General features: G+C 38.2%; 2 protein-coding genes and 1 non-coding gene across 3 annotated transcripts in view; 2 read left to right on the top strand and 1 right to left on the bottom strand.

Annotated features, from left to right (window-relative positions):
- Nucleotides 1–8,791, bottom strand: part of LOC140150827 (uncharacterized) — an 18,291-nt gene extending 9,500 nt beyond the window's left edge. The window contains exons 1-5 of the mRNA XM_072172967.1: nt 8,606–8,791; nt 6,782–6,967; nt 5,919–6,038; nt 3,711–3,890; nt 2,790–2,863 (exon numbers count right to left, since the gene is read on the bottom strand). Coding sequence (XP_072029068.1) covers nt 2,790–2,863; nt 3,711–3,890; nt 5,919–6,038; nt 6,782–6,967; nt 8,606–8,686 — 641 coding nt within the window. The 5' untranslated portion in view covers nt 8,687–8,791. The remainder of the gene's footprint in view (nt 1–2,789; nt 2,864–3,710; nt 3,891–5,918; nt 6,039–6,781; nt 6,968–8,605) is intronic.
- A 12,809-nt stretch (nt 8,792–21,600) lies between these two features.
- LOC140150826 (cation-dependent mannose-6-phosphate receptor-like) lies at nt 21,601–71,074 on the top strand. Its single transcript, XM_072172965.1, has 8 exons — nt 21,601–21,900; nt 40,356–40,461; nt 41,152–41,264; nt 45,525–45,609; nt 57,723–57,817; nt 63,235–63,361; nt 66,071–66,161; nt 67,308–71,074. Exons 1-7 carry the CDS (start codon nt 21,719–21,721, stop codon nt 66,128–66,130), a joined length of 768 nt encoding a protein of 255 aa, XP_072029066.1. The 5' UTR covers nt 21,601–21,718; the 3' UTR covers nt 66,131–66,161; nt 67,308–71,074.
- Trnav-gac (transfer RNA valine (anticodon GAC)) lies at nt 35,246–35,317 on the top strand. Its single transcript has one exon. It is a non-coding gene; the product is annotated as a tRNA-Val (tRNA).
- Nucleotides 71,075–72,089: the final 1,015 nt, after the last annotated feature.

Here is a 72,089-nt window from a genome sequence, read left to right as displayed (position 1 = left end):
TGACCGCAAGGATCAGCCAATGTTAACCTTAGCAGGCAGCATTAATTTAATTAATAATAACACCAAAGTGGTGGCGTTCACCGAGGTGAAAATTTAACTTTTGAATCTGAACGTTTGTTTCATAACTTGGTGATTTCAGCATCATTTGTTATCCCTAATATCTCAAATTAAAGAAAACGTCCTTGCGGTCATCACCTCAAATTTCAAAATTGACCCTCACTTTTGCCGCAATGTCATGATTCATGAACTGCTACCTTATAAAAGTTATTAATTGTGCTGACCGTATTATAGTATTATAGCATATGCCACAACCAAAACAATTATATATATATGTGGACTCTTTATATAGCACTAGGAAGACAAACTCAAAGTAAAATTACAGCAAAACAGCTGACATGGAAGCCTGATCCCTAGACATAACGTAACTACACAGCACCATCCTCCCATAGGCTAAAAATCCCTTGAATGCACAGCAGCATCCCTCCCCTACTCCCCATTCCAGAAAAATACAGAACTAATTTTTTGGGATTAAAAAAATCTTATTCAGTTTTGCCAAATGAAACCTAGCTTAATCCTAATCCTTTAGGAGAACTGGCAATAAAAGTAAAATTTTAATATTTGGTCAATTTTTGGATATAAGGGCCAAAAACATGCATTTTGAGGGTGCTTTTCGACCTTTTTCGTATTCTGTGACAATCAGGCCCAAAGACTTGAACAAAGACTAATTTCAAGTTATGCATTCTAATTTTTGGAAAACATATTTTCCAATCTTTTTCATAACCAATTAGCAGAAATAACATATATCAAAATTATGTACTACCTCTTGAGCTATCCACCAGTGGAGCTTCTGCGACCCCTACGCAGAACTTCCGTTAGTGGATTAACTGCGCACGGTGGACGCAGGGAATCCACAGTCGGATTTTTGGCGCACGTGCGCTGAAACAACCCTCCGGTATATAGGCGCCGGGGGAGGTCGCAGGGAATCCACTGACGGATTTTCGCGCGCGTCGCGCAGAAACTCCCCTTCGTATATAGCTCCGGAATTCTGCGCACGGTCGCAGGGAATCCACTGACGGATTTTCGGCGCACGTGCGCTGATACAAACCTCCGTATATAGGCGCCGGTGTAGTATTCTCCGCACGGTCGCGGGGAATCCACTGACGGATTTTCGGCGCATGTTTTAAAAAAAAAAAAAGAATAACTTAGAAAGTATGAAATGTATATATACAGAGTCAGAAGTTAGAACGGTGGAGTAATTCTGCGACGGTCGCAGGAAATCACAGTCGGACTTTTCGCGACGCGCAGAAACTCCCCTCGAATATAGCTCGTGGAGTATTTCTGCGACGGTCGCAGGGAATCCACAGTCGGATTTTCGGCGCACGTTTTTCTTAAATTGTTATGATTTAATATTGGCCTACCCTAGAATGTTTCATACAAAGAGATAATAAAAAGGTAGAAAGAAAGAAATATTATTTAGGCTTATATTTTTAGAGTCAGAAGTTACGGTTCTGCGCATCAAATTTTTTAAACGTTTCGCAGAATAAAAATATAAATAATATTTCATATTTTCTACCCTTTTTCTTAAACGTGCACAGAAAATCCGAATGTGGATTCCCTGCGACCGTCGGCGCAGAAATGCTCCACCGTATCAAAAATAAACTCTAAAAATAATATAGAATTACTCCACCGTTCTAACTTCTGACTCTGTAGGCCTATATAATTTCTTACTTTCTAAGTTATTTTTTTAAACATTGCGCAGAACCATCGTATTAAACTTCTGACTCTAAAAATTTCTTAAACGCATACCGAAAGACCGACTGTGGATTCCCTGCGCCGTGCGCAGAAATACTCCACGGAGCTATATACGGAGGGGAGTTTCTGCGACGCGCGCCGAAAAGTCCGATGTGGATTCCCTGCATCGCGGCGCAGAAATACTCCACCGAGCTATATACGGAGGGGAGTTTCAAGACGCGCGCCGTCAAAAGTCCGACTGTGGATTTCCTGCACCGCGGCGCAGAAATACTCCACCGTTCTAACTTCTGACTCTGTATATATACATTTCATACTTTCTAAGTTATTCTTTTTTTTTTAAACGTACTTGAAAATCCGTCAGTGGATTCCCCTGCGACCGCATGCAGAAATACTCCACCGGCGCCTATATACGGAGGGTTGTTTCAGCGCAAGCGCAGCGCCGAAAAATCCGTCAGTGGATTCTTTGCGTCCACCGTGCGCAGTTAATCCACTATCGGAAGTTCTGCGTAGGGGTCGCAGAAGCTCCACTGGTGGATCATGTACATACATGACCTCTTAGCCTATACTCAAGATTTTGAATGCTTACTTTGCTTAGACTTGTGCCAAGTCTTACAATTTTGTCACTGCAATTGTAAGAAAACATGCAAAATTGCATGTTTTTGGACCAGTTTACCTCAAATTGCAAAAATTTTAAATTTGACTTTTATTGCCAGTTTTTAGACTAACTAAAGGATTAGGATTTAGCTATGTTTCATCTGGCAAAACAGGATAATATTTTTTTAATTCCAAAAAATTAGTTCTGTATTTTTCTGGAATGGGGAGTAGGCTATATCACACCTCCAGTCAAATTTGGAGTTTCTTAGCTCCATCAGCCTATAATTTGTCTCAATTGTAGTCCACTAGTCCCCCAAAAATATGTTGAAATTTCAGTTCAGAAGCCCCTATTTTGCCCAAAAATAAGTTCTCGGTTCGCAAGCCCTACCAAAATTTAAATTGAGTGCCCCTCCAGGTATTTGGGTTTAAGTTCCCCAACTTACTCAGACTGTTTGTTGACTGAGTCTCTCAAAGTTTCATGTCTTGCCTTCTCCACCGCATTACGTCTTTGTCTTTCCTAAAAAAAACCCCAAAACAAACAAACATTTATATTATTGCACTAATTGGACATCAACACACTGAATAAGCTTGCATTTAAGAAATTAAAACTACCCGCAACCCCAGCCAGTGCTCTACCTGGACAACTTGGCGAAAATGTGACAAGATCAAGTGGAATGAGTCAGATGTCGCTAATAATTGTTTTTGAGATATTGGCAAAAACAGTGTTCAAATTCTTTTGTTTCGTATTGTTTTCAGGAAATTGATAAAGTGCTCATAACTTGGTAACCAGATGTAACCAGATTTTGATGGGGTTTGCATCAAAATGTAGCATTTGTAAACTGACAGAAAATGATGTAAAAAACTTTTAATTGAAATTTGCAAACATGCGACTCATTCCCCTGGAAGTACTGTACTCCGTAAGACTATGAAAGGTGCAACTATTGGACACTTTCAATACACTCGGCATATAGTTCTTACATCAGGAGTGTATTATGCTTGTTAATGCACTCTTAGAACCAAGGCCAATCAGAAAAAACTGTTAGAATATATGGGGAGTGCATAAATATTGCAATCGTGTTCAGTTTTGCATACTATGCTGTGTGTTTGCACAATTTATTCATTTTTTTGAACGTGGATGCATTGATATTGGTCAAATTTTCTGACATTTTTGTTTGTTATGAAAATAGCAGAAATTGCAGAAATTTGTTGTCATGTATTAAATAGGTTAATAAATGCATATGCCTCCAATTTACTCCACCTGCAAGGCCTGTGCATTGGATATCTCAGCGAGCATGCATTTTTGAGTCCAATTTCTCTCTCAACAAGTGATACGCATTTATTAAACGATAAATATGGCTTCTTACCTTCAATTCAAATAGTTCTTTCCTCTGCTTGACATCAGTGGCTCTTTCTAGACTCCTTTGCTGATTGGCAACCACAATCTGCCGGAACTCTTCTTCATCCTTCTCTCTCTCCTCAAGGTGCCTCTCTTGACGTCTTTTCTTCTCAAGTTGCTGCATCTTTCTATGATGAATTTCTAAGGCCTGTTTAATTACAAAAGGGGACATGAAACTGTGTGAGTATGGCAGGCCGCAACAAATCACCTGTCCGATAGCCCGGGGCAATCAATGTTTTTGTCAGGCAATTAAAACTAAGCAATTAAGAGCTGTGCCCAATCTGGCAAGTCCGAGTAAAGCTTACAGAGTACATTATGCTAATGAACAGGATGTTATGTGACGTATATATTAAAGTTTAGCCAATGATAGAACCTGTTTCGCGCATATATTATGACATCAATGACGTCAGCTGGCCGTGTATTTACATATATGGAGGATTATGTACAATTTTTTGTACATCAAGATTAAGACATTGTGCTTGCAAAAATATGTAAATCGTGTGACTTTACTGACAAAATTTCACATAAAATGCACATCATTTTCCACAAGAAACAAACAGTATCGAATGAAATGTTTATTTTTTTATAGTGCTTTCCATGAATACTCTTTTATACATCAACTTAACTGAGAAAAAGTATAGGAACTGTGTGAGAATAAAACTGCTGAATTCGGTATACTTTGATGAGTCGGGAGGATGTGATTTTGTCAACAATTGTTGCCGGGAATATGGCTAATTTTCGGGCATTTCCAGGCAACCAATTTTTTACTATTGCCTGTCCGATTGGGCAAGCTAAAAAATAAAATTTGTCACGGCCTGGAGTATGGCAGTTGGATTCAGAAAACATATTGCTGCGTTTTTTGCAGAATCCTGCATAACAGTTTGAGGTTAATGACTGTTTAATGACTTGTTTTGAGGGTATTTTTTTGAACAATCTAAACATTTTACTTTTGGATGCATTGTTTGATATTGTTGTACATACTCTTACCTGGAATGATTTAGAGACAAAGCAGGGTTGTCAAAAGTTTTTAGCCAAAAAAATGGGTAAAGTCACAAAAAAGTAGCCCAATAGGACAGGAAACTATCAAAACTCAGAAAGAGCCGATGTTGAAAAGTAGCCCAACTTTTCTCTTAACCATTGGCTTCTATAGGACAAGACACTATCGCAGAAAGTCGCAGGAGCCGATGTAGAGAAGTACATGTAGCCAAACTTTTCTATTATCCATTGGTTTCTAATGGAAATGTCATAAGTTAGCAGTGATGATCTTCAAAAGTAGCCCATCACAGGTTTGATAACCCTGAGACAAAGGTGTGAGTTAGGCAAACGGATCTAAAACTGAGCAAGGATTTCTTTTGAATCAACAGCAAGCTTATAAATAATTCCCTTTCTATTAATGTAGGTATATGATTAAATTTAAATATTTTGGACTGGCCCTCATGAAATAAGCTACATGACCACAACAAACCATGTTGTTAATTCAGAACAGATTGCATTGTGGGAGTAACAACACAATCCATTGAGGGCTGTGTGATGAACTGTGACTCCCTAGGTATTCCTGCACTTTCACTTGTTACTTACATCACTGGCAGTTCTAACCAGACTCACTCTGCTGGTTATGCATCTAACGTGGCCGATTACCACCATTTATAACATGGTTGATTACGGTAGGCCACTGGTAATAAACTGGTCTGGAAACAATGTCTAGGTTTGGTAGCAATTTATTTCTTCATCTCCATACATAATATAAATTATAATACAGAGCGACCGGGCCAATAATGCGTGTTGGCCTGATGAGAGTTTGAGTGAGAGAGACTGAGAGTGAGAGAAAGATTTCTCCCGCACCTGACTTTTATTGCCGTCTCCCCATTCATAAACAAATTTCTTTTGATAATAAAAATCGATCGGAATGACTTGGCAGTTTATCTGAAATATTGCGATGGTGTTTCTATTTCTTATTTCTCAAATAGCAAAAAGCAAACAAGAATATCCTACAAAAAGTATGGATCCCCCATCAACATTCTGCACTGTTACATGCAAGTTATATGAAAACCATGAGACCAAACACTGGATGATCAGGGGAGTTGCCTATCAAGAAAAGACTGCAATAGCTGGCAATAATTAAACTTTGATGTCCACTTTTTTCCAAGGGTGGTCATGCATGAAATCAAGCACTCACCTTGAGTTTGTTCTGTGTTTCAATAAGTCTTTTGTGTTTTTCCTCATCCTGTAACAGCTGTTGTTGAGTCAGTTCTAAGCTTGAAGATTCTTCCTCCAATCTCTGTCTTCTCCTTCTCTCCTAAAACATATATTGCGCGTACAGAATTTAGCATACTACCTTATGGTTATTTATAGGCAATGTTAGAACAAGCGAACATTTAAAGGGGCATTCTGGTCCTTAGGTCTTAAAGGTCCAAATTGGAACCCAGGAAAACAGCAGGCCACACCATGACCAGATGGTAATATGAGTATGTTTATTTCACCTTGAAGGCATGCATAGTATTGTAAACTTTCCTCTGGGCCATGCCATGAACTATAGTACATTGTAGGACTACAAGTGGTATCTACTGGTCAGTTTATACTCACATCTGTTGTTTCTTAATTCTGTGCCTTTAAACTCTACAGGGCCATGTCCAATTGAATGGGCTTTTGGTCCGAGGGCCTCCTTTTGTAGTAGTGCCTCCAGCATTTATTGGTGTCTTTAAAGGTCTAGATCGTTGTGCGCCCCAAATAGAATGTGTGACTGGTTTATGTAGTTACAATAACTAGTTGATGATACACCACAAAGTTGCTAACCCTTGACACTGGCTAATGGATATACATTAATCATTTCTATGGGTAGTATTTATGTCAAGGTGACCACAACATATAGCCAAACATGTATCATCTGTCATCATGATGGTTCCAAGTGTAGTCTAAACTTGATATTTTCCAGATTTTTACCTAGCGCTTTAAGTTTGCTGGTTGCATGGCAAATTAATCCAGGCCATGAGTGACACACATGTATGGTGAAGTTAAGACCTTGTTTTGAAGAAGACCTACCTCTTTTCTTTGTCGCCTTGTTGTAGCTTCAATAAGCTTCTGACGTCTTTGTCTTTCAGCTTCTTCTTTAGTTGCCTCATCCATGGCCTTCTCCTCTTCCCAGGCAAGTCTTGATATGTGCTTCACTTGTTCTTCTGCTTGCTTCACTAAATGCTTGGTTTCAAGTAAATCAAGAATTCTCTTGTCCTGCATGTTCAATAAAATGATGAAATATGAGAAATGATGCTTGTTTCTTTACCATTTTAAAAACCTGACTTTATTATATAGTTTACTTAAATATTGAATTGCAGCGTGCTCCCCTGCAACGACTCACTGGGCAAGCCAGCTTGATATTCTGTCGGTCCGTGTCACGTCACTTCCGGTTGATGATGTTCGAGTGAAAACAAGTCCCTGATTTGATTTTTGTTGATGATTTCTGTCATTGGTGTTATGTAAATTTCGACCGCAAATAGTCAGTGGAATCACACAACCGTTTCTAAGTCTTCAGAGTGGAAGAAACTTACTTGATTTACCGCTTATATACTGACAAACTTAAAATTAAATTCCATGGTCGAGTATCGCTTTTTTCCGAAATTGAAGGTCACTCCAGCAACATCGCTATGTAGCCTCCTTCACAGACGGTTTCTGTTGTTCATAACAAACCGCGAGCCTCATGCAGATTGGGCCCGAGACTAGAGATAGCCCGGATGTCCGACCGACAGAATACCTGGCATAAATTTGACTAAATTTGCCCTGTACAGCTTCTTTTGGGCCAGTTTAAAAATTAAAATTCATTTTCATCATGGGACAAAATGCAAATTGGAAGTGCGTAAATTGTCCTGTTAAAGTCCTTTTTGAAGTTAAGTGGGAAAACTTTACATTCCTTCTACAAAAAATGTCTGATAAATATATGATACCAGGCCAAAATGATGTACACCAGGAATGATTTTATCTTTGTTTCTCCCCCAAAAAAAAAAAAAAACTACAGAAAGCAGACAATAAATAGTTAAAACTTAATTCTCTTTTGTTTCAGTTTAATTTTTGTAATACTTTTGTAATCGTTAAGTAGTGGGGAGACTAATTAGTGTGAGTATGGTAATGAAAGCTCATGATCATTGTAAACAAAGAAATGACCAATAAACTGTGATGTGATCCAGCAAAATGAGTCGGATTTTGCCATGTCAGGAATATTGATTTTGAGATCTAGCCAATAAAAGCATTTCCTTTGAATTCATTGTTCTTAGTAAAACTAAAATGGTCATATCTCTGGAATTGCATTTAGGTATAATGTACTACACCCTTGTTAATTTGTGTCTATTTTTGCATTTTTCTCAAAACTAATACACAGTGGTAACAAAAGTTATGTATATTATAGGGGCAAGGAATCCAATTACTACACTGGAATTTCAGTGACCCAAGACAAGCAGTTTGTTATTTATGATCAGAAATAAGGTACTGCTAGGATGTACCTCGTTTCTTATCATATATACTGAACCGCTTGTCTTGAGTCACTGAAGTTTTAGTGTAGTAATTGGATTCCTTGCCCCAATAATATACATAACTTTTGTTACCAGTGTGTAATTATTTTTTGAGAAAAATGCAAAAATAGTCACAAATTTACCACATGGGTGTAGTACCCCCTTAATTATGATGGGGTAAGCAAAAAGCTCTGAAAATGGCTCATGTAAATGAAATTGAAAACTGAAATTTGATTTTGATTGACATCAGATTCATTTAGCTTGATCACATCACAAATATAAAATAATACTATCAATAATGATATCCACTTTAAAAAATAACCCAAGGCAGCAATTAATGGTGCCTGAACTCTTTATTTGTTTTTACCCTGTCAGAAAGCAGATCTACTGATGCCATCCTTGACACTCTGCCACTCCCATATGATTTGCTACTAGTCATTGACATCATACTGGTATTTGGTGTGCTTCCAAACGAATTGCTCCTCCTCCGTGCTGAACTGGCCTTCCGTGCAGAATAGCTCCTTTGTGCAGATTTGCTTTTCTGTGCAGAATTGCTCCCTCTGCGCAGAATAGCTCCCCTGTGCAGAATTGCTCCTCTGCTTTGCTTTCTTCCCAACCTTTGCAGATGTGGGTGTCTGTCTCATGTGAGGTATGGTTGTACTCTTGTTGTCTTCTGCAAGCTGTTCTTCTGTTTGAGTATGAAGATGTGAGTCTTCTGTGTGATCTCCTTGTCCAAGTTCTACAACTAGAAAATGTGTGGGATTGATTACACTAAATGTACATTTAATGATACTAAACATCTTTTTGAACAAAATTAATTTCAGTAAAAGAACTTGTCAAAATGACATTGTTCTATATATATGGTAATTAGTAACACAATTTAACAGGACAGATTTTCCTTTGTAACATCTCTGGTCCTTCAGTGAGAGCAAAATATTTGTTTTGATTTGATTTGTGCATTTTTTTGTCACTGAAGGACCAGAGACGTTACAATGGGAAATCTGTCCCACTATTTTTTTCACATTCTCAATTGACAACATGAGATAGGTTACTTGTATTAAGGATTAGGTTTTCAAAAATAAAAATGGGTGGGTGGGTGGGTGGGTGGGTGGGTGGGTGGGTGGGTGGGTGGATGGATGGATGGATGGATGGATGGATGGATGGATGGATGGATGGATGGATGGATGGATGGATGGATGGATGGATGGATGGATGGATGGATGGATGGATGGATGGATGGATGGATGGATGGATGGATGGATGGATGGATGGATGGATGGATGGATGGATGGATGGATGGATGGATGGATGGATGGATGGATGGATGGATGGATGGATGGATGGATGGATGGATGGATGGATGGATGGATGGAGGGAGGGAGGGAGGGAGGGAGGGAGGGAGGAGGAGGATCAGCCTCCTAACAACAAAAAATCACTTTCATTTATAGAATATCGTCAAATTTGGGTTTGTTCCTAACTGCATCATTATAGCAAAATAATCATTGCTTCCATTAAGATTTGAAAATAATTGAAAAGTAGCAAGTATCCAAAGTTAAGACAAACCTGATATGTGTTTGACCTCTCTGGGTGAGTGCTTCAAAGAACTGCTAAGGGATAAAGTAGTTGAAGGACCTCTAGATCTCACTCTGTCTTCATATGTAGGCTCTCCAATTTCTTCTGGGTCACTCTGGTTGTCATCTTCTAAGATTATTCGTTCACGTATCTGACAACAAAACCTGAGCTTCTCTGAAAATGAATGAAATGTAGAAACACAACTTAGGGCAATTATAGCTATACATGTACTATGTAGTATTATATAGTTGGATGTTTGCATTCAAAATTGTTTTAGGTCAAGTTAGCTCAATTGGTAAGACGTTAGACTTTAGTGTGTGGCAATGCGAAAACCAAGCCCCGCGGCAGTCCCTGTTTGTTCTCGTGAAATAAATGAGCTAACTTGGGAATTCCCTGGGTAAGGAGTTAACGGCATGCTTATTATCTTAGTAAGTTACCTGTATAAGCTGATCCTGGCTGCGATGATTAATTGTGATATGTAAAGTGTGTGCACTTCTTAGCTGCAAGTCCCTCAAGTAAAACAGGATAATTAGCAGTAAGTTCCTTACACAGGGAAATTTAAATAAGCTACCCAGCTATCTCAATTTTCCACGAGAATTGACACTGCGGAGGCTCAAACTATAACTATATCTAGTACCATCAAGCCCTCATGCAGTTTAATGCCTTGATAATTGAAGTAAATGGACTGTTATACATACACATGCAAACAATAAATGACATCATTAATACAGAGTACAGTAATGAAAGGATAGCTTGCTTTAGAAAGACAAAATAATGCATGGTTTCCATGGTAACTGGGTTTCACTTATGATACAATAAGGAAATGCAACCTTATAAATGTACTTTTATTCATCTTGAAATGTTGTCTGGCATCTATATGGTATCACACAGATATGTAAATTATCCTTCATAAAACACCTTAAAAATGGGAAATCCACAGCATATGAAACTAGGAATTCAATTTTTAAGTCCAATATATTTGAAGAAAAAAAATGAAAGAAGCCGGGCCATTCCAGAAAAGTGTTGGGGTTTTTTTTGTTTGTTTTTTGTCTGTAATTATCTCTATTTATGTCCTGAATGCCAGGTAAGGTTGATAACCACAAAATGTCTAGATCTGTCTATGTCTGGATCAAAGTTGTGATTTTTAGAGTAACAAATCCAGAAAAATAGTCACAATATTCTAGAATTTTGCCATCTTGGCTGATAGCTTCCTCAGAATGACCACTGGCTGGGATCCACTCCTTTTCCTGCTGGATTTTCAGGTACTTTTCTCATCCTTAGGTTGCTCTATTCTTCTAATGTGTGGATCGTATACATGATACATGTATATAGAGAGTATAAATTCTGATGTCCCATTGACCCCGTCTCCGAATCCAAAATTGATTTTTCTTGCTTGTACATAGTTCCCATCTGTTTCTAGTATAGCTAGTATGGTGATATCATGGTCCCTCAGTGAGATCAATAGAACTATTTTCCCTGAGGGGCAGTAAATATATTTTCATGGTATTAACTTTTTGCAAATTGAACTGTTCAGAGCGGTTTTTCGATTTCTTGTATTCGCGATTACAAACAGTTACACATTTTAAAGCATATGTGTAAAAATATTTTTGCTGGCTTTTAAATAATTTGTGGTTCTGTAATTACCTGCAAAAAGCACAAAAATAAAACACCTTGCATACAATTCCCGTTATACAGTGGTTTTAACCAGTACCTCTCATGAGAGTATACTACAATGTGTCTCTCTACCCTGCAGAAATTATTCACACATCATGCATGTGTGCGGAATAAACAACAAAATAATACTTTTATTGATAAGTATTGATAAGGATACAACCCAGCAATAATAATACCTTAATTAATCATTTTCTTGACTTTCTTGGAAAAATACTTCAATTTAAAGGGTCTGGGTTCAGAAGGGAGCATATGAGCTAGCGGTGCTTGCACACTTATTTTTTTACATTTTGTAAAATATTTATTTCAAAAAGCATTATGGGGGAACTTAACCACAGGGGGGTTCTCTTCTAACGTATATAAGGTATATACTGGGATGTGCTGCTCTGATGGGTAGGGGTTTTTTTTTGCAAGAAATCCCCAAAACAAGGGTCCCAATTGAGGAACAAAAATCCCTAAATATGGGTCCTGATTTGAGAAAATTGTCAAAAACTATCAAATCATGCCATATTTTAGGTTAAAAAAAATCAAACATGGGTCCTCATTTGAGATATAAAATAAGTCAAAAACTGTTAAATCAGCTGTTTTTTAGGTAAAAAATCCCTAAATATGGGTAGGAGTTTCAGAGTTCCAGCGGCACACACCTGAAAATGCAAGTTGAGTACCCCACCCCGGGAACTTGTAAATTGTAGATCCTATATTTCATCAATGCATTCAGTTTGACTCCAATCCGATGTTTCAATGAATTCCTTACCAAGTCTATTTGCTTCATAAGCTTCATACATGTGTCTGGCATAACCGATGGGTTGACCGCTGAGCAGGCAGTCCTCTTCAAAATCAGACAACGGTTTCAGAATGAGCTCAACTGGCTGTATTGATACAAATTCAAAAAAGGTAGAAGAGAAAATCATTTCATCGACATTGCACATTAAGTCATGTCGTTGAGAACAAAATTAAATTAGACAAATCAATGCATGCATGCTGATATTTGAATATGTCTCAGGAGACTGAGTGCATTCAGTAAGCATCAACACACATCGCACGCGCATCACATAGTGTCATCGCCCGATATCTTCATGGCAGAAATCGCCATGGTAGGTTGAATCTACCGCCACGCATGGCCATTTTGTATCGACCTGTTTAATAGTTTTGAGTCGCATAATGGGCCAAAGGCCATCTGACTAAAGGCCATCTGACTAAAGGCTACTGACAATAGCCCTGATTAGGCCGGTGACTGACCTCGCTGTGTGTGAGTCAAGCATGGTACACCATAGGTCATATGCTTTTAGACTAACTCCACGATTGGCCTATACACTGCGCTATTATATAATTCGGCACATATAAATCACAATTATTGTCAGTTTTTGACTCAAGACGCAAGCTTCTTTCTCAAGACGCAAGCTAACGACTATCATATCTGTTTAAAATTATATTCAAGTGCAAGGAACCATATCTGGTTTCTTTATACGAAATCATTTACGGGAGATATTCATCATTTTCTACCCCGGTATCCAAGATTTTAGTCTCATATTAAACTCATGCATAGTACATTCATGTGTATCGATCCCGGTATTGATTTCAGTATCTCTGCTGACAAAGTAATTATTAGCGAGGCGATGTCGGTGTGCATCGGTTTGTTTAATTCAGGAGTCCTCAACTAATTCCTTACAGTGCCACTATCCATGAGAGTGTAGCAACTAGCCGGTGTGGTCCAGGAATGCCCCAACAGGAGTCCATGGGCCAGAACATCTGGAAGCTCCTGCCATTAGATATGGCTTAGGATGGATCTCCTTGGACTTTATTTCACCAATTGTAATACAAAAAAAATGTTTCCCCTATGTGGCATGAAAACCTAGATGTAAATGTGATCAACTAAAATGAATCAAAATTTAGTTTTCAATTTCATTAAATGAGCAATTCTCGGTGCTTTATTTTGCTCAAAATCCCATCATAATTAAACTTACTGTTCCAGAGATGGCCATGCGTTTTGAGTTGGGGGATTTTTGCCGGACATTGCATATTTTTGGGAAATCGTGCCATTTTTTGTTTCGAATGAATTATTTCAATACCTGTACATGCTACTATAGGCAAAGTATACATATTCTGAAAGGAAATTTCATGAGGAATCCAAAAATGCAGTTATTTCTGATGTAGGGGTAGTACTAAGAAATATATATGAAGTTATAAAGGGAAAATTTAAAAACAAATAACCAAAGATCAAGTGGTCCTATTTTTAAAATGCCTTACCCTACATCAAAACAGACTCCATTTTTGCATTCCCCACATCAAAAGCTTTCAAAAAATATATAGTTTTACTCTGCTACCTGTTACGGTCCTCAAATTGCGCAAGGGTTAAAACGTGCCATTCAAAAACAGCGATTAATTTGATGAAATTAACAAATTATGTTCCGTCTATAAAAATTAACTTTTCTAAACTTGTACAATAATTTCATATACATGTATAAATTCAAGTTAACATTACAACAAGTTATTCACAGTAATTTGAAATTAACTGTCCATAATGTGAAGTTTGAAGTTACATGTACTAAGTTGCACACATATGTATTATGATAAGCTATGATATCACAGTCATCAGGATTTAAAATATTAAGTTTGACTGTTTTGCAGAATTTCAGATCTATGTTTGTAAGTCAATCCCAACATACAAAACAGTTTCTTTTGGAATGACTACCTCCTGGGAAAGTTTCTTGTACAGTACGGTACGGTACAAAATTACTTTGTGGTAGAAAGATATACAGGTACCAGTACAAAGAATCGCAAAAACTGAGGTGAAGTCAGTGCTAATTTTACACAAAATGCTCAACTGATGTACACTGAAGTTGACTTAAATACTAGTCCTTTGAAATTGTGAAGACCAAGGGGGTTAGGGGGTTGAGTCCCCCAATGAGTTGGTTAGCTAAGTCAACCCCCCAATTGGCCCCAAAAGAAACTTTGACTCCCCCTAAAACCAACCCATTCCCAAAGAAAATTTCACCCCCCCCCCCAATAGTATAAAATTGAAAATTGGCCTGGTAAACACAAATTTTCACCTTAATTTTGGGCTTAAATATAGTGTACAATTGACATCTTTTTGTGCAATAATCACACCGGGCAATCACAGTCACACAGGGTAAGATGATGACCACCAGGAATTTGTTTGTCTTTCCCCCCTCAGAAAACCTACCTTGATGCGCCACTGTAAACTTGTAAAATACACAGACCCCCCCCCAAAAAAAAAGGATTTTTAGCAAGACCATGTGCATGTAGATTAAAGAAGGTTATGTTTGTATGTTAAATATTTAAATCTGACAGTGTAAATCAAATCAGAAATGCAATCCTGATAAGTTTTCGCAAACTTCACCGGAAAAGAGCATATCCTGAGCCTGCATTTCCCGAGCAGGCATATTGTGAGCCGACTCCACCCTGGCTAATTAATTTAATTAAAACCCTAAAACTCAGAAGATTACACATTCAGAATACCTAATAGTATTCAGGCTTGTCATACTTAAGCAATTTTACTAATTTGGAGCAAAAAGGCAAATCTGAAACAACATGTAAATAAGCTGGAGCAAACATTATCACAAAAGTGCATATTATGGGCCAGCATATTATGGGCCAACTCCACCCTGACATTTTATTCGTTAAGCTGCTGTAACTTGTGAAGTATATGTACTATATTAAAAGTTAAGGTACCAATTTGAAGCACTCACTGGGAGCTTTAATTTGGTATATAATTTGCCTATGTAGGTATCTACAGTAATTAAACAATTCAACATTTATGCAAAAAATTCTGCGCAAATGTCCGGGCTCCAGCCTATGAGACCCCCAACTCATAACGCATGGCCAGATATGACCATTTTAGTGTTGCTCAGAACAATAATTACAAAGGAAGTTGAATATTATTATTTCAAAATATTGGTTATATCTGAAAATCAATATTCCCGACATCCGACTCATTTTGCTTGATCACATCACAAATGCAAAATGCGATCTTTTACTGAGACAGTCGTTGACGATTTTTTAGTGATTTTTTCTTCTCCTTTCTTCTGTCAACTTTCCTGTGCATATAAGGCCTGTCAAGTAGAACTTACCTTAATATCCAACTGTGCACATGCCTCCAGGGATCTTGGACTGGTTAGCACATATGGACTGTCTTCTGCGTAAGTACTCTCAAAATTATACAAGTCAAGCTTAACACCAGGTTTTGATGGCAGGCAACCATATTCTTCTATAGGAAGGTCACTCCTTCTGTCTGCCATTCTTGGGATAGGACTTGTTTACTTAAACTTGATCAATATGTTATATTATTAACCTGCAATTAAGTAAAATATATAACAGATGGATTTTTAATTATTATGGACTTCAGCGCTAGCGTTTGACTCCATGCATCACCAGAGTCTTTTGATGAAACTTCGACTCTATTGACACACAAGAATTGTGAACAACAAATTTTCTTTTCTTACAGTTACAGAAACACACACACAGATATTTGTTTACATCAAAGTTTGAAGTTTTGCATACCATAGTGATAGGCTGTACAGCCAAAAAAAATACGCATTTGGGTTACTTGTAACCCACCCCCTCTTTTTCACTATTTTGACAATTATGGGCATTTTCTTTGTTGTTTGTTGGATTCTAACGATTGTTTACATGGTTGTCTGTTGTCGGACCCCTGGATATATATCTATATGCAGTTTTTACAAGAATTGGATGTTTTGAGAGTTTAAGAACTACGGTAATTTAGGATGTGAGTGCGCTGTTCAGCCTAAAAGCTGTTACATCTCCTATTCATAGCCTCATTAATAAACGTGATGCATGCGATCCAATTACATTTAGTTATTTGTGAAAACGCAAACGCAAATGCAGGTCATTAATATCTCACAATTGATCGCAAAATGCGTAATTGTACCAATGTCGCACACAATTGACCGGCGTTTGCGTGTTGTTGTGCGTCGAACAAACAAATTTTCTTTTCTTACAGTTACAGAAACACACACACAGATATTTGTTTACATCAAAGTTTGAAGTTTTGCATACCATAGTGATAGGCTGTACAGCCAAAAAAAATACGCATTTGGGTTACTTGTAACCCACCCCCTCTTTTTCACTATTTTGACAATTATGGGCATTTTCTTTGTTGTTTGTTGGATTCTAACGATTGTTTACATGGTTGTCTGTTGTCGGACCCCTGGATATATATCTATATGCAGTTTTTACAAGAATTGGATGTTTTGAGAGTTTAAGAACTACGGTAATTTAGGATGTGAGTGCGCTGTTCAGCCTAAAAGCTGTTACATCTCCTATTCATAGCCTCATTAATAAACGTGATGCATGCGATCCAATTACATTTAGTTATTTGTGAAAACGCAAACGCAAATGCAGGTCATTAATATCTCACAATTGATCGCAAAATGCGTAATTGTACCAATGTCGCACACAATTGACCGGCGTTTGCGTGTTGTTGTGCGTCGAACAAACTGCGCATGCGCTGGCTGCCGTATTTGGATTACGCGCTACCATATTTGCACAGATCGTGATACGCACTTTTGTTATTGGTCGTCATGTGTTAGCCTGATCGATTTTTGAAAGGGAAGATGTAAAAATCATCTATTTTGATAAACTTTTGAGCAAAATTTTGTGTATTTTTTTTCGGTGAAGAGATTAAAGTGACGGAACTTATGAATAAGGTTTTATAACTTTGCATCGGTAATATGTTGGGCATTGTGAAAAATCTACACATTTTGCTTTGGACCTCGGAATATTCCTCGGTTCCAAAGGCAAAATGTTTAAATTTTTCACAATGTCCTCCAAATAACCGATGCGCAGTTACTAACCTCTAATTGAATTTCATCATTTCTTAAATCAAAGTTATTGATAATCGGCATCTGTCCAAATTTTAACTGTATATTCGATGGTGGGTTGCCTCCAGAATTAGAGGTTTTGCATCCATTTTTGATATTGTTAATAATGTTTACTACTCTGATTTAGGAGTTTTTGCGGATGGTACAACTCTCAAATCAGAGGTTCTGCCGATACCCGTGCGGATACGGCAATAACTCCAAAATCTGAGGTTTTAAACTAGTGTTAATAATGTTTACTACTCGGATTTTGGAGTTCTTAAAAACATTGGTCGGTTACCTGGATCAGGAAAGTTTATTTAATTATTTGATTGATCATTTTGTGTACTTCTTAATTATGTGTAAAAATTTTTTTTTATATAAATCTATGAACACTATGTTGCAGTCTAGACATGAAAAATCAAACTAAAAAACAAAATCAAAAAACATATAGCCTACAGCTGGATTTTACATGCTTCTTGGCAGAACGTTGACGATGTTCCACACGGGATGATCATGAAATTAAGTAAACTGAATAATTATAAAACTACATAAGCCCAAATAAAACATACATTTAGTAGGTTACCGCTGTATGTATCCGACGAAATGCAAGTGTGTTAGGATGGAATGAAATTAACAAATGTTGTACAAAATTCATTGTGTAAAATATATATTATCTATAGGCCTACTTGACCAAAGACGAAATTTACTTTATGCACCCATCAAAAGTGTTTCATTAACTGGGAATCCTGTATTATAGAATATATATTACCGTATTCATTCCAATAAGCGCCCAGGGCGCTTAACAAATTAAAGTTATCTTGTGTGGGCGCTTATTTTTTACATGGTTTACCTAATTTTTTCCTATTAAACAGGCGTTTATTAGAGACAAATCTATCATTGTATGTACATTAGGCCTATAGAAGGGTCCTGAGACGTTCTAGTAGCTTTTCTGATGCAGAAATTGTATTGCAAGTTTACACAGGACTTCTAATCCCCCAGCTATTTCACTGTATCGATGTCTATCCGTCACTTCAACATTAAATGGTACCCTTAAATAGCAAATTGAAAATACATTATTTTAAAACGGACACAAAACCTCCATAAAAACTCAGAGTAGTTTACAAACATTATTAATCAATATTTAAAATGGACGCAAAACCTCCGATCATGTAGTTTTTGCGGCATCCTCAGAACCTCTGATTTTGGAGTTTTTGCATAGTAAACTTTATTAACAATAATTTTGGCATAGTAAACATTAGTAACAATTATTAAACATTAACAAGATTAACAATATGGAATTTCATACCATCATATCCACAAAAGCTCCAAAATCAGAGTAGTTCCCATTGTTGATTTAATATTGTTGGGGCGTCCCTAGAACGATCCATTTTTGGAGTTTATTTGAGTACCATCCGCAAAAACTCATTACTTAAATTAAATAATAAATATTCAAAATGGACGTAAAACCTCCAATTTTGGAGTTTTTGCATAGCAGCAGAACTCCGAAATTGGAGGTTTTGCGGTGGGTGCAGAACCTCCAAAATCGGATTAACTTCATGGTACAACGGTAGGTGTCCCCTTCATGTCAGAGGGCGTGAGATGGACCAGCCGAATCCCAGTAAAAACAACCAACGGGATGAAGCAATCTATCGTCTATCGTAGGCATGTTCACAACATTTTCAAGTAGGATATTTCACATTGAAATTATTTTGTTTAAAAAGGTGATTATTTAAAGGGGCATTTCGTGATCCACAGCCTCATCCCCCCACTTTTCCCAAAAAAAGTTGAGATTTTTACACCACTGGATACCCCAGGCTACATAATGTTTATGTACCAAATACATGTATTTCTTGCAGATTAAAGCCATATTATAACATTTGCTGAGGAGGACGCCCTCACTGATTTTTTTTAATTCACTTTTTTATACGATTATATTGTACTTTATTAAACCAATATACCCTGCAAAATTCAAGACTCTAGGTGCTGTAGTTTTGTCAAAATCCGAGATTTTGAATAAAGCACCGGAACCGGCGTCTTATTATTACGATGGAATTATTAGTCGAACGCATACACGATGTTCATAACACACAGTACACACGGCGTATGGAACGGTGATCTACACAACAAAGGGTCGTACCATAACATGACCGAAGGAGTGGTACGTATTGGCATGACATATCTGGCGCTGGTAGTAAATTCCAATTTACTTTGCTTTGCCGTAGTTGTTCGCTCAAAAATAAAAGGGATATATCTGACAGTAAAACTAACATTTTATGTCAAAGAATTGCTAATCTATTTTGTATGATAATGTTATAATATTGCTTTAATTCGTTTAGCAAAAATATCGCCAAATTTGAATTTCGTTCTGGTGCACCAGAACGAAATGACAACACATTGTAGGTATGCCAGGTGAATTCAAATTTGCCATCAAACTGCATCATTTTATATATCAAATTAAAGCCCTTGAGTAAAGAAAGCCAACACTGAAAACCTTTTGTCATAGCACTTTCCGTAGCAAAGTTACATCTTGTCAAAGATTGACTTTCATCAAAAAGATTCTGCTAGCAAAATTCCCCAAAACAGCATTACGGGGTGTTTCTAGATCTTAGTCTCATGACGATAGCACCTTTTTTAATGGAACTGCTATCAAAATCTCTCTGAAATTCCATGTGCGAGTCTCTCATAGCCAAAAAAAATCATATATTTGGGTCAAGTGAAGTATAGACAACATATTTAGGAAGGTTTCCTTCTTAAAAAGCTTCTTTTAAATTTCAATGTAAATTTGTATTGCCGGTTTAGGCCATTTTGACTGACTAGCAAATGTGTTAACTGAGGTTTCCCTGTCATACCTACACATTGTCTATGGAGCAGTGTAATAGGCTACACATGCATAACTCGCAAACGCAAAATCGGAATCAACTGAAATTTTGGAAATAAGCTTTTTTCGTGGATATCTACTGAAAAATGTCATAAAAAGAGGATGCTAGGATCACGAAATCCTCCTTTAACTTAAAAAATGAGGGATCAACCATGTCTGTAGGTCAAAAATTAGCAAAGTTATATGGGCAAATATCTGTTTTTAAAAAACTGCACTTTTCTGCGCTAGAGTACTTAGCATGGATTGTGAGTCACTCGGACAGAGTAGAAAAGCTTTAAATTTAAGCATTGTAAGCTTGTTATTTGTTAAGCTTAAAACAAAAGTCAATGTTTGGCTATCTATGATACTGATCAGTACTGGTGCATGGGTTTTTTACAGGACATCATACTATTGTGGGACTTCCTACTATAGTCGGACAAAGTTGACCTCAATAGTAGAATAATCCTACAATAGTCAGACATGATCACTAAACCAGCCTGTCAGCACTAAACCAAGCTTTGTCGCATGTTCTAAATACAGGGTTTGATTTAGAAAATAAAATTTACATGCACATTGCACAACACTGATTTTTTCCTCAAAATTGGCTGAATAACACAAAATTTTGCATGCACAGGCAAAATTCTACATGCACAGAGCCAAATTTACATGCATTTGTGCATGTAAAACCCCTCTAAATCGAACACTGTCTAAATAGCTCCATTGTATTCTCCATGTAATTTTACCCCAGACCTAGCTTGCGCCAATACATCTTAGCTTGCGAAAGGTTTCAAGTAAGAAAAGCAAGATTATTTGTTGTAAAAATGCAATGAAATCATGTCCACTATTCTTTAAAATTGGAAGGTATTAAGTGTAAATGTTTATTTTCAAAGAAAATAGCATTTAAAGTTGCCAAAAGCTGGCAAACATCAAGAATTTGGACCAAGACTACTCCAGTCAAATTAAGGGACATCCTTCTATAGTAGGACAACAAAATTTGAGAAAATTAGCTGAAGTGGGATTAAGTTTGGCTATTGAAGGATTGTCCAACAATAGTAGGACAAAGTAGGGTACTTTGTCCTTCAATAGTATGAAATCCCACAATAGTATGATGTCCTGCAAAAAACCCATGCACCAGTACTGCTGATAGGCTATGGCTTGCTTTGTTGAGCCTTTGCCAATGTTTGCTGGGCTCCTAAAACCATGAATCATGAAAAACAACAAAATATTTATCGCTCATACGCGTATATACTTACCTTTGATTAAATTGATTTTATTTGTAACGGTGTTTATCTTCATGATTTAATAATATTAAAACTCCAATCTAAATTTCTCCATTTTTGAAATTGAAAATTGTTGTATCATGGTATTGACAGTCTGCATCACTGTTATTTACAGACCGCAACCTGACACAGAACCGGAAGTGCTAGGTGAAAGTGTCAACATTTACAGGGAAAGAGAAAGTCACGAGATACAAGACAACAAACTTATTCAACACAAAGTCTTTCAGTTACTGAATTGGTCGAATATTTTACTTACAAAAATGGAGATTTTTGTGAGCGTTTCAGGTCGTATTTGCTTGACATTGCATGTGTTATTTTTGTTCATCGGTGCAGTAGTCGGCCAAGACACATGCACAATGCTAACCGGTAGTACATGTGTTTGTGCGTTTCCTGATGGAACGAAAATAGATTTGACTCCGTTAGCTGGTACAAATAAGCCAGGGTATGTATAAGTAAAACTGTATACATTCAAATGTGTGTTATGATTGAAGAACATTATTTTATTGGAAAACATGATAGATTGTCATCACATTGTTCATGTGTTTGATCTCTGGTACTTTCTCGCTAACGGCAATGCTCTCGATCTGTTTATAGTTCGCAACACAAACTTAAATAACGGGCAAAACAGACACATCATTTATCGGTATGACAGTTTTGGTGCGCCGATGTGGATCATGTGTTAATGAATTTTTATTTATTCTGGATAATTAATGGGGTATTAATTACAATTACAAGCATAAGAAAAAACTCAAAAATAAAACTCTTGTTAGACCCAAGTTGGAATATGCCAGTCAAATCTGGGACCCCTACCATAAGACATTAAAAGATAACCTGGAAAAAGTTCAAAGGCGTGCACGCAAGGTTCGTGAAAAGTGACTACGGACGCATGAGCAGTGTTACTACAATGCTTCAAGAACTTGGGTGGGACACCCTAGAAACCCATGAGGACTCATGATAAACTGATTACCATTTTTAAGGAAACACACGGACTCATCCCAAGTAATATTAGTCATCTCCAGGTCAACAAATTCCCTTCTGGCAACATACGCACCCGTTCATCTCATAATCTCAACTACAATATTCCCCAATCAAATAAAGACTGCTACAGGAAATCACTTTACCCATGCACCATCCCCCAATGGAACGCGCTCCCCCCGGACGTTAAGGCCGTATAAAATTAATGTTTTGGTTCTCGTCCAGAGGATTTTCATGAATTGATGAGGGAGGGAGGGTTTTTTTTTTTTTTTTTTTTTTTTTTCAATGTTAAATTAGCATTGTCAGTAGTTTTCGGTCTTCTCCAACAGTGCTCGAGGAACGATGAGGCCTTTTTTTTTTTTTTTTTCAAATGTGAGATTCTGAGGATAACCCCCTAGAGTACCACAAAAAGACTTGGAAGTGATGCTTGTTCTCTAATAAACTTATTTATATGTATGAAGATTTCATAAATCATTCCAAAGTCTAAAAAATTGAAAAATCTAAAAAAAAAAAAAAAAATCTGACAAATCCCAGAAATTGAGGAGGAGGAGGGACGAGAACCAAAATATTAATTTTACACAGCCTAAGACAGCAGCTACTGTGCAGAGCTTCAAAACCAAGCTGCAAGACGCCACCAGCACCAGAAATTAGCAATGCATGGTGCGGAACCTGCACGTCAACAGCCGCTTCCGGGGCGTTTTGTGCAGAAACCACATCAAGATCAAGATCAAGATGAGTTTAGACAAGAAGTACAAGAAGCTGTGTTATTAATATTATGACAAACATGCAACTATTTATTAATTTAAAGCTACAGGAGCCTTGTATTTTTTAGTGCAACGTTGCACTAGCTTTTTGTATACACTTCATCCCATACCGCAATATGCAGAGCTACTATGGTATGGGTTCCTCGTACTATCTAGGTAACCCAGGCAAACCTTAGTTAACACATTTGCTGGTCAGCCAAATTCGCCGACAATGTCAATGCATTTTTACATAGAAATTAAAACTTGTGCCCGAAGAAAGAAACCTACATAAATATGTTTTCTATACTTCACTTGACCCAAATATATGATTTTTTATGGTGATAAGTCACCCGCACATGGAATTTTAGAGGGATTTTGATAGCAGTTCCATTAAAAAAAGCTGCTATCGCTGTTGTGATATCATCCAGGAACTATTATCCTACGCGTAAGCGTACACAGAACTCTAGGTGTGAAGCGCCCTAATCTGGGCAGCCAAAACTTAAGACCAATCATGATGAACATCATACCAGGGCAGTGATAATAAATATCATTATTATATATCATAACCGTGTCTGTATATTACTTCATGGTGGCAGCATGTGGGATTAATTCCATGGATTTGACAGAGGAACTCTGATCCAAATCAACGGAGGATTTCGTCTAAATCTGGACAATTTCCTGACTCATCGCCACATCACCATGGTCAAGTTCAACAGACCATCCCTCGCCACAGGGAATATCGCCGCAGGCCACGAATTCTGCTATCGAGCGAGTCACTCGTTGAACCAAGAGTTGAACTGCAACATGTTTTAAACACGTAACGACGGCACACTATTTAAAGCGAACACTCACATCCTTCGGTACCGTCTTTATGGAAATATACCGGTGCAAATTTTGTTACCGCTTGACTATAACGGATTATAAAGGAACTTTATATCGCCGCCCAAATCTGTGCCCCGATTGTCACCTTCAGGTTGATTTAGAAAGTTTCAACCATATCATAGTACATCGTGTCTTATTTTTTGTGTGCCCTGCCCTGGTCAAACATCAAACTCGGACGAGTTAACGAGTAAGTTTTATAGAACTAAAGAACTGCAACTAAGCCCGTAGCAAATAGAACTTTGAATCTTCTGTGTGAATTTGAGCTACTTTGCTATAAATTGTCATGAAAACTTTTCACCGACAAAGTGCTGACGAACCCCAATTTTCCCGCCGAGTGCAGTGAGCCTGGAATGAGGAGACCCCAGCCCAGAGCTGATGCGCCACGTCTTAGCCTAATCACAGAGGATCACTACGCACAGCCGGAGGAACATGCATTGATAACTTTTACACATAGAAACGGACTGCATGCTGTGTGGATTACCAGTTCCAAGGCCTTAACAGATGTTGCCATGGTTACCTACTAGGATTCTGAGAAATCAATCTATTTATAGCGAGACTTTATAAACATTACCAACGGACTGTCAGCTGTTTACTCAGATAAATAAAGCGATACCAAGAGAAACATTGAGCATATTCAAGAACTAGATCAACTGTGCTCCTTGAGACTTTTTACTGAAACAACTTTTAACAAAGAAAAAACCTTTGTTGAAAAGATTTTTAAAGTTAAACCTTTGTGTGTTTATAATAAAAAACAGTGATTATTTTCTTTGTTTGGAACCAGATTTCTCAATATTTTACACAGTTAATTTTGTTATGCTTTCAATATTGAGTGTTTTAGTTATGCACAAACACCTTGGTACCAATATCTTGTAACCCGTTGTTTGTACTAACCATTTCTCAAGTCTTGTTTTCTCTTTAACCTACCCCTAAATACCGTTGCTGTTCCTGTATTCAGGTAAACCATACCTTGCGCAGCCGTGTATTTGAGATAAATACCATCCAACATGACATCCAAATATCCAGTAATGAACTGGGATGTACCAGACGAAGCGAGGAGTTTAAATTATTTAAACAAAGACTCGAACTAACTATGTTGGACAAAGAAGTGACGGACAAAGAAAAACAAGCAGTGAAGATCAAAATCGCTGTGGGAAACATAGGATTGAAAAAAATAAACACGTCTGGCCTCAGCGATGAGGACCAAAAGGACCCAGAAAAACTCTGGAAGATCTTTGATGCCCAGCTAAATGTCAACGTCAACTTTAGAATACACAGACTCGAATTGATGCAGTTTAAACAGCGACCCCAAGAAAAGCTTGACGATTTCATAAATCGATGCGAAACAAAGCAACTTACTGTGAGTTCACGACAGATGAGATGGCGAACGCATCGTGAGAGTTAGTCATTGCATCAACCCCCATCCAACTATTCCGGAAAGACCTCTTAGAGGAACCTAAAGGGTTTACGCTGGCCAAACTACTACAAGAGGGCCGCAAATATAAAGCCTTTCAGGCGGCGGCCAGAGGATACGGAGTTACAACAGGGATGAAACAAAGATCGCGGGTGTAAACCAACGCCAGATAGAGTGCAGGAACTGTGGACTCACACATCCACCCAGGAAGTGCCCTGCATACACGGACACATGTAAGTCTTGTGGCTCGAAGGGGCACTGGGCGAAGAAGTGTAGGAACTCGCGGGGCAACCGCCCCCGCCCCAGCAGCTCGGGTCCCAAGAAACCGAGGTCCAGACCCAGAAGCAAATCCCCAGGCCCTGGTAACAGAAGGTTAGGAAGACAGCAACCCGGAGAAGCCGACAAGACTACGGGTCCAAGACAAACACTGCCGTGAAGCGAAATATCAGGCGTAATTGGATGACGATCTAGAACATCACACATTCTACAGCGTCAAAGTTTCCAACCTGTGTCTAGAAGACGCGGCGACACGGAAGCATACGCCACCATAGATATAACCTGCCCGAGGAAAGCGGGTCAACACCAGCTTAAGCTGAAACTCGACACGGGCGCAGAGGGTAACACACTACCTCTGCGGACGGCTAAGCAGATGTATAAGCATCAATGGAAGAACGTTGTAAAAAAGACAAGAGCACGGCTCACGGCCTATAACGGCACAAAGATCAAATGTTTTGGAAGCATACATTTGGTATGCAGGGTGTAGACCCCAGTGGATCACACAGAAGTTCTATGTAGTTGACGTGAAGGGGCCGGCAGTGGCAGGACTCCCCTGTGCGTGAAAAGCGAATCTGGTGACCATCAATGCCATGCCGGCAAATAGCCCTGCAGTTGATGCAAACAGCATCAATACCATCAACATCAACACCGTGGCAGACTTGAAGACTGAATACCCTGCCCAGTTTGACAAAATTGGCAACTTCAAACGCAAAGCCAAGATCCATCTTATTGAAGACGCCTGCCGTCGGTTGACGCCTCGGAAGTATCCAGTCCACCTGAAAGGTAAACTAAAGGACGAAATAGACAAGATGGAACAGCAAGGCATAATAAGGAAGGTGAACTACCACACTGACTGGTGCAGCAGCATCACCACCAGCGTCAAAAAGGATGGGACATTGCGGGTGTGTTTGGATCCTAAGCGCCTCAATAATAGCCTCAAAAGGTGTCCACACAAAATGCCCACCTTAGAAGAAATCAATCCACAGCTCATAAAAGCTAAACACTTTTCTAAGCTAGACGCTAAGGTCGGTTATTGGTCTATCCACCTTACGGAGGATTCGCAAGACCTCACCACTTTCCGCACACCATTTGGACGCTACTGTTTCGCAGACTCCCATTTGGCTTGTCCATAAGCCAGGACATCTTCCAGATGGAGATGGACAGGATCGTGGAGCAGGTTCCCGGATGTGTGTGCATAGCTGATGATATCGTAGTCTTTGGGGAAACCCTAGAAGAACACGATAACAACCTAGTCCAGCTAATGGAGGTGGCCAAGAAAGAAGGTCTAGTTTTTAACAGTGTGAAATGCACCATACGCAAGAGCCAGATCAGTTTCTTCGGATCAGTGTACACGGCCGACGGTATCAAACCGGACCCGAAGAAGGTCGAAGATCTGAAAGCTATGCCAACACCTCAAGATAAGGAAGATCTTCAGCGATTTTTAGGTGTAATCACCTATCTAGCCGCATATATACCACATTTAGCAGCTAAAGCTAACCCGCTAAGAGACTTGCTGAAAAAGGACATACCTTTCCTGTGGCAGGAAGACCACCAATCAGTCTATGAAGAACTAAAGAGCCTCATGTCAGCAGAAAGCGTATCTACGATACTACGACACTGAGAAACCTACCACTCTGGAAGTAGATGCATCACAGAAAGGACTAGGCGCATGCTTGCTACAAGACAACAAACCTGTTGCGTTTGCTTGAAAAGCCTAACTGAATGCCAATCCAGCTATTCAAACATCGAAGCGAGAAACACTCGGACTTGTGTTCGGAATCACCAGATTTCATACATTCTTGTTTGCGAACAACTTCATAGTGGAAACCGACCACAAACCACTCGAAATGATATGTAAAAACCCTGGCAAGTGCACACCACCCGACTGGCGTCTGCTAGTCAAGGTCCAGGGATACAATTTCGAGGTGGTGTACAAGCCAGGGAGCAAAATGGTACTGTCAGACACACTAAGTCGCCTGCCAAACCCGAATAAATCAGCTGAGATCCCACTAGACATCCAAGTCGAAGGAGTAGACTGTGACGATGTGGAAGATGTATACAAAGTCGATCTGATCAACTTCGGTCGCAACAAACAAGAAGCCATGCAGCAAGAAACTGCACGGAGCCCAGTCCTTAGAACACTAGGACAAGTGATCAACAATGGGTGGCCAGACACCATCAAGGAACTTCAAAAGACATCCGACCATATTGGGGATGTCGGGACCGAACTAGGTGTGTCTAATGGAGTAATATTCAAAGGATGCCAAGTGGTGATACCCGAGCCAATACGCCAGGACATTCTTACACAACTCCATGAAGGTCACATGGGGATAGAGAAGACCAGAAGACTGGCTAGAGAGTCGGTATACTGGCCTGGAATCAACCAGGATATAGAAAACCTCGTGAAAAACTGTGCGTTATGTCAGGAAAACCAACCAAGCCAGCGCAAAGAACCACTGGAACCTCACGAGATACCAACAACCCCATGGACCAAACTAGCATCTGATCTGTTCACTCTGGATGACGAAGATTACCTTCTCATCACAGACTACCACTCCAAGTTTCCCGTGCTACACAAACTAACCAACACCCGTAGTGAGTGAGGCGGTGTCACGGGCAGCAGCAGCTACATTCAGCCTACTGGGAGCACCAGCAGAGATCATGTCTGACAACGGACCCCAGTACACAGGACAACCGTTCCAAGCCATGTAATGCGAGAAATGGGCGATCAAGCATACAACTTCTTCACCCAGGTATCCCGGTCGAACGGACTAGCTGAGCGCACTGTTAGAACAGTGAAAGCATTGATCAAAAAATGCAAAGCTACCAAACAAGATCTACAAGTAGCCATGCTGAACTTGAGAGCAACACCCATCAATTCCAATCTCCCATCTCCAGCGGAGATATTGATGGGAAGACAAATCAGGACAACACTACCGAGCTACCAGAACCCTAGAAACCTGCAACAAGCACAAGACATTGCAGAGAAACTTCACCAGAGAAAGGAGAAGATGAAAGAGGATCATGACAGGAGTGCTGGTCCGGAGCTTCCGCCACTTCACGTTGGACAAGAAGTAAGGTTGCAAGACCAGCAAGGCAAGTGGAACCCAGCAGAAATCACTAGACTCTGCAAGGAACCACGATCATATGAGGTGGAAACACCAGGAGGGGCAACGATCACGCAGAAACAGGTCGCAGATTCGCGAAGTGCCAAGTGCTGTCAAGGAGAGTAGCAAGAACGCACCTAAAGACACAAGCATCCCCAAGCACGTGCATTTCGCACCAGACCTACTTGCGCATAGTACAAACAAGGACGCCCAACCACAGCAGGAGAAAGCAGATCCTAAGCCGCCAGATCAACAAATTCGAACCAGATCTGGGCGCATAAGCCGTAAACCAAAAGCGACTCAGAGAAGAAATGTGAGTGGTATGTGTCCTCATCTGCACGGTATGCTGCAAGCGTATCGGTTGTTTGAATGCAGAAACAGCAGCACTGTTGTTTACGTTATGCGTGTCTGTTCTAACAAGTCGTTGTAATCGTTACTTGTTATATGTTAGAATTTGTTACTAAAGTGTTGTGCATAAATGATTCACAATTTACCAAGATGCAAATACACAACGCAGACATGACAATCAAGTTAAGCAAAATCAAAATTTATTGGTAAAGTTAAATCGCAAATATACACTGCATTTCATACAACAAATTTTAAACTTTTGATCCCAATTAATATTAGTAACCACAATTTAATCACATTTAATACAACTGCCATTAGAATGTTTTTCAACATATTTCACATCTGATGATTTTAATTTATTTATTCCCCAGTGTGCTAATCCAAAGAAAGGGGATGTTGTGATATCATCCAGGAACTATTATCCCCTGGCGTAAGCGTACACAGAACTCTAGGTGTGAAGCGCCCTAATCTGGGCAGCCAAAACTTAAGACCAATCATGATGAACATCATACCAGGGCAGTGATAATAAATATCATTATTATATATCATAACCGTGTCTGTATATTACTTCAATCGCCATGAGACTAAGATCTAGAAACACCCCCGAAATGCCGTTTTGGGGAATTTTGCTAGCTGAATCTTTTTGATGAAAGTCAGTCTTTGACAAGATGTAACTTTGCTACGGAAAGTGCTATGAAAAAAAAGGTTTTCAGTTTTGGCTTTGTTTACTCAAGGGCTTTAATTTGATATATAAAATGATGCAGTTTGATGGCAAATTTGAATTCACCTAGCATACCTATACTATCTTCTGTTAGGATCCAACAAAACAGATATTGCCATATTGGGATTTCTTTTAGAATACCCTACCACTGTAGATCTTCAATGGGGGTCTTTTATGAACGACCCATACACATACACTGTGAATGTAAAAAATGGTAGGGTATTCTAAAAGTTAGCCCAAAATTGGGCTGTCAAACTTTAATATTCATCGCGCTGGCAAGCAAGACCATGCCACACCATACACCCATCGAATGTGTGTCATCAGCCCTCAGATCGGCCCTCAGACTGTAGGAACCCATGGATTCGATCCATGTAGCCACACCATATATGGAACAGTTACATTGGTTTCCGATTCATGAACGTATTATTTTTAAGATATTGCACCTTGTTTTTAAGTGTGTGAATAACATTGCTCCTCCATCTGGCTTCCAACTTACTTAAAGTCATAATGTACAATCTTATAATATGAATTTGGTTAATTTTTTTTCAAACCTGATTTTTTTGCATATTTGTAATGTTTACACATGTCACAACTTGCACCTAAATGGAATCAGCCAAATTTATTGTGTTTGTAGGTAAACAGAGCAAGGTTCGACATAACGTCATAATTCAAGAAATTATGACTTTATGTCCATCATAGAACTGCGTGTTAAGCGGCCAAAATAACAAGCAGTGTTTCTTTCATGTTACCTCGTTATTTCAGCTCAAAATGGACAGAAACCATTCCTGATCATTATTTACTAGTATTATTTCATCATTTTGAGTATATAATGACAAATTGAAGGAAATCGTACATTACTGTAAGCCTTTAATTACACACCTTCCCGCACTGGACTGCGCTCATCTGCAGATACTACCCAGTTAGTTGAACATACCATTCACTCCAGGAAACTTCAATCCGCTGCTGACAGATCTTTTTACTTCGCTGCTCCAAAGCTATGGAACCAACTTCCAGCAGCCCTTCGATTTCGTTCTGCAACATCTCCTCATACATTATATATTAAGAAGAATTTGAAAACATCCATGTTCCCATATTGACTTGTCTTTGTTCATTCTTTGCTCTGTAGTGTATTATTTTATTATGTATCATCACACCCGCTGTGGTCTTCATGAAATGGCGGGCTACAAAAGCCTAATTGTATGTAGGGCCTATGTATGTAATGTATAGATTGGTCTCTGCTCTGACGAGCGCGGACTCATGTGATGTTCACTCGTACCAAGACCATCTGAAACGATACCAGCGAATTAGGTGTTTCTAGATGATTTCAAGAACACCACCGTGCATGCGTAAGACTTGCGAGAGAGACTCGCTTTACCATGCTGCAATATTACGTATCGCATGCGTGAGCCACACTACATGATGTTAACAATACAGTCCAACCTCTCTTATCCGGACCTCATTTATATGGATCTCTCTGTTATCCGGCTGTGAAATCTTCACAGGAAAACATGTTTTTGATGATTTAACACCTTAATTTCATGAGCACTCTGAATGCTTAGCATGACATATCTGTGTAGCATAAAGCGCTCGAAAGCCATCTTTTAGTGTTATTACCCCATGTTAAAACAATATTTGTTGTCACAATTTCAATACTTGGGCCAGTCAATGCAGAATTACATGTAATTCACTTATCCGGATTTTTCACTTATCCGGACAGTGCTTGGTCCCACCATGGCCGGATAAGAGAAGTTGGACTGTATGCGTACATGTATATTTTTTACATCCCAAGATTTTCGAAATGTACGGAAGCAGGAAGCACATTTTTGTGCACATAATTTTAGGCCTATAACAAAATGTATGGTATATTGTTTCTACCCTATGACATTGGTTACAGTGTTATCAAAGTGTCCGCAAAAAAATGGTCATCGCAAGCATCTTTGATGAAGAAACCTATAGAAGTTGCATAACTTCCCGAGCCTTGGCTGACATACTTGCACCGTTAGTCGGCACAACTGAACATCATGTGTTAAATTCAAAAAATCTCGCTGAGGACATGGCAGAAGTTTTCATTGAGGAAGGTGAGATATTCAACTCACCTTTGACGTGGTTTCATTGTTTACCAACACGCCTATCACTGAGTCGCTAGAGGTAATAAAGAACAGACTTCAGCAAGACACTACGTTGAAAGACCGCACCTTGCTTTCAGTGGACGATGTCATTGAACTATTGCGTTTTGTCCTCACAACCCATACTTTCTGTTCAGGGGCAAAATTTTCAAACAAAGATTTGGCGCGGCCATGGGCAGCCCTGTTTCACCGGTGGTGGCCAACTTATACATGGAGTTTTTGGAAGAAAAAGCTATCGCATTCGCCCCTCTTGAGTGAAAAACGCGCATGTGGAAAAGGTATGTGGATGATGTTTTGGAGATTGTAAAATCTGATCAAGTTGACAACCTCACGGATCACCTCAACAGCACAGACCCCACGGATAGTATAAAATTCACTTACGAAAAAGAATGTGACGGCAAAATACCATTCCTCGACACACTCATAGTCAGAAAGTCAGACGGCTCAGTGAAATTGCTCATTGACCGCAAAGCTTCGCACACAGACCAATATCTGAATTTTGAGTCTCATCACCCAGTTCACCACAAGCTGGGTGTTGTCCGAACTTTAATGGACATAATGAATAATTTAGTTTCGGACGAGGATGACAAACAACAAGAAGAGGAAAAGATCAAAAAAGCACTTAGTCTCTGTGGCTATCCAAATTGGTCTTTCAAGAAGGTGAAACAACAGATTGCAAATAAAAAGACTATGAAAACATCTAAGAAAAGTGAAAATAGCGAGAAATCCAAAGGACTGGTACCGTAGTTATACCTTATGTCAGCGGATTATCGGAGAAGGCCAATAGGATTTTCCAAAAACATGGAATCACTACAGCAATGAGACCCAACTCAACATTGAGAAAAATGCTCGTCCACCCCAAGGACAAGAGGGATCCAGACTCTACAACAGACTGTGTATATGAGATCCCTTGTTCAAATTGTGATCAGTCATATGTGGGGGAAACGGGGCGACGTTTTTCCACAAGATTAAGTGAACACATGAAAGAAACGGATAAAGTAACGGGTTTGAAAAAGAACTACACCCGTCAGACCAGAAAACAGTCGGAAAGTGAGCTCAGCAAATCTGCCATAGCTGATCACTCTGTACAACAAAATCACGTCATCAATTGGCAAGGGTCCAAAATCCTTAGTAAGGAAGGTGACTCGAGATCAAGAAGAATCATGGAATCTATCTGGATAAGGAAGAAATCCCCGCAAGTCATGAACAGAGACGAGGGGGCCCATTTTCTAAGTCACATCTATGACCCAATCATCTCCATGAGTAGTGCGCCCTCTACAGGCGAAATCCTACCGGAGGTGTGTGGACATAGATCACTCTGAAGAATAGTGTCGCCCAAGACACTCGAAACTGTCAGGTCAGTGAAAAAACAGTATTTTTTGGTTTTGAAAAACGAACCTTGTATTCTGAATTTCTGCAAACCTGATGAATTTATTTATGGACTTACACAGAAGTTGATTTGCAAGAATCAAATGATTCCCGCAAATGTATTATGCATTCGCATTCATTGATTGGCTAAATTTGGGCTTACATTTGTGGTTTTTGCAACCAATCACAAAACAGGTTATGGCGCCCGTCTGAAATTTTGCACACGTCACGCCGCGGTGCAAAAGCGAAACGAGCGGTATAAAGTCAGCTTTACACCTGTGATTTATGAACCACATCTAACATTTTGTGAAATTTGCGATTCTCAGTAACGGGATTCCATGAAATTGACAATATATGTAAGTTATTCTGCAGGATCGGTAATATAGTAATTAAGTACATGCAAACAAGGGAAGAGGCCTACGCATCATGCACTGGAACATGGAAACATTCAAACAGTACAAACTAGCACACGAGATCAAATTAATGATGCTTAATCGTATTCTTAATATATCAATATACAGGGGAAAGAAGAATTACGCATCGCACACTAGAACAATTAAACATGAATTTACAAGTGGGAACATTACATGCATAGGCAGATATACCAGAGTAAAAACTCTGGACATACCTGCCTGTCGCGGGACTCGAACCCCAGACCTCTAAGCTTGTCGGGCGAAGCGCTCTACCACTGAGCTACACAGACTGTCCCTGATAAACAGGACTCAAGTCTGGTACTTATGGATATGAGCAGTCATGCGGGGTAAACAGTACAAACAACACATTACATTTTTCATTTCATTTCATATTTATTGAAAATAACATCGTGGCAAATTGCCAAATTGCGTCACTTTTTACAATATTAAAACATCAAAAAATTATTTACTATTATTACACATAAAACTTATTAAAATACATATTACAAGAAATAAACATAAGAAAAACATATAATATTCAGAATTATATTGCACATAATTATAAAAGCTTATCTCCACACTCACCCCATCACACCACACTCACACACACCCACTTGTCACCTAAGCACACCTCTTACTCCCAAACACAGTGACCACAAATAATACGCGCCACACACCAAATCAAATAGCATCAAAAAAGCATAAAAGAAACACAAAAATTATATTGCACATAATTATGAAAGCAAACCCCTTAACTAATCTTATTTCCACACTTATCCTCACAAACACACCCCCCTCACTCTTGAGCGCACCTCTTACATGTACTTCCAAACACAGTCACCCTAAATAATATGCATACACACCAAGTCACTCAATGCACTCATATTCACTGTCATACAATGTACCCATACCATAAAAATTGTCACATCAAAATAATTAAATTAAATTGCATCAAATTGTTAAACTGCATCAATGGGTGAAACAAAACATCAACTTTAAGCATTAAGTAAGTTGATGAAGTGTGGAATTGGACTCTTTCTGAACCGCTCAGTTCTACAAGGTAAACGAGTGATGGAATTTGAATTACATACCAGTAGTGTACGAGATCAATTAATGATGCTTAGTGTGCGATGCGTAATTCTTCTTTCCCCTGTATATTGATATATTTAAAAGAATACGATTAAGCATCATTAATTTGATCTCGTGCGCTAGTTTGTACTGTTTGAATGTTTCCATGTTCCAGTGTATGATGCGTAGGCCTCTTCCCTTGTTTGCATGATTAATATTAGGCCGGCGGGTAAGCATCATTAATTGATCTCGTACACTGGTATGTAATGTGTTGTTTGTACTGGTTACCCCGCATGACTGCTCGATCATATCCATAAGTACCAGACTTGAGTCCTGTTTATCAGGGACAGTCTGTGTAGCTCAGTGGTAGAGCGCTCGCCCGACAAGCGAGAGGTCTGGGGTTCGAGTCCCCGCACAGGCAGGTATGTCCGGAGTTTTTACTCTGGTATATCTGCCATGCATGTAATGTTTCCACTTGTAAATTCATGTTTAATTGTGCTAGTGTGCGATGCGTAATTCTTCTTTCCCCTGTATACATGTATATGTTTTATTTTGTGAGTAGTGCAAGTTGAAGTTAGTGGTTTTGTAAGTTATGTACGAGAGTGTCCTCAGGAAGCTAAAAGTGACAAGCCGTCCTCGAACATATTGACTGTATAAACAAGTTAAGTGATTAGCTGGACACATCACACATGAAGTATGATGTGTCCAGACTGGATATAATTATGTTAACAACACGTACGGAACAAAGACTTAAAAGTTCATTCATACATGTAAATATCCACTGGGCAACTCAGGTCGCCTCAGCAGCCAAATCAGAGACAAGGGTGTTTCAACGCAGTACATGTAGATATGTGATGTACGCTTTAAAAAATACGCTCTCGTCAAAGGTTTACAGCAAATTGCATGATGGTTATGAATTTTGATTATCAGGCTTTTGAGCGATACAACAAAATAGATATTGTATAGTTTTTGCAAAATACCCGGATGCAATACAATATTGTTTTTAATATTGTACGCGTATATCGTGCACTGCACGCCATCACACATCACCATGGTCACGGCACCTGACAGCACCAACACGCATCACAATACAACAATGCAATTAATAATAATAATAATAATAAATAATAATAAAATATATTTTTGAGCGCCTGACAACAAAAACAAATTCACTAAGCGCTTTACAGAGCAAAATACATGAAAGCAAGAACATACAAATTATTTAAAAGTACAAACCAGCTGTACAGAAATATCATAAAAATAAGGTTACATCATCTTAAATTAAGTACAATAATTAAACGACAGTTTGAAAAGATGGGTCTTTAAACATGTTTTAAAATTCTGCAGAGAAGAGATGCTGCGAATGTCTGCCGGCAGAGCATTCCAGATGGTAGGTGCAGCTACACTGAAAGATCTGTTGCCATATGTGACGGTTTTGTGAATGTCCGGGCGCTTAAGGAAATGTGCAGATGATGAGCGAAGTGTGCGAGAAGGATTATGGCGAGAAATGAGTTCATTGATGTAACCAGGTGACATTCCATGGAGACTCTTGAAAGTCATGAGTGCAATTTTATAAGTGATACGATGGCGAACTGGTAGCCAGTGCAGATTGTGGAGGATTGGGGTGATATGGTCGTATTTTCTAGTGCGTGTGATGAGTCTAGCCGCTGCATTTTGAATTCTCTGCAGCTTCTCAATTTCAGTTGCGGGTAGTCCGTATAATAAGCTATTGCACAAGTCAAGTCGCGACGAAACAAACGCATGGACCAGTCGCTCGATGGAATCGCGATCCAGGTACTTAGCAAGCTGCCCGATCTTATAGATAGCAAACGAAGCTGCCCGAACAACTGCTTTAACATGATCCTTCATGTCCATAGTATGATTGAAAATAACTCCCAGGTTTTTTGGCGGAGCAATTGACGTCGATGAGAGACTCACCAATCGACACCTTCGGAAATGGAGGTGAATGCATGAACTTAGAAGAGACATGAATCACCTCAGTCTTGAGTCATTAAACATGAGCTTATTACCAATACTCCACGAACGTACATCAGATATGCACTTCTCCATCCGTAAAAGAGCGTCAGATCTCTCCGAAGGCTTTAGAATCAGATAGAGCTGTGAGTCATCAGCAAATTTCATATACTCCACACCATGGGCACTGATAATATCACCGATTGGAGCAGAATACATAGTAAATATGGTAGGTCCAAACACTGACCCTTGAGGAACGCCATCCTCAAACACACAAGGATCCGATAAAGTGCGTGTAATATCAACAGATTGTACGCGGCCCATAAGATAGGATTCAAACCATTTCAATGGTGTGTCGACAATACCATAGCGATCCCGCAGGCGTTTGAGAATGATCTGATGGTCGATGGTGTCGAATGCTGCAGAGTAATCAATCAGCACTAGAATGGCTTCCTGGTGTTTGTCCACAGCCTTCAGAAGATCGTTTTGAATGCGAATTAATGCCGTCTCCGTACTATGGTACTTGCGATACGCGGACTGCATGGGATCGTGCAAACCATGAGCATCAAGGTAGTCTTTCAGTTGACCCGCAGCAGCTTTCTCAATGGTCTTGAAGAGAAAATTGAGATTTGATATCGGGCGGTAGTTCTTGAAATCGTTACGATCCAGGCCATGTTTCTTCAACAACGGCTTGACCTGCGCGGACTTCAGCGTCTCTGGTATCACACCTGAAGACAAAGAGCTGTTCACAATGTGAGTTATATGGGGTAGCACTGAATCCAAACAACTCTTCAGAAGGCTCGTCGGTATTGGATCAAGACTACAAGAGGCACACGTTGACTGGCTGATAAGTGTCCTAATGTCATCCTCAGTGACCGGATTAAGCGTAGAGAATGTAACATCACTGCGTGTCATTGATATCAACGGAGATTTCGGAGGCACTATGTTATCAAGTTTATTTCGGAGATCGCGGACCTTGTTGTAGAAGAACTTGACAAAGTCATTTGCCAAGTCTGTCTCAGTTGCAAAGTCAGGTAATGCATGCGTTTGCGAAGACGGATTTGACATGCGATTCACGAAACTAAACAGCTGACGGTCATTACAATTTGCGATCTCGTTTTGGTGGTGATTGCATTTGGCTCCTTCAAGCATGCGACGGTAGATTTTGCATTGATTCATATACAATTCTTTGTCAATCTCAAGTCCAGTCTTGACCATTTTCCTTTCAAGCGGCGTTTCAGCTGCTTCGCCGGCGTAAATCATCGTCGTACCAAGGCGCATTAGATCTAAGGATAACAGTGCGCTCTTTCATTGGGGCATATGTGTCAAGCAACTGTCGTAAGACTGTCTCATAATGATCCACTGATTGAGCAAGATTCTTGTGAACATCAGCTGGTGGTAAAGAAGTACTGATATCACGCGAGAACTGAGCGACATCACTGTTGCGTAACTTTCGCGAGCGAATCTTGATCTTAGCATGCTGAGGGCGAGATATGTTGACTTTACACGTGATAGCCTTATGGTCGGATGGCATGCCATTCAAAACAGTCACGTTTTCAACCAGAGTTTCATCTTTCCTTGAGATTACCAGGTCCAGCGTGTTTCCACATTTGTGGGTTCCACTAGGACTAAAGACATGTTGCTCAAACCCAGAAGAATCAATCAAGTCAAGAAATGTTGCTGCTTGTCGATCCGTAGGATCATTCACATGGAAGTTAAAATCTCCAGTCATGAGAACATGTCCAGGGTGAATGATGATATGTTCAAGAAGGCTTGAAAACTCTCTGAAGAAGATCGCTGGAGTCAATTTGTTTTCTGTGGATGGTGGCGGTCGGTAAATCGTTAGCAGTCTGAAAGCGAAGGTCCAGATGATACATTTGCATCCAAACATTCAAAAGAACGAAACTTCGCGAGGGTCGCTACACTTTACATCAAACCCTTTATGTGACAAAAGGCAAACTCCTCCACCCCTCTTTCCTACTCGAGGAAGGTGGTGCAAATCAAATTGAGGAAGAGTATTCTTCAGATCAGCTATAGGAAAGCCATCACGCCGAATCACCTTGAGCCATGTTTCTGTAATCGACAGAAGATGTAATTTCTGGCTAATGATCAAGTCACAAATTGACGGTGTCTTTTTCTTAACAGAGGCAGCGTTCCATAGTCCCAACAACGCTTTGGGTTTGTTGACATGATCAGCTGATTTCACAGTCTTAATGTGAATTAGATTACTCGAACAGGCCTTTCTCGTCGATGTTTGTAAACAACGTCGTTGAGAAACATGAGTCTTAATGGGAAATCTTTGACGCAACTTTCCACCGCGATAACCTCGTTTTGTCACGTTAGCGATCTTTAAGTATTTCAAGTGCTCCCATATCGATGAAATAAATGGGCGGCAGATAAAAGAGTTTGTCACACCTTGTCGTGCGTTCATCAGCATATCTCTGCTGTAGCAAAGGCGACTCATCACATACAAAAAATTTCTAAGTAGGCAAAACGGAATCAAATTCGGCAACTATAGGCTACAAGCAATACACAGTATGATGTCAGTACGATAAAAACATTAATGTCATATAAACTGTTTAAAACGATACGTTAAGCCAAATAACACAATCCATAAGATGCAGATCGAAAACTTACAGTCGTTAATAAGTCCAAAATATCACAAAGTAAGTTTGAAACGAGAAAATGATGAATTTACAGTCAATTTTTGCGGAGCGAAAATAAATCCAGTGCTGCCAACAAGGGCGCCACCACAAAGATTTCACGGCCATCGTACCGACTCACAGGATATATTTTATAAACAAGTAAAACCAAACACTTAATTTGCGGCAATTCTGGATGATGAATAACCTAGGATATATAATCCACAAATAATCTACAAATAAACCTGTATATTTTCTGAATTTGTCTCGTGCAAAAAAAGGTAACGGGTAAAGGCTTCTTTACATACCAACATATACTTGATCAACTTGTCTGAAATAGGAAAAAAACAGGGCGCAACGAGGGGCCTCTTTTTTTGGGACACCCTGTAATTAAAAAAAATATCCAAGCAAACAAACTTACTGCAGTAGGCAGTTGAGAAGTTCGACTTTGCGACTGATTCGTAGTGTACAATCACATATGTGCAGCAAAACATTGGATCGTATCGGCCGATACAAAGAAAAAACATCGGGCATCGGATCGGCAGTGGAAACCCTGCATCGGTGAAGCAATGTAAACTGTTGTATCATCCTTGGCGGGGTGGTGGACTTCAGACAAGTCAGGAAGAGGAGACCCATCATCGGTGGAAAATACAGAAGTAAAGTGTCTGTTAATTGAGGATGTTGGCTTTGACTTTAGGGTCGGAATGGAGAAATCCTCTGTCTTTCAATGGAGCTACACCTACGTTGTTCCACCTGTTTGATTTTATCAAGGCGCTAAGTTTCTTGTTTATAAATTTTATTTATTATTATTATTATGTTTGTTCTGTTTTTAATCTTTTTCAGATTTGATTACAAGGAACCAGAAGGTGGTGGTGATTATTCATATGCATACAACCCATGCACAGGATTTTCTGATGGTGGCGATTTAGGGACTTGTAGCAAAGTAGCAGTGAGTAGTAATTTTTGTATGCACCATGTAATCTTAATACTAATCACAGAGTGTCCGTCCCCGCGCTAGCTAGTGCTGTGCGATATAGCATACGCACGGTGCGATATCGCATGCTCGCGGTGTGCTATCGCGGAGTATCAACTGGGTGTGCGCAGAGTACCGCATCGCGCATCGGAAAGCATTACAGTGTGACTAACAGGTGCATCTCATCGGACCAATAGGCCTATTTTCAAGACATGATAAACATAAAAACCATCAGTTATGGTAAGGCCTATATAAGCCGTTTGCATTCACATTTCTTCCGATTGAATAAACGGCCTACATCCAGACACTACTAGAATTTCGGGGTATTTTTGGCTCCTCCAATGTGGTAGCAGGACAGGGCTTGTAACGATCACGATAGGTTCAGATTATGGTTACCGAGTAAGCGTCACAGCTACAAAACAGAGTTAATTGATCAAGTTCTGTCTTAATCATCGAGAGACGTGTCGTATATCGTAGTAGATTGGAAGGTCAGGACAATTATTATGGGTAACGGGTGTTGGGTAATTAGAGATAGGCCTATCATGAGAACCGCCCAACCCGAGAACCGTGAAATCTAGTTCTTATATAATTATAGAAATATTGCTGTCTTTATTCAGATGTACAACTTCCATACTGTATTTTGTTTTATCTTGTATTTCTTGTTAGGCTTGTCAACGCAGTAAGGATCTCTCCCATTATTATAATATTGGCAATCCAAGCACAGCAGAATTTAGTGGCACTGGTGATTTAATAAGCTATACAGGTGGTGAAGAAGGAAGGTAAGACAAATATAGACCCAGTAAGGCCAAAAACCAACAAAACAAGTTTTTTCCCCAGTAGCACGCCTGAAAAAAATGAAAATGCTGACATTTCAATTTGAACTTTGATGCATGAATAATTTTGGTGAACAGTTAGGAATTGTTTTTGTTTTATTTTAAAATGTTAAAAGGATTCCAATTGTTTGTGTGTGTTTTTCCATGTGCTTTTTTCCCTTTGTTTTGTTTAAAAGCCGCATTGCATATTGCATTTTTGTTGTATTCAAAAACAAAAAATGACAAACTGCATTGCACTTTTCAGGCCAGCAACTGGGGAAATAAACTCAAGCAGTGACATAAGGCCAAGTAAAAATAAAAACATGTTTCTCGTCCGGGTTTTTAAAAATTAGGAGAATGAGGGGCTTTTTATTTTCTATTTTTTATTGGAAAACGACGCTAAATACCTGTATTTGGCACCATATTTCGGGTATTCGACATACAGATTGATATCTGAGAAAAGGAGGAGGCCCTTTTTATTTTATTGTTTTGAGAGGTAGACCCCTCTAGTGATCACAAAACTCTTCATAAATGATGTACATGTATTATGCATTTACAAAGCCGTAAAATACGGTTTCAACTTCTGAAACATCTTTTTCAACAAGTTATAACTGAAAGTTTACGAAATAAAAAGAAATTTGAAAAATCTTTAAAAAATGAGGAGGGCGCAGACGAGAAACATGTATTTTTTTTTACTCGGCCTAATGATTATGTTTACCGTTTATACTTCCAGCATATTTCGGAGATAAATTATTGAAATATTGCAGTCACCACTGTAAGTTTGATTCGGAAATAATTGTTAATTCAGAGCCTAGGCCTATGTAAATGTTTTAGGAAAAAGGGGACGGGGGCATTTTGTATCCTTGCCCCGTGTGCCACTGCAGCAATAGACGAATCAAGTAAAGACATTGGAGAAAATGAATATTGCTTTATTATAATACGATAAGTTCATTGAAACATAAAATAAATTTGATCTGCAATACCATTTGTAAGTTATTGGTAGAGGCCTATATATGGCTTTTAATACCAACAGTTGATTTGCTCTGCACCATGCACAGATTGCACACCCTTTGTCAGGGCACCCGATCCACTTTCGACCCGCGGGCACCCTGACCCTGAGTTAAAACAAGTGCAGCTTGGGCAGATTGAACTTTTTGCAAATGAAGTTCATGATCTGCATGAATAGTGTTGTTATTTGGATTTGCTTTTTTCAACATTTCCATCCGATCACATGTTTGCAAGGCTTGATGGTCCAAAATGGTAATGCGCTCTGTGACAAATATTTCTTGAAACATCCGTAAGGTTATTGGTTCAAGTCAACTCTGTGCACATTTATCAACATAAAGGTCATGAAGTTTTAGCTGCATGAGAGAAAATGCCTATTGGGATTGTGGCAGCGGGTGACTCCTGTATTTTGGAAAGCTATTGATGAAATCCAACACAAGCTGACGACTCTCATTTGATATTTTATTTGACCTTGTAGTACCATGCTTTCCCCTCTTGTCCTCGCTAGGAGTACCTTGTTCCTTGATAAGTTCACAGATAGTTAATTTTTGCAATAGTGACACCAAGCACTAACTAAAGCTTGCTTGCATACACGGGTGCTTATGCCAGAAGCCGTCAATGAATATTCGAAGGTCTTTTTGCATCCACAGTACTGTTCTTACCGGTGTAATTACTCTTTGTTTTATTGCATTTTATACAGCTGCCAATGAATAGCCTTTGAATTCTTTAGGAGCATCTCTAACATCTTACTCTTCCTCACATTCAGAATTGCTTTCATTGTCGGAAGGTTCTCAGCTTTCTTCTGAATCAGACATAGGTCCACCGTCATCATCTGAAAAGATTAAAAAAATACTGATGTGGACCAGGTTGTAGCTACAGTGGGCAGTGGTGGGGGTCAAAGCCCACCACTCAGCTGCAATTTTAGCACTGGAGCCCACCACTCAAGAGTCCAAAATTGATGAATTTTGACAACAAATTGCCAAATATTCAAGATTTTCATCAAATGCCACAGGCACTAAATATCCTAGCTACAACCCTGACCATGCATAAACCTGATATCCAACAAATACATGTTCTGAGCACCTTTTCATTAATATTTTTAAATTTTCTCTGAAATGTTTCATGTTTCCTTAATTATCATAGTCATTCAATATCAGTAATGACTACACAAATATTTCTTCTGATTTATAAATTACCAGCTGAATTTTAACCAGAATCATTATTTTCAACTGTGTCTAGAAATAGTAAGAAATCATACATAGTGTACTTACCTCCAGTAATCAGTGCTAAGACGGCAAAAACATTCATTTTCTTAGAGCATCCCCTGGCCTGGGCCCCTCGCGTTGCCTTTTGGTATGGGGGCCGCCATATTGGATTTTTGGGTTATCAGCAACACACTGAAGGGTCTAATATTGTTCTATTGTGTCCGATTTAAGTGCTGACATATTGGAAAATGTTGCCAATTAATATTCATGAGAGTGTACATTCAATGCCCAGTTATCGAAATTGGGTGACTTGAGTTTGGCAGGTGTGAAATACAATCTGACTGGGTGTTTTAATTATGTAACGCATAAAGGTTTTGGCATCATTGAATGGCTGCCTAGTGCTGTTATATGCTTAGTTTCTATGATAATAATAATTATTTTCTTTGTTCATCCCTTTCTTTTCCTTTCTCTGCACTTATTCTTTCTTATGTCGACACTTTAGCAGTGGCGTAGATGGGGTGGGATTTTTTTTTCTGTATAGTGAATCCAGTACCTGTACCTTATGGTACAAATGTGCGCATTTTTTTTACCATAGGCCTATTGAAACTAAACTGGTGAAATATGGGACAAAAGTGGAATAAATTCATGTGAAGCATACTTAATTTTATGTATAAAATACTATATTTATGTTTGCAAATTTCAAAAAAAGAAGCTTAATTTTTTGAGTTGTAAGGCTTTTATTAAAAACAACAGAGAGACCGAGTATTTTATTGCCAAAAAAGGAAAACTCTCTGCCCATTTCAAAAAATGGAGGTTTGATTTTAATTTTTCTTTTGGTACCGTATGTACATGTACTGTATCTTATTTGATTTTTAAAGACTGGTTTTCAGATAACATGATTCTTTAAGTAATACTTGTGTAGTTTGTTTAAATTTAAAATGTAGTAACACTTTGTTATTAATGCTGCGTTTGTAATTCTTTGTGATTTTTAATGATTTTTTGTGATTCTTCTTAATTGTTCTATTGTTCATAATTTATACAAAACAAAATAAAAGCATTGGCACCGATGCGTGTGCTCAATGGAAAAGAGAAAAAAATATTGGCATTTTTGTGGCTAACATGGTCAAATATGAGGTTGATTTCGACAGAAACCCATACACAGACTGCAACATGTGGGGGGGGGGGAAGGGTGATTGTATGGACCATCCCCCCTGGCAATACACCTATGCACTTTAGGGACCTGTCACTCCATCGCTCTCCTTCTCCCTCTCTCTCTCCTTCTCCCCCTCTTCCTTTCTTTTTCTTTTTGTCTTCCTCCCCTCCCTACAATCTCAATCACCCATCCGCTTCTCCTCTTTTCACCCCTCGACCCCTCCTTCACTACCTCAATTGCCCCTACTGGCTTTTAAAATAGATATTTGTGATATTAAGAAACCCATTTGACTATATTGAACAGGCCTATAACCATGATAACAACATATAGGCCTACTGCGAAGGAGTTAATTATAGAAAGTGACACAGATAGACCTAAATACATATATAGCAGCCATGTCACATTGTTACGGGTAATCGATCAGCAACTCTATTGAATTAATTTAAATGAGGCACCTACATGTAAATAAAGATGGGTGGTAAATAATTGTACTTCAACGGTAAAGTGTGATTTTGTATGCTGGTGAACACTTAGTCACACCCTTGGGTTGAACGAGGAAATTTTGAATTTTGCATCTGAGAAAAATAATACTGCCCTTTATATCTGTAGACAAAAAGTTTGCTTATCAAGGCTGTTGGGCTGCAAAGAAATATACATCTATAGAGGGTTACTCTACTTGTCCATGACTATGTAACTCAAAAATTGTGAAATTATAGGATATCAGGTTCATGCATGGGCCACAGAATTCTGACCAATTTTGGGAGCCAAAGAGGGTGATTTGATCCAATGATCACAAGGAAAAAACTTTGTCAATGAGGGCAAGGTCAGGGTTGTAAATAATATTTTGTTTTCTTGTTTATACAGACAAACAGATGTTCAACTGATTTGTGATAAGAATACAAATACTCCTAAATATGTAGTGGAAGGACAGACAGGTGACAAGCAATATGTAAGTGTTTAGACTTTTAAAGCCATAATGTGTGATTTGCTTCACAGCGACACCCTCAATTTTACTTGGATTTTTACTTTTTGCATAATTATAATGCCCATGTGCATGGTATACTAAAATACCATGTAAAAGACTAAGCCTGAAGTGCTTTAATAACAGTAAAATTGAAGTTTTTGTATTAAATTCAGAGTTCAACGATCGAGTACTTGCTAACATGTAACCGTGGATGTCAGCTTGTATGTACACACGTCGAGTGCGATGCTCGGTGCAGTTACATGTAATACGATCGGCGAGCGTATAGTACATGCATTGTAGGCGTTGGAATGAATCGCAATTTTCTTCATTATACCTCATTTGTTTGGCTCAAAATTAAAAGGGGATAATGTGATCAGTGAAAACAAACATTTAAGCAGGGAGTGGCACTTTCCTGATTTAAGGGCTCATATTGAAATTCCCTTATACACAGGAAGGTGTGCGCCATCCTGCAGCTTTCATGTGCTAGCCTTCTTTTGTTAAAATCCTGTGTGATTATATAACACTGCAATTAGCCACTTAAATTAGGAGCGCGCTTTCCTGGGTTGTGCGATGAGCCATAGTCAGTTTGTTTTCTTCCCATTCATCATGTACCACTTCAAAAGGCAGGGTGTATCACTGATGCATATAATCCATCCATTTTATGACCGAGCTTTCCTAAGGCGCACGCTTAGCCAGGGGAATCCTGCCTTCTTTCTGTGTGAAAACGTGGTAGGGTATTTCAATATGAGCCCTAAATAAGAATCTATTCTTTATGCAAATCACACATTATTGCTTTAAAGGATGTCTCCAGCAATAACAACATTGTGCGTCATATGTCAGCAAAATAATTATCAAGCACGAATCACATGGTTTTATTTTTTTAAACAAAACTCATCTGAACCCATAAAAACAAATTAAAACAGCCGGCTCTCAACACCCGATATTCAAAATTCCCGTGCCAAAATTGTCTGGTGCAATGACATCATGGTTAACATGTGCTCAATTGTTGTTAGCCTTCATTGTATTACTGGGACGTCATTGCACTGGACAATTTCGGCACCCGGGAATTTTGAATATCGCATGTTGAGAGACAGCTGTATTAAGGTGGCTGTGTACTCTCAGACATGCATGTAGTAAAAGTGCAATAACTTTGTAATTATTCGCGCAAAATATATAAAAGTATACATTTTTATGAAGGCAAGACATCAATAAATCTTAATATAAATATAGATTTGGGGTAAAAACAACAAATTTGAAGAAAATCACAAAAAGTGAGTTTTTGGCAATATTTGTTAGGTACATCATAACAAAAAACACTCTTTCCAAAATATTTTATTTTGTTTTGAGCTCAATCTTGAGGCTCCATTCCAAAAACGATTTTTGATTTTTTTTGATATTGGCCTTATTTTTTGAGATATTGACCATATAAGGCATCAAAATGAACTTTTAAAATTCAAAACGCCTATTTGCACAAAATGATGCCCAAAATCGGAAATAGACCAAAATATATAAAAGAGAAAACCGTTTCTTGAGTCGATCATGCTTTTTACGATGATCATATTTGCTTACCTATAGATGCTGTATTTATTGAGTTATCGTGTACCTAAATCGTCATTTTACCGAGAAAATGAACATTGAAATAATGGCCGTTGAAGTTTAAAGTGGTCACATTTTGCACTTTCATCGAATCTCACAGGAGAATGCGACAGTTTTCGTTCTTGTAACTTATATTACGTGAACATCGGGTAAATCCACAGCCCCTTGAGAAGTTTGAGCGAAATCCATTCATAACTTGATATTTAAATCGGGGAAAGAACTTGAAAAAACCCACATTTTATCAGCTAAAACGGAGCCATTTGACCACTAGGTTTTTGTGAAATCAGTGCTTCCGTGGTGTTTCCATAAGATGATGCAGCGTGCAGATAAGCGTCGGCGTATTTGTGCGTTAACAAATTGCGCGATACGCATACGCGATGAGTTGTTTCTTGTGGCGTGTACCTTGCTGGTACAACAAAGATTTTCTTTCCTTTTCAATTTCAAACACGAGTGGAATAGTGAAATAAAATCCTTAAAATATTGCAGTTGGAGTTTACAAATCTGGATTTTCATTCCTTGTATTTATAAAAAACATAACAAGGTACAAACATATCATAAAAACTCAATTTTGAGAAAGAAACAATGGCTAGAGTACACAGCCGCGTTAACAGGGCATTTCGTGATCCACAGCCTCATCCCCCCACTTTTCAAAAAAAAAAGTTGAGATTTTTATATCACTGGAAACCTCTGGCTACATAATGTTTATGTACAAAATATTTCTTGCACATTAATTCGTTTAGCAAAGATATCATAAAAATTGAATTTCGTTCTGGTGCACCAGAACAAAATTTTTGAAATAAAGCGTACTTGGGATAGTCGACAGGGGCCCATCGTGAGCAAGCAAGCTTGACCAAATTAGCACACTAAGCCATTTCGACCGCGTGCATAATTAATGTTGATTTGCAACTTTTAAAAATGCACCAAATGCCATAAACTGGTATATATCTTTGTCACTTTTGAGTATTTGGTAGCAAATTTGGTATCAAATTGGAGCTAATAAGATTATGCATACGACCGTATAATTAAATTGTCACAACAAGATCAGGTTTTGATGTAGGACAGGTTACATGACTGCAGACTTTCTTTATTTGAGCAGTTTATTTCCTCCCATTTTTTCTTGATTTAAAAAATCACCATTTTTATACCCGCATGCGAAGCATGAACGGGTATATTGCCATTCTATGGTTTCTTCTCCTTCTCCTTCTCCTTTTCCTCCATCAAACACATCATTCTGTCAAGGCTAGCGCTAAAACTACAAGGGCCACAGGGCCCATATGTGGTACACTTATGGGCCCTACCCCGTAGATTTATCCTTTGCCCATCTTGGCCCCAGAGGTCAAAGGTCACGGGCCCCAGGGGCCCAAATGTAAAAATACAAAGCATGCTGTTTCTCATCAAATGAAGCAGCCTCAGGGCCCTGAGTTGGTACAATGATAGCCCCAGGGGTACTCTATATATACAAGTATACATAAGCCCCACATGTTATATATTATGGGCCCCAGGGCCCCAAATGTTAAAATAAGGGGCAACAGATTGACAAGGCTAGCTATAAAACTACAAGGGCACTAGAGCTCATATGTGGCACATGTATGGGCCCTAAGTTGAAAATTGCCTTTTGCCCATTTTGGCCCCAGATGTTTAATTAAGTCTAGGGGCCCCAGAGGCCCAAATGTTAAAACAAAGGGCCGGTCGTTTCTCAGCAAATGAAGGAGCTACAGGGTTCAGATTTGGTACACTAATAGGTCTTTAGCATTATATTGTTATATGTATATGAGACCCCATGCGTCACATAATATGGGCCCCAGGGCCCCAAAAGCCAAAACATAGGGCGGTCGTTATTCAATAAAGAAAGCAGCTACAATGTCCAGCTTGAGTCTGCTGATAGCACTTGAGAATTATATTTCAACATACGCACATGAGCCCCATAAGTCAAATATTATGGGCCCCAGGCCCCAAATGTTAAAGCAAAAAGCCCGGCCGCTTTTTTCATCAAATAAAGCAACTTTAGAGCTCAGAGTTTGTACACAGATTATACCTGAGAATTATATTGTTATATGTACATATGAGCCCCATATGTCACACCATTGGCCCCAGGGCCCAAAACGCTAAAACATAGGGCCAGCCGTTACTCAGTAAATAAAGCAGCTACAGTGCCCAGCTTGAGTCTACTGATAGCAATTATACTTCAACATATGTACATGAGCCTCATAAGTCAAATATTATGGGCCCCAGGGGCCCAAATGTTAAAAAAGGGCTGTCCGTTTATCATCAAATAAAGCAGCTTCAGGGCTCAGAGTTTGTACACAGATTGCACCTGAGAATTATATTGTTAATAACACCCATCCCATCCCACCCCATACACGTGGGACTAAACAGATTCACAGACAATAGCGTAATTATAATACAGATAACATAAGCGTTACGGCTGTTCCAGTTAAATTGCATACCCATTGGCTGCTCTATTTAATTTACATACTCCCTCTGGAATGGCCACAAAATAGGCTGTTCCATTTAATTTACATACTCCCTCTGAAATGGCTGTTCCATTTAATTTACATACTCCCTCTGGAATAGCTTTCCCTAATCAAATTGCATATTGTGAATTTCAATAGCGTATTATAATAATTTAATTATATATGGTGATTGGAAATACTATGTGTGAAGCGTTAAGACTGTTCCATTTAAATTACATACCCTCTGAAATGGCTGTTCCATTTAATTTACATACTCCCTCTGGAATAGCTTTCCCCTAATCAAATTGCATATTGTGAATTTCAATAGCGTATTATAATAATTATAGATGGTGATTGGAAATACTATGTGTGAAGCGTTAAGACTGTTCCATTTAAATTTCATACCTTTGGCTGTTCCATTTAATTTACATACTCCCTTTGGAATAGCTTTCCCCTAATCAAATTGCATATTGTGAATTTCAATAGCATATTATAATAATTTAATTATATATGGTGATTGGAAATACTATGTGTGAAGCGTTAAGACTGTTCCATTTAAATTACATACCTTTGGCTGTTCCATTTAATTTACATACTCTCTCTGAAATGGTCCCAAAATAGCTGTTCCATTTGATTTACATACTCCCTCTGAAATGGCTGTTCCATTTAATTTACACACTCCCTCTTTTTTTTCATGATCCGGCGCCCATCGAGATTGTGAATTTCAATCCATCAAATTGCATAGCTTCACTGTGAATTTGAGAGACTGCCAACAGCAACCTAAGTCCTCAGCAAATAAGGACTGTAAGTTTGTGTAAACCGATAAAATGCGGGTATAGCCGTATTTGTGTACAAATATATAGCCTTCTAGTACTCTTTCCAACTCTAAAATGTCACATAGCTCAACACAGCTAAAGCAAATCGATGTGACCAGGATGTGTGAATACAAAATATTGTGATTATGTACGTGCACAATGCATATCACGTAAAGCTGGGCAAACCTGCATAAGTTTCGCCTCGTTGTTTTACGCCAAAAATAATGATGTCGCCCGTATTATATGAGACGATAGATGCACGACAGCGGCTAAAAACAATACCTTTATTCTCATTCTTAAACACTTAAATTCAAATAAAAATATACAAATTTTAATCAAATTAAATCTACATTTTGCAAGGAATTACCTATAGCTTAAAATCAATCAGTCTCGTTGATGCTCTGCGCCTCTGATTGGTCAAAATAGCGAGTACGCGTATCGCGTTGACGCACACACGCTGACCCGTGTGATATCGTGTCATATCACACGGGTAAAGCTGGGTAAGAACCAATAAGATTGCAGGAACGTTCTCAAGTGTTTAAGAATGTCCAACACAGCCAAGAAAATCTGGTATGTAGTTAACGCCACCAAACTTGTGTAAACAAAACAAATTTGAAGTCGAAATTCTACTCAGATTTTTAGAATATTGCATAATTTTTGTGACAAGATAACTCAAAAATATGCAAGCAAAAGGTAAACCTTTTGTGGTATTGTTTAGAGCACGTCACCATTATGATTGACAAAAATCACTTCTATCACATGTGTTTTTAAATATTTTGTAAGTTCAATTTCAGTATTATTTATTTTTCCATCAAGTCATACAAAATACAATAAAGCAAACAAATGGTCAAAAGAGAGCACAGCTCCAGAATATTTGGCCACCCTAATTTCATGTCTAAACTTCATGAAACGATAACTGAAAAAATCCTACTCACAAAAAATTTGGGGTAAAAAAGTGTATTTTTGTGATTTTGCTCAAAAACTGAACTTTTTTTTAAATCTCATTTCCTTTCCAAAAATATATAGTTTTATTGTCTCGCCTGAACTTTGTTCAGGATGGGACTTAGTAATCACTATTTCTGTCTGTCCGTGCGTGTGTGTGGATGTGTGTGGGGGTGTATGTATGTATGTGTGTCCGTCCGGAGCTGTATCTGGGGAACCGTAAGACCTCACGACGTGAAAAATATGCAAATTAACATAGCTAATTTGCATAATTTATGCCACACTCACCGTAAATTGATAGCGGAGTTTGTGGACAGACTATCTCAAGATCCGTCGGGCGATGGTAACGAAACCTGGTGACAGGAATGATACACACCTGCTGATCACCTGATTAGTTTTTCGGCATTTAGTTGTTAATTTGCATAATTTATGCGGAACGATTCTACAAATATGGTTGGAAATCTAAAGAAATCTACATAATGTTTATGTACAAAATATTTCTTGCACATTAATTCGTTTTGCAAAGATATCGTGAAATTTGAATTTCGTTCTGGTGCACCAGAACAAAATTTTTTTTGAAATAAAGCGCGTACTTGGGATAGTCGACAGGGGCCCATCGTGAGCAAGCAAGCTTGACCAAATTAGCACACTAAGCCATTTCGACCGCGTGCATAATTAATGTTGATTTGCAACTTTTAAAAATGCACCAAATGCCATAAACTGGTATATATCTTTGTCACTTTTGAGTATTTGGTAGCAAATTTGGTATCAAATTGGAGCTAATAAGATTATGCATACGACCGTATAATTAAATTGTCACAACAAGATCAGGTTTTGATGTAGGACAGGTTACATGACTGCAGACTTTCTTTATTTGAGCAGTTTATTTCCTCCCATTTTTTCTTTTTTTAAAAAATCACCATTTTTATACCCGCATGCGAAGCATGAACGGGTATATTGCCATTCTATGGTTTCTTATACCCGCATGCGAAGCATGAACGGGTATATTGCCATTCTATGGTTTCTTCTCCTTCTCCTTCTCCTTTTCCTCCATCAAACACATCATTCTGTCAAGGCTAGCGCTAAAACTACAAGGGCCACAGGGCCCATATGTGGCACACTTATGGGCCCTACCTCAGAGATTTATCCTTTGCCCATCTTGGCCCCAGAGGTCAAAGGTCACGGGCCCCAGGGGCCCAAATGTAAAAATACAAAGCATGCTGTTTCTCATCAAATGAAGCAGCCTCAGGGCCCTGAGTTGGTACAATGATAGCCCCAGGGGTACTCTATATATACAAGTATACATAAGCCCCACATGTTATATATTATGGGCCCCAGGGCCCCAAATGTTAAAATAAGGGGCAACAGATTGACAAGGCTAGCTATAAAACTACAAGGGCACTAGAGCTCATATGTGGCACATGTATGGGCCCTAAGTTGAAAATTGCCTTTTGCCCATTTTGGCCCCAGATGTTTAATTAAGTCTAGGGGCCCCAGAGGCCCAAATGTTAAAACAAAGGGCCGGTCGTTTCTCAGCAAATGAAGGAGCTACAGGGTTCAGATTTGGTACACTAATAGGTCTTTAGCATTATATTGTAATATGTATATGAGACCCCATGCGTCACATAATATGGGCCCCAGGGCCCCAAAAGCCAAAACATAGGGCCGGTCGTTATTCAATAAAGAAAGCAGCTACAATGTCCAGCTTGAGTCTGCTGATAGCACTTGAGAATTATATTTCAAAATACGCACATGAGCCCCATAAGTCAAATATTATGGGCCCCAGGCCCCAAATGTTAAAGCAAAGGCCCGGCCGTTTTTCATCAAATAAAGCAACTTTAGAGCTCAGAGTTTGTACACAGATTATACCTGAGAATTATATTGTTATATGTACATATGAGCCCCATATGTCACACCATTGGCCCCAGGGCCCAAAGCGCTAAAACATAGGGCCAGCCGTTACTCAGTAAATAAAGCAGCTACAGTGCCCAGCTTGAGTCTACTGATAGCAATTATACTTCAACATATGTACATGAGCCTCATAAGTCAAATATTATGGGCCCCAGGGGCCCAAATGTTAAAAAAGGGCTGTCCGTTTATCATCAAATAAAAGCAGCTTCAGGGCTCAGAGTTTGTACACAGATTGCACCTGAGAATTATATTGTTAATAACACCCATCCCATCCCACCCCATACACGTGGGACTAAACAGATTCACAGACAATAGCGTAATTATAATACAGATAACATAAACGTTACGGCTGTTCCAGTTAAATTGCATACCCATTGGCTGCTCTATTTAATTTACATACTCCCTCTGGAATGGCCACAAAATAGGCTGTTCCATTTAATTTACATACTCCCTCTGAAATGGCTGTTCCATTTAATTTACATACTCCCTCTGGAATAGCTTTCCCTAATCAAATTGCATATTGTGAATTTCAATAGCGTATTATAATAATTATAGATGGTGATTGGAAATACTATGTGTGAAGCGTTAAGACTGTTCCATTTAAGTTTCATACCTTTGGCTGTTCCATTTAATTTACATACTCCCTTTGGAATAGCTTTCCCCTAATCAAATTGCATATTGTGAATTTCAATAGCGTATTATAATAATTTAATTATATATGGTGATTGGAAATACTATGTGTGAAGCGTTAAGACTGTTCCATTTAAATTACATACCCTCTGAAATGGCTGTTCCATTTAATTTACATACTCCCTCTGGAATAGCTTTCCCCTAATCAAATTGCATATTGTGAATTTCAATAGCGTATTATAATAATTATAGATGGTGATTGGAAATACTATGTGTGAAGCGTTAAGACTGTTCCATTTAAATTTCATACCTTTGGCTGTTCCATTTAATTTACATACTCCCTTTGGAATAGCTTTCCCCTAATCAAATTGCATATTGTGAATTTCAATAGCATATTATAATAATTTAATTATATATGGTGATTGGAAATACTATGTGTGAAGCGTTAAGACTGTTCCATTTAAATTACATACCTTTGGCTGTTCCATTTAATTTACATACTCTCTCTGAAATGGTCCCAAAATAGCTGTTCCATTTGATTTACATACTCCCTCTGAAATGGCTGTTCCATTTAATTTACACACTCCATCTGGAATAGCTTTCCCCTAATCAAATTGCGTATTGTGAATTTCAATCCATCAAATTGCATAGCTTCACTGTGAATTTGAGAGACTGCCAACAGCAACCTAAGTCCTCAGCAAATAAGGACTGTAAGTTTGTGTAAACCGATAAAATGCGGGTATAGCCGTATTTGTGTACAAATATATAGCCTTCTAGTACTCTTTCCAACTCTAAAATGTCACATAGCTCAACACAGCTAAAGCAAATCGATGTGACCAGGATGTGTGAATACAAAATATTGTGATTATGCACGTGCACAATGCATATCACGTAAAGCTGGGCAAACCTGCATAAGTTTCAGCCTCGTTGTTTACGCCAAAAATAATGATGTCGCCGTGTTATATGAGGCGATAGATGCACGACAGCGGCTAAAAACAATACCTTTATTCTCATTCTTAAACACTTAAATTCAAATAAAAATATACAAATTTTAATCAAATTAAATCTACATTTTGCAAGGAATTACCTATAGCTTAAAATCAATCAGTCTCGTTGATGCTCTGCGCCTCTGATTGGTCAAAATAGCGATGCGGCGCGTATCGCGTTGGCCATTTACTGCACGCTGACCCGTGTGATATCGTGTCATATCACACGGGTAAAGCTGGGTAAGAACCAATAAGATTGCAGGAACGTTCTCAAGTGTTTAAGAATGTCCAACACAGCCAAGAAAATCTGGTATGTAGTTAACGCCACCAAACTTGTGTAAACAAAACAAATTTGAAGTCGAAATTCTACTCAGATTTTTAGAATATTGCATAATTTTTGTGACAAGATAACTCAAAATATGCAAGCAAAAGGTAAACCTTTTGTGGTATTGTTTAGAGCACGTCACCATTATGATTGACAAAAATCACTTCTATCACATGTGTTTTAAATATTTTGTAAGTTCAATTTCAGTATTATTTATTTTTCCATCAAGTCATACAAAATACAATAAAGCAAACAAATGGTCAAAAGAGAGCACAGCTCCAGAATATTTGGCCACCCTAATTTCATGTCTAAACTTCATGAAACGATAACTGAAAAAATCCTACTCACAAAAAATTTGGGGTAAAAAAGTGTATTTTTGTGATTTTGCTCAAAAACTGAACTTTTTTTTATTTTTTATTTCCTTTCCAAAAATATATAGTTTTATTGTCTCGCCTGAACTTTGTTCAGGATGGGACTTAGTAATCACTATTTCTGTCTGTCCGTGCGTGTGTGTGGATGTGTGTGGGGGGGGGTGTATGTATGTATGTGTGTCCGTCCGGAGCTGTATCTGGGGAACCGTAAGACCTACGACGTGAAAAATATGCAAATTAACATAGCTAATTTGCATAATTTATGTGAAAATCAGCGCAAATTGATAGCGGAGTTTGTGGACAGACTATCTCAAGATCCGTCGGGCGCATGGTAACGAAACCTGGTGACAGGAATGATACACACCTGCTGATCACCTGATTAGTTTTTCGGCATTTAGTTGTTAATTTGCATAATTTATGCGGAACGATTCTACAAATATGGTTGGAAATCTAAAGAAATCCGCCTTGTGGAGCTGTATCTGGGGGATCCGTAAGATCCCTAAGCCCTATGATGATGAAACGTGGTAGGGGGTAGTATGACCAGAGGATCTCAACCCGATTTGATTTTCAGCGCAAAATATGGTAATTAAGTACCTAATTTGCATAATTTATGCATAAAATGCAAAAACCTATTTTCTCGACTTGGGGTCGCACGTTCTTCAAACTTGGTGGGTGGGTGCATCTTCACCCCAGACAGAACAAGTTTGTATTGGTTAGTGCGTCAAGGTCAAGGTCACCCGAGGTCATCCAGGGGTCATCTAAGGTCAAATGACTAAAAACTGTCGTATGGGCACGAAACTTGGTGGGTACGGTCAACATAACGTGGTAGTGGGTAGTATGACCAGAGGATCTCAACCCGATTCCATTTTCAGCGCAAAATATGGTAATTAAGTACCCAACTTGCATAATTTATGCGTATTTGATGCGTATCAAGCAAAAAACCCTTGTGAACAGCTTATCTGGAGATCCGTATGGGGTACAGTGACGTAACTTGGTGAGGAGTAGTGGGGCCAGAGGTTCTCAAGCTGATTAGATTTTGAGCGTAAAATATGGTAATTAAGTACCTAATTTGCATAATATATGCGTAATAAGCAAAATACCTTGTGAACAGATTATCTGGAGATCCGTATGGGGTACAGTGACGTAACTTGGTGGGGAGTTGCGTGGCCAGAGGTACTTGACCTGATTAGATTTTCAGCGCAACATACTTTTTCCAATTTCGTGAGGTCAAAGGTCACATACAAGGTCAAAGGTCAACTGAGGTCACCAAATCTTTTAATAATTAATTTTCAACTGTGCATCACATATCCAAATAACTGTGCATCACATATCCAAATAACAGCTTGACCTCAGATGACCCCTGGATGACCTTGGGTGACCTTGACACACTAACCAATACAAACTTGTTTGGGGTCATCTGAGGTCAAATTAGTAAAAACTGTCGGAGGGGCATGAAACTTTGTGGGTACAGTCAACATTTAAAGCCAAATTTTTGGAAGGTCATTTCGGGGTCACCAGGGGTCATCTGAGGTCAAATTAGTAAAAACTGTCGTATGGGCATGAAACTTGGTGGGTACAGTCAACATTTAAAACCAAATATTTGGAAGGTAATTTCGGAGTCACCAGGGGTCAACTGATTTCAAATTAGTAAAAACTGTCGTATGGGCATGAAACTTGATGGGTACAGTCAACATTTAAAGCCAAATTTTTAGAAGGTCATTTCAGGGCCACCAGGGGGCATCTGAGGTCATATTAGTAAAATCTGTTGCATGGGCATGAAACTTGGTGGGTACAGTACAGTTACCATCAGCCAGATAATCGTGCCCAGCTGATAACCGCCAAATTCATTTACCTCTCTACCAACAGTTATCGCAAAAGCAGGTGGTCACAAAAGCAGGCGAGACTCGTGGTTCGAGAACCGCCTTGTATACTTTGGACTTAAACTTCAGAAATAATGAAGTTGGGAAAAGGTCCATGTTCTCTCCCATTTCTCTCCCCATAAAGGTGGGTAGTTTAGACCATCAAGGATCCATAAATTTGTTATACATCTTTCTTTTTTCCTTCAACAGAAATTACAGGTTACCAGTTGCCATATATGTAGAGGTGGGTGCCCACCAGGTAGTGGCAAGAAGTCTCTAAGTTTTGGTTCGATTTTGTGTATACTGTAAGTATTATTGCAGCAACGTGTTGCTAGAGCTGGAACCTGAACAAGGTTTGTATGCACAGAGTTAACCCAGGTCTAACTTAACTCTCTTCACGCGGGTGTCGACTGCAGACGACATGTTTCAAAAAAAATTTAAAAATTCAAAAATTTCAGAAATGTAAATTTTCATGACCATATTTGGAATCAGCATGAAAAATGCATTAAAATGAGTACAAACAAGCCTAGTATTGATTCAGTAGTTGTTAAGATAGTTCTTGATATTTTGAGAAAATATTTCAAAACGTCAACTTTTTCCGTTGAAGCCCATGGCTAGCACGCAGAGCATTAAGACATGGTCTAACTATAGAGATCAGTCTGTATAGAATGATCTTTTTTGCTATTTACATACCTTATTCTATATTACTGTAGATCATGTTAATGGCAAATACATGTAGCTTAATATATTAAATGGCTGCAGTTTTACTTTTGGACTTTGCTTGGAGTAGTAAAGGGGGAAAGAAAAGAGTAGAAAGATCCCTCTCTCAGTCTAACCTCCACAGTTAGACAAGACCTGGTCTAACTTGTTTTGTGCATACGAACCATAATGTTTGATTTACTCACAGAGATGCCCTAAATTTTTCTAGAATTTCTAATTTTAGAACGATAGTAATACCAATGATGTACTTAAATACCCTGTGAATTAAAACCAAGCCTGAAATGCTTTGATTAGGCACTGGAATGAAATTGCGATTTTCTCCTGTTTTACCTCATTTGTTGTGCTGCCGGAAATTAAAAAAACTACTTAAAGGTGAACCTCATTGAAAATAAAGTTATATATCAATGGAAAGCTTATGATATCAGGATATTAAAAATATTTTTTTCCGATTTTTTTGATGGCCAATAAAGCTGAAAAATTAAAAAATGAATGAATTTTTGGTCTTTTTTAAGGCGCCCAAAAAGCACCCAAATCAATTGTCTTTGACCTTGAGAATGCTCGTGACGTAAGCTCAGGGTTCGCAGTCACGTGATCCTACTCGGAAACACGTAAACAAGACTTGCTTCCTGTATTTTGCAAGCTGCCCGACAAGTCTGATTTTCACAATAAAGCTTGAAATGAGAAGAATCTTCAAGTTGCTGATTCCTTCTATTAGAAATAATAGAATTATTGTCAACACGAAAATGTTCCGTAAATTTTTGACAAAATCAGTCATAACTGGCTGGGTATAACTGGGTAATTGAGTTTGAATTTCGCGCTGGGATCAATTCCATGCGCAAATGATTGCTGCTACCGTATACCGTTCATGTCATGGACTGAATAAACATAATAATGAATATAATAATAATGTGAATTTCTAATGCGCACATCTCCACCAAATCAATGGCGCTCAAGGCGCGATACAAAGATTAACTTAAACTACAAAATAAAAATTAATTTTCATTACAACTTAATCTACACATGAACAACAATCAATAGGTGAACAAAATATGGTGATGCACATCAGTAAAATGCTTCTTTCATTAAGTGAGTTTTTAAAGAACTTTTAAACTGTGTTAAAGATGTACTTAGTTTAATGTGGGTTGGCAGAGTATTCCAGAGACGTGGTGAAGCAATTGAAAAAGCCCTATCCCCCCATGAATGTTTTGAACGGTGTTCGCAGAGAAGCGATTTGTCACTAGAACGGAGCATACGAGGAGGGTTATATGGTTGGAGGAGACATTTGATATATTCTGATCAACATGATCGAATAACAAATTAAATAACTTGTTTGTGACATTCCCTATTCTTGATTCAATTTAAAATATCTGATTTTTAAAAATATCGTCTTGTAGTAATCAAAAAATTAATAAAAAAAAACCGCCGATTTCATCAAATCCAGCCCATAAAGGTTTTCATATTTAGCGCATTGCGGTAATACATTCTCCCGGTACATTCTTTCCACACAATCACGATTGAAAGAAACAGATACTTTATTATAAAATAAATACAATTTAGGCTTAGTAGACCGTTATTTGATGGAATTCTGAAATCTGAATAAAATTAAAATATTGTCACTTGTGTCACGATTCTTTTAATGATACTACAATCAGTGTACTGAAAAAGTGAAACATTCATGTTTTATGAATTACCGAACACGATGCGTAAATTGCTGCTTTTATGCTGAAGAAATTACAGGCAGCCGCTACGATCAAGGTGGGCAAACACAGCGACTCGCCGTCTCTCCGGTAGCACAAGTTTGCGCCGTGTTTCAGCAGATTGATCAATCGTTCCCTTATATTTGGAACAGTTACAGGAATAAATTTTGCTGATGAAGTAGCAATAAGTTGGAAATATCAGAATGTGAATATCAAATCGGTCATTTTGTCTGCAAGTACAGTACGTACAGTCACGGATACGGAACACTCGGCGACTGAGACTCAGTCATAGTCAGTCACTGAGTTCACCCCGCCCCGTATGTATCTACGAGTTCGCCTATCATACATGACCGGTTGTAAAGTTAAGAAATAATTAAAAAATCCCACCTTATTCTATTCCTTCATTTTCTCATTGTGATAAGTTCATCTCAACTTGGTGTGACGATCTGAACTGGTAGCACTAGCAGTTATTTTTTGCAATCTGTTTTCATTCCGGTTCTTCGGTGAATCTTCGCTCTTCGTGCTTTACTGTAATATTCCCTGCATATCGTGGATGGCTTGGCCTATCCCAAATCACCCCGCCAGCACTTTTCCCATTTTTAATCCACACTTTATTCAGGAACTTCATTCTTGATTTGATCATGATGTTTCCTTCATGTTATTCTTATTTTATTGAAGATATTTTTCATGTAAAGTAAGTTGACAATGACTGAGTTCGTGCATTGGCCCGATGCATGCCACTGCACAGTAATGCATGGACATTGTGTTTACAATCAAACCCGGAAGTAACTGTGTGTCCCCGTGCTGACGTCATCATCGAAAGCGCCCAATTTGAACGATTTCGTTTTGTAATTTAGGGGGGGGGGTGCCAATATCCAATCTTTGCATGGAGATTGTGTCTATCCTGGTGCGTTAGGCAAATAAAAAATATTCTTTTCTGTTTCCTGGCATCATAAGCTTTCCATTGATATATAACTTTATTTTCAATGAGGTTCACCTTTAATATCAGATAGCAAAAACCAACAAACAATATTTGGGGGAAAATAAAACTATATTTTTAACGCAAATCAGTGAAACCATTATGCATTTTCCCGGAAGTGTGCAGAAATTGGCACAGATGAAATTTGGCAAAAAAACAAGGTACTTATACAAGGCAAAAAGCAACTTTTCTAGGTATTGTTAACTTGGTGCTTCAGGAAAGTAAGTTTTCTATTACTTAGACCTTACTTTTGAGACGATTTGTATATTTGAGGGTACAAAATTATCATAAGACATGCTGTTTTACCACCGCGTTCAGAAACTCAATCATCACGACAAACCGTGCCGGAGTTTGATTGACAGATGACGTCAGACACACACTAGTCTTTTTAATTCTGTCTTTGATTATAATGCCTTTTTCACTCCAAATTTCTATTGTTTTTGCTGGTAACTTTTTTAATCATTATCACTGCTATACCGCCTGCCGGAGATATTTTCACATGTAGCCAGCGAGTACATACTCAGCACATTCTTCACATTACATTAAGTCGATGACTGCATGCCGGACTGATCATCTACCATGCTCGTTATCAGACCTGTAGCCAGTTGTGCGGGAAAACAACCCCCCCCCCCTCAATTAGACAAAAGGTGCACTTCTGAGGAATGTACCCAAGAAGGTCCAAATTAGAAAGAAACCTTAACAGAGGACCACTTTTTCATGTTATAATTTATTCCAAACTAAAAGCCAAAAAAAGTCGAGTTTTAGGGGTTAAGTCCACTTTATGCCTGTATTTTTAAAAATGGTTTACATTTTGGAGATCTCTCCACACCCCACAAAAATTGTTGCCTATATTCCTGCTCATAATCTTCTGCATGTTGGGCACATGATTTGGGCTTATAATTCTTTATTCAGAGATCGTCATAATGTTGTGTAGTAACTACATTAGAATGACTTAGTGGTATGATAGATATATTGTTTTATTCAGCTGCAATTTGATATGGGAATTGCTGGTGTGGGGCTGTGTTTTTGTAAACAGTTGCTCCATGCGGGGACACACTTCAGGTCCTGGTGGGACCAGGCTCAAACAAAATGCTCAAGCATGGCTTATATGGAAACAAAAGAGAAATAAACTTTAAGATAAAGATCAAGAAAAAGAAGGCCACTCCCTAACAAAGCAAGTGAACAAATTTATTGTCAGCCTTTGAGTAACTAGGCTTCATGATCATTCCCGTTATCATACTTTTACTTCTCTCAATAGACCTTTTCAAACTGACATTAAACGAATCATTCTGATCAAACCTGAAGCATGAAATAATTTTACCAAATGTGTGCAGAAAAAAGTACTTCTATAGCATCATGTACAGTGCAAAGTTCCAATGTGTAACAGGCATCATAACCCCGATGAACTTGGCACAGTCAATTGTGGATGAGAGAGGTACTTATGCCAAGGATTCTCGAGTAATGATATAACTTGTTTGCGCAAATGAAGTCAGTAACATACTCAATGCGCAATGATGGGATATCGTGTGGGATTTCTTGTGTAAGAGATTGACTTGTGGAAGAGGTGATGCATATTGTCATAATTGTCATTATTCTTGAAAAATTCTAAATGACGAAAAAGACCAACATTTGGTAATTTCTTTCCATTACTGTCATAAATGTGAAGTACCAAGTAGCTGAGGTGTTAGTAATATGTTGGGAAAATATTTTACCTGATGACCCTATGTTAACATTGCCTAATAGATAAGCTGTATTTTTTGCTGGAAAGGGTCCAAATTATTGGCAATCAGTGTTCCCCATCTTGGAGAAATAATGCGAAATAGACTTCCTTGACAGTCGTTCAACATTGAGAAGATTTTTAGCCTGACGTGGTCATACGTGATCTCATTTCTGAGCAATTTCCGATGATTTCTGAATGGGGTTTGAAAAAGTTTGTTAATTAGGGGTTCATTCATAGAATTGAGGGCATAAACAACGATCATGCCCTCAATTCTATGAATGAACCCCGTTCATACATTCCCAAACATTCAGTGATTGTTTTTCATCAAATAATAAGATGTAAGATTCTTAAAAACATGATTTTTCTGCATTTTCTATACCAAAATCGTCACGCTGAAGTAGCCGGGCATGAACGTTATTTATGCCCGGCTCTCGACCAATCACATGCACCGTTATATAGCACAAATGTATGAACTGATAATCTTTAAATTTGACCCATCACATATTAAACATGGTGTTGAAAATTTTTTACAAAAATCATGAAAATGTTTATTAAAAACTTAAAGAAAGTAATGAGAAATTTGTTGTTTATTTATGTTTTTTGCAGATTTGTGGTACTAGTCTTTGTGTACCTAATTGGTGGTATAATATTTAATAGATATGCCAGAGGAGCATCAGGCAAAGAAGTCATACCAAATGTCAGCCTGTGGGAAGAATTTCCATTACTTGTTAAGGTAAGATATCATTTGTTTCAAATTGAATACCTGAGTGGAAGAAGGGCCCAACTCCATCAAAACTGTTTATGATATATTAAGAAAAAACTTAATATTTGGAAAAGTTTTATAGACAGAATGTTTTCATCTTCAGGGTACCTTTAATACATGAACATACAATATTACATACATTCGAAATTATATATGATGGCAATGGTACCGGTCTTAATACGAGCTGGGGCCCTTCTTCCACTAATATACTGCAAGTGCCAGTTCCGTAAGCAGATGTGCTATGAATAGCTACAGAAATTTGGTAATTATCCATTAATTGCAGAAGTAGAAGCATTTAATATGTTAGCAAGAAAGTTTATTGTCATGAAAAGCAGATTCCATGGATGAACAAAATTCCTCTTTAACCCAATATTTGTGGAAGAAGGGCCCAATTCCATGGAGTTTTTCATGTCCATGGGCCTTTCTTCCATGAAAACCATGATTAAGTGTACGTGGAAGACTATTTTAGAGAGTGGATTTTGGCTCATCTTTCACACAAAAGGAGGAACAGTCTGCTGGCAATATAATGCTGGGTCTAACTCATTTTTGTAACAAATTGGAGTTAGGCCCTTCTTCCACTCAGGTATTCAATTTTAAAATTGATCTAGACATAAGCATGAGGAGGAGCAGAACATGTTAAAAATCAAGTGGAGTTTTCTTGAGGTTCTGTACAATAAAAATTGAATACTTCCGTCTAGAGATCGGAAGGTTGTGGGTTCGATTCCCATGCCGGCACATTCCCTTGCTTTTTTTTTCAAGTTGGGTTTAGTGCCGGTCGGGGTTTCTATTTATTTGTTGTCATGTTTAACTGTAACAATTTAAGTTGGTTAACTGTTCATTCTTTCTTATTTAATATATTCAGTTTCCTCTCGTAGCGAGCAATTGTTCCCCATTGTGTTTATTTGTTATAATGATCTCCTTCATTTGTGTACTTGCGTAATACATGTATTTGTTTGTGTGTATTGTATACCTTGACTGCTTATACATTAGACCCAGTTTTAACCACCGTTTGTCAGTGGGAGCTGGTAGCGTAATGGATAAGATGTCCGTCTAGTCCCCATTACCTACTTTACATACATACATACATATTAGAGCTTATAAAGCGCTATTACAAAAAGATCAAAGCGCTAAGTGATACACTGCAAAAACAAGAGAATGAACAAAAGCAAAGAGTCAAAAAGGATAATAATGAGCCTTAAGAGATTTTTTAAATGTTGCCACTGAGGTTGCCTCCCTGATGTTGCGCGGGAGGCAGTTCCACAACGCTGGACCAGCAGAACGAAAAGACATGTCACTACTGCGATTTTTACCAATGTGAGTGTTCAGAAGACTGGTATCCATAGAGGATCTTGTGACGGGTCCAGATGAGCGCGTTCTGTATGAGAGTAATTCTGTGAGGTATGAAGGAGCAGATTCATGCAAACATTTGAAGATGTACAGACAGAGTTTGAATTTGATTCGATCTCTTACTGGCAACCAGTGAAGGTCATGCATTAATGGTGTGGGGCTATCAAGTCTGGCGGCATAGAATATGAGTTTGGCTGCTTTGTGTTGGAGGGACTGCAAACGATCAAGGTCTTTTGATTTTGCTCCATAGAGGAGAGCATTCCGGTGTCAAGGCGTGATATCACGAGAGCTTGCACAACTGTGTGAGTGTTTTGTGGTCCAAAAAGCGACGAATACGGCGAATATTACGGAGCTGGAAATTGATTGAAGAAATCATACTTTACTTCATGATGGTTAAGTCATATACCTAGAAAAGTTGGTGGACCTAAACATGAGGAGTAGAACATGTAAAAAATCAAGTGGAGTTCATTTGAGGGCAAAGATCATCTTGATGATAAATTTTAAAATTGCTGATTGGGCTCAAAGTTGGGGGACATAAAAGATTATATAAAAATTATTTTGGTGTTTTGGGGAAAAAATCTATATCTTCAATATAAAAGGTCATATTTTTCATATGATGGATGGCTTTCATCCCAGCTACATACACTTTAAGTACATATCATTAGATAATACAATTTACTTCAAGGACTGTTAAATTTCAAAAATATCAATTTTTATTAATCATTTGCCATCAAATTTGTATTATATCGCAAATTTCAAAAAGTCAAAATTATTTGATATCAGAAGGACATTCCTTGTATTCAAAATGCAATTCGATATGTCTGATATGCTCTCAGGTCCCACAAAAAATACTGTGCAAAGTTGGGTGAGGCTTGTAATATAATTATGAAAAAAATGTGTATCAATTCATTGAATTTAAAATCAAATTCCAGAGAAAGGCAATTCTATATAAATGGCTTCACACATGGGCACAGCAGTACATGGAACAGCAATACATGGAACAGCCATGCACTTTCAAGTGAAGTACTGGTAATGGCAATGTTGTGCAATGGCTGCGCTCCCTCTGCAAGGATTTGGAGTTTTTTCTTATTTGAAGAATTCATAATATTTAATACCAATGATTTTACAAACATTTTAGCAGTGCAAATATTTCACCAAACAATCGCATTGACAGCACATACAAAAGTTCCCAGTCCAGGTAGCATTCTCTAAACCCCCTTAACTTTATTCAAAAAGTGATAAAATTTAATGGCCCATTAAAAAATCAAAACTTTATATTTCTCAGTAGTAACCTAATGTTCACCTAACTGTGTATTTCATTGTATTTTGCAGGATGGATTCGTATTTGTAGCCAGCTGCTGTAAGTCCGATTCATCCTATGAATCCATTTAATAGCAACAGAATATCAAATCAATTTTTGGAGGTAAGTGAAACTTGAGATATCCTCAATCATTATTCTGTGAATAATTCACCTTACTTAAGCCTAAAAAATATTGTTTGATGGCGTAACCCGACCTACCCTAAAATTAGGCCCGACCCTAGACTTTTTATTATTTTTTTTTTTTTGCAAAAAAATCAATAAAAAATGAATAAAAAAGGGAAACAAAAAATTTAATTTAAAAAAAAGAAGAAAAAAGATCCAAGGCCTTTATTAAATGCAAATTACAGCTTCAAAAGATGCATTGGTAAATTGTTATCACATCATGCACAGAGAATGTCCCTGAATATACTGATTTTTTTTAAATCCCTACCTACCTACCCTAATTATTTTTTTTATGTTATGCCAATCAAATATTTTTTTATGCCTTACTTGTATCAACAGAATATATAGTGATCATCAACAAATCCAAATTGTGTATACTTGGTGTAAGATATTCATGAGTTGAGGAATTAAGCAGCTCAAAGTTTGAAGCTGCATAATCCTTCAAGTAAAAGCGACATATAATTGAGAAGAAAAATGAGGATGACTCTGTCATGAGTGACGTAGTATTGAATACCCTCTATAAATAGCAGCTGGGTGAATGACCTATAAATTGGGTCATCCGAGGTCAGACGTCAAGAAAGTTACTCAATCACCCAGTCCCAACCATGACTTTTATGTTAGCCACCGGCTCCAGGTATAGATTTTTGAGCTACTCTCACTGTGCCCAACAGCTAGCTACTTCCTTTACCAGCTGACCTCGTTTGACCCTAGGTCATCAACCAGTTGAAGACCAAAAGTTCTGTTTGCAATATGTCAATGGTTGCATCTTAAAAAAGCAGTATATTTCTGGTGGACTAAAATAATTTGATCACAATTAACATTGCGTTGTTCCAGTTGAAACACACACACCCTCTATGGAAAATATGACCTTATCTACCTCACAGGAGGTGTGGATTTCAAATGGAGTCACCCATTCAGGTAACCCCATTTGGAATTCTCACTCCCTGTGTGGAAGGTTGAAGTCATGTCTTCCACAGGGGGTGTATGGATTTCAACTGGAATACCCCATTCTCTCAGATGAATGACAGTATAAATATAAGTATTATTATGGTAATCATTTCTTACCACCATAATTTGTTTTTTCAGATGCAGTACTCTTAGGTTTTTCTACCAGTGGGACATTTTGTGATGGGGAAACATTTGTTTGTAGTTTTGTACATATCATACACAGAAAGTTCTTGTTTGTAATATGATGTCATTTTAATGCTCCCATTTTTATAGCGCATCCATCGGGAGGTAATGTCAAAACCTAAAAAATCACATGTACTGTAGAAATGTATCGTCATTGGGCAGTAAAAACCTCCAATGTCAAGGATTCTCGAGTACTAATATACTATAGGATAAGCCACTCGTTTGCGCAAATGAAGTCAGTCACACAGCCAATGCACGATCATGCATGTGATGGCACGTGCTGTGTATTTTCTGTGGAAGAGTTGATGCATGTTTACGTCATCGTTTAAAAAAAAATTAAATGGCGAAAAACGGCGAACAATTGGTCGTTTCTTTCCATTACTATCATATTTTGAAAAACCAAATATTTTGATGACCCCATGATGAGACTGGCTAAATAAGCTGTATTTTTGCCGGAAAGGGTCCAAATAATTGGCAGTCAATGTGCGCCATCTTGGAAAAATAGCTCGAAATAGACTTCCTCGACAGGCGTGCATTCAAGATTGAGGAGATTTTAACCTGAAGATTAACCAATCAAATTTTGCGCACTCAAATGCCCTAGCAACTGTCAATCAAATACAGGATATACAAGTACGTAAGTTTTAGGCTGCGCACTGGATTGCATAGCAATCGGCATAGCAACTGTCAATCAATGTCAATCAATGTCAATCAAACTGCCGGCGAAGTGACTTTACTATTTATACAGGGATTGAATACGAGTGTCACGGCCCTGCCAATGTACTTGTGGCCCCTGAACATGCTTAATACAAAACTGCCAGCAGGTTACATAGGAGGTTTTTCCTGCCCAATGATAGTATGCAAGTTTCCTGCAAGATGTACAGAGCATAGCATGTACAGGGTAAAGAGTTGCCATGAGGCCAAAAAAATAATTGTTGTGTTGCCCTCAAGTGGGAAAAATGGGAAGGTTGGGTCGGTCGGTTGATTTTCTTTCTTTTCTTATTTTTTTGTAAACCTTCAGTTTTTAAAATTCCCCACTAAATATTAAATAATGTTTCTTCCATTAGGGACATGTGTCAATTTGACTACTGGATACTTCTTAGATAATCAATTTAAGACTAGTCTTTCCATAAAATATTAATTCTAAGTGAAAAATGTTGATTTTTATGAACATGCCTCTAAAAATCACCATTAAAAAATAATGAAGGGTCGGTCACTGAGGGCAACACAACAAATATTTTTGGGCCTAATTGTGACATGGTCAAGAGGAGTTAGTCTAATGTTACTAATATTAATTTTCAGTTATCAATAAAAACAGGCAATACATACTTATGTTTTGCTTTGTTTTTAAACTTAAAGTATCATCATAGAGTTAGAGTAATACCATACTATAGTATATTTCCAAAGTGTGAATGATCAAGCTGTTAAAAAAAACCTTGTTCTATTGGCTTGACTAACCCAGATTGTGTGTTTGTGGGAAATTTGGGTTTTTTTCATCACCTAATGATCAAAATCTTGACCTTCCTCTTGATTGTGCCACATATGGGATGTAACATGAAGTAGCATAGCATCTCAGCATATTCCAGGTTTTGTGGAAATGGGTCACATGCTGTAATTATAATAAGGTTACTGTTAAGCACTGTAGAAATATGAATGAAGAATGCTTTGGCAATATTGGGTTAAACTTAATGACATTATGAAAACATTCCTGTGCTAAAAAAAGAAATTTTTAACTAATAAAGTAATTAATAATGCTAATTAATAATACTGTTGAAACCTTGGAACTTTGAATACCCCCTCCCGGAGTGCGGTCACTGGATGACAGTTGTGGTTTAATGGATTTTATGTGAGTAAATGTGGATATACATGTCTGTCTGCTATGTGCAGCTTATCTGGCCAAACTGTTGTGCTCGCAGAAAAAACACAGAAGCAGTGAAAATGTTCAGATAGCCATGTGGCAATGTTTTGATAAAAACAGCAATATTTGATAAAACAACCTTTATATCATTATTAGTTGATAAAAATAAATCCACAACTGGATATTTATGTTGTTGTATTTGTAAATGATTTTGTTTACAGATTATATGTTTACTGTTTACAGAGATAAAGGTATGTTGAAACAATAGGCCAATGTAATTGGTACATTTTGTATATGTTAATTGTAATTTTGTAACATTAAATTTCACCGAGCTGCTGTGTAAAAATTGTTGAGATAATTATATTGTTTAAAAAAATATGCCAGGAATATAGTTGAAAACGAATATATATTATTTCTATCTTAATAAATGAGCAGAAATTTAACACTACTCTATTTTTCATTCACCTGGAACGTTTTCGTAAGATTGACTAGCTTATTCAGCAAATGGTGATGCTGCGCTGATATCTACAATCAGAATAGTCCTTTCTGATTTCTGTTTGCATTAAAAGAAACAAGCGATACATTGCTTTTCAAGATAATCGCTGTTCAAAATCTATACATTGCTGCCGTTTCAACTGATCAAGTATATATCCATCTTAAGTTTGTGTAACTTATGTACAGTATAATTATCTAGATATTGTATTGTTGTGATTTTTGCAGAATGCTGATTAACAGTTGACTTTAACCCCCTGGGTACTACCTGCCGATCTAACATTGTCTCTGATTGGTCAATTTCATGATATCTTCACTTTAATCACCAATCAGAATGGAGCTAATACTAATAAATAATTCACCCCAATTTTTTGTGTGGTGAAATTATGCTAACAATGTTGCTGATTGGGCCAATTGATAATGAAAACTTCTTTTTGGCCAATCGGCAGGTAGTTTTCATGGGGTTTAATCGTTAGGTTTACAGCCTGATACAATACAATAAGTTTATAGTTAGATGTTAATCTGCAATATGCTGTTATCACAATAGTAAATGATTTAAACTGAAAATCAAAAGTTTATTTTTATGTAACAATATAGTAGGTTTTGTTAACATTATGATATTGCTAAATTATCATTTATTTGTGAGCACATAACACTTTTCATTTGTTTTATATATCAATATATATATATAGGTCTATGTAAGTTACTTGATTGTATCCTTTCAGTTCTGTGTTAACTAAGTATATCAATATATCATCATGCATTTGGCAGAGTGTTGAAAAGCAATTTGGCTCTTTGTTTTTTAATTCATCTTACACATGAATTTCTGTGAATTAGAGTGCTGAGGATCAGGGAGTAGAGATCCAGAGGGAAGCACATATCACTAATTTAACAGTGATTCAGCATGATCAATAAGCGAAAGAGGGTATACAGGGTTTTTAGTTAATGCACCAGCTGATCCCTGGTATTCAAGAGAATTCATGCGTAACATGATATTAATAACAAAGAGAATAATCGATATTCGGCATTCTGCCAGACTTACAACGAATAGGAGATCCATGTATCCTTCCATATAAATATATCATCACTTTATTTATGTACAAAGTCTATGTACCGTATTTCGTCAAATAAACGCCCCCGGGGCGTTACATTTTCCAAAGGGGGGGGCGTTTATTAGAGGTCATTTTTAGCACGACAATTCCTGTTAAAATCATTAGGTACGCTTAAAAGTCACGCTAAAATGACGAACTATGAACTTTTGACACTGACTTTTGGTTCACTTCCGGTTTCTGATGCAGATTTTCGCCATTTATTGCTGCTATTACCGACCATGTGAGCAACTTGGTAAGCTTACTACACAAGATAGCATGGAAATATCGGAATTTTGAAACATCTTGATTGAAAAAAAAAGTGGTGGGGGCGTTTATTTGAGGGGGGCGACTATTTGACGAAATACGGTATGTTACTTGTACCCTTTCAGTGCTGTTGAAATGTGGCAGAGTATGTTCAGTCCTTTATAATTGCAAAAACACATGTGGTTATCTCAAATAGAATTTACCGAGAATAATTTGTAGAAAAAATACCTATGAAATCCAGTTGTTTTTAATATAACCAAAGTATGAACGCTGTCAAGTGATTGCCAACCAATAGTGTAACCAGCAGGAGGTGGGGACAGAGAAAAATTAGGTTAAAATTGGGATGGAAAGAACAGAATGTATGTTCAATCATCCCCTTATGGACCCTGTTGTTTCCCGTCCACAACTCTGGGACAATCCATCCACAATTTCTGGGACTTTGCCCCATCAAAATGATCAAGTTGGTTACATATCTGTTGTCAACAGGACAGGGCTGACAGTGACATTTACAAGATTCTGTATAACATTATTATTTAAAAGTTGCTTGTTTAAAGCCATAGTGTATGACTTCAGTCAAATGTGTATTCTTTACCCAAATTGCTGAAATAATTAGTAAATTATTTGTAATAACTGCCAGACAGGTTCCTATCCATTTTTTAAACCAAGTTAACATGAAAAAAACCTCACTGGATATTTTAGCCATGAGGAAACTGCTTTGTTTACCTAAAAATACAACAAATTTGGCTGATTCCATTTAGGTGTTAAAGACTTGTTGCAAACATTACAAATATAGCAAAAAATCAGGTTTCAAAAGAATTGACCAATTTCATATTATAAGATCATATATTAGGGCTTAAAGATTGCATCTGAGTTGCTAATGTGGTTTGGGATTCTCTTTTTGGTGCCATAGAGATTAGAACAGGAGAGTCTGCACTCAGACATGTTTGAGTGTCATGGTTGGAGTGAAAAATAGTGTATCTCTGCATTCTTTTGTTCAAGTGTTTCTGATTTAGGATAGTGCCTTATGCCAAATAT

The sequence above is a fragment of the Amphiura filiformis genome, chromosome 4 (genome assembly GCF_039555335.1).
Source record: "Amphiura filiformis chromosome 4, Afil_fr2py, whole genome shotgun sequence".
Classification (NCBI taxonomy): Eukaryota; Metazoa; Echinodermata; class Ophiuroidea; order Amphilepidida; family Amphiuridae; genus Amphiura; species Amphiura filiformis.
Note: the sequence above shows the minus strand (reverse complement) of the source record. Positions and strands in the feature narration are given on the sequence as shown.

Bases quoted from the DNA above. Each gene is read 5' to 3' on its own strand.
- LOC140150826 (XM_072172965.1), top strand. From the start codon at position 21,719: ATGGAGATTTTTGTGAGCGTTTCAGGTCGTATTTGCTTGACATTGCAT. The intron at 21,901-40,355 runs GTATGTATAAGT...AATCTTTTTCAG, and splicing joins GCTGGTACAAATAAGCCAGG to ATTTGATTACAAGGAACCAG. The intron at 41,265-45,524 runs GTAAGACAAATA...TTGTTTATACAG, and splicing joins ACAGGTGGTGAAGAAGGAAG to ACAAACAGATGTTCAACTGA.